This window comes from Lygodium microphyllum, chromosome 29 (assembly GCF_053477565.2).
Source record: "Lygodium microphyllum isolate KBCC chromosome 29, Lygodium_microphyllum_v1.1.10, whole genome shotgun sequence".
Taxonomy (NCBI): Eukaryota; Viridiplantae; Streptophyta; class Polypodiopsida; order Schizaeales; family Lygodiaceae; genus Lygodium; species Lygodium microphyllum.
The window spans coordinates 120,393,692-120,465,780 of record NC_141163.1 but is presented as its reverse complement, the minus strand read 5'-3'; positions in this window follow the sequence as shown (position 1 = coordinate 120,465,780).

Sequence of the window (72,089 nt, the reverse complement as noted above, 5' to 3'; positions counted from 1 at the left end):
GTTCACACGGAAAAAAGGTTAAAAACACACAAAAAATACCCAAAATTACGAAAAAATTAATAACAAACAAACGTACATCGCAAGGATGGGAAGTAAAAAGGAAAAATGTCCAAGAAAATGTGTAGGTTAGGGGTGTCACACCAGATTGCTGTTCCGAAGCGATGCGAAAAAGGTATATGCACATAGAAACACGGTAATTAGGTAGAAAATTTGTAAAAAATTAATAACTCATGATTCGTGGCTCGAAATAAGAGGCTATAAAAAGGAAAAGTAGCTAGATCAAAGGGACAAATAGAGCTATAAGGTTAGATTGTAATTTTGGTGAACGTAGGTTAGGTTCACATAGAAAAGCAGTAAAACAAAGAAAAAATGTACATGGACAAGGAACAATCCCAAGGCAGGTTAAAAAGAGCATACGTGGGTGGGGAAGGGACCCCATTAGGGCAAGACCAGGACTTGGTATGCACAAATTGTTTGATAGGGAGGTTTCCATGAGGGTATACACAGCGGACGCGTAGGGACGTATCCCCACACTTAAGACCTTAATAGATCAGATTGATGACACGATAAGGCACTAACATGGGATCATAACCCATACAAGTATGTCCCCACACTTAAAATATGATTGACTCATGAAATCAAAAGGGGTAGGGTTAGAAAAACTTGGCATGATTTGTAGATGATTGAAATGAATCGTCGTTGTCGCATGAAGGATCTTAGTCGTCGGCAGGAGGTACTAGTGCTCGCCATGTCGCACTTGTCCAGCATGGCAGGGACCATGTAGTAGCACCCATGGAGGTATCTTTGTTGTTGAAATGTTGGTAAGGTTGTCGATGGCGAGGTATTCAACACTCAATCTCGAGAGTCTCTCAGGTGTGGAAATGATAGATTAGTTCCTCACCCCATGACACATGATACTTGAAGATATAATGATTGAAACCATAGCTCTGATCCAATTTAGAACTTAACAAAGGGAATGGTTCAGAGTGAGTATGCCAATGTGCACAGTTGATGGTGCAGTCGTGTGTCCCAACCCATTTGGCATAGGTGCAAAAAGAAAGGCTAGGGAGCCTTATTATGTAGTGTACAAAACAGGGTGGCATGTTCTATGGGGATGGCAGAGACCCATCCCATGTGTGCATAGGGAAATGAGAATGTACCCGACTCCAAGTGTCGTAACGTTCTTCAATCCACACCTCTCAATAATTGTTTGAGAAAACATCAGTCACGCTCAACCCCCCTCTATCTCACACTCGATTGATGAATATAGGAGGGCAATCGAGTTCCTCACATCCCGTTGATGGAATCCTCATGGCCACTTGCGCAAAGGTTGTATGCCTTATGCATAATTGATGGTGTAATAGTGGATCCCTCCTGGTGTCAGCATATGGTGCAAGAAGGAAGGCCAGGGAGCCTTATAGTGTCGTGCACATAAAAAATTATGTGCTTTGTGCATTGAGAGGCCCATCTCGTGTGGGCAAGGACTTGTCACTCACCCCACCCTCTGTCTCATGCTTGATTGAGAATACAAAGGGTAGCCCATACTCACATCGCCATCTGGTTAGGATGAAAGCTCACATTTCTCTAGGTTTGTCGATGAAGATCGGCTTCATCTAGTTGATGATGTCAACGTAGATTGGTTGATGAAGAGGTATACCTAGGGAGGTAGCCAACAAGTTTAGTACTTGGATTGCATAGGAGTAACAATGTGTGTTGGAGGAATCAAAAGCACTTGATGAGGTTACAAGATTCAACGCACCAAGGGAGGTAGCTTTGGAACTTATGTTGCAAGAGTTCTGCTAGAGATTCATCTATCCTGGACTACAAAGTGTGACCACCTTTTCCACAGCTAGCTTCTCGTCCAAGGGTGTGTGTCACCTTTTATTGAAACAAGACCTGCTATGACAGGGAATTTATTCCTTTTATCCCATAATAGTTTTTTTTAAACTTGTTTATTTTTATTTTATTTTCTTTTCTTTTGCCCTACTCCTGAGGGTGTTTCCACATTTTCTAAAAAAACAGGTTAGCATGACAAGGACTTAAGTCATTTTCTCCCATATAATATATATATATATATATATATATATATATATATGAAAGAGGAGAAAGGTACAAATTCCATGTATCAGAAACATCCTCGTCACCTTTGCTGCATCAGACGGAAAGAATGCCAAGGAGGAGGGGAAGGTGGTTGTGAGGGGTTAACAGAACAAAACCACACCATCCGGATCATCAACAAGGTTATCATGAGCATTAGGTAAAGTCGTATTGACCGTCGTGCAAGGAATGATGAAGTTGTTGACAGTAATTGTCAAGATCCCTAAGGAGGGTAATACATCTTGAGGCGATAGCCATTAATTAGGAAGGGATCATTCAAAGTATCGACTATTTGGACTTGGACAGAGCCATTAGGGTTGACGGCAAGTACCTTATAAGGGTCCACCCATCGTTGTTGAAGCTTGTATAGAAACTTGCCAAATTGAGACTCATAGGCTAGTTGCTTTCCTTGAACTCCTTTTGCTTGATGAAGTTGTCACATGATAGACCTTTCTATAAGCTTGTGTGGCTTCCATGCACTGTAGGACCATCCTGCGAGTCTCAGCTAGATATTCCTAGTGCAAGAGACAGCGATCTAGGGATTCCTCATCTCCCAAGCGATATTCTTTGATAGCCACACATAGAGAGGGTAGCTCAAGTTCAACAGGAAAGACAACTTCTATTCCATACACCAATTGGAAAGGGGTTTGTCTCATAGTAGCCTTATGGGAGGTTCTCTATGCCTAGAGGGCCTTTGCAAATCGATCATCCCAATCACGATGATGTGCATTTATCGTTCTTGTCAAAATCGAGCAGAGGATGTGATTGGTAGCTTTGACTTGGCTATTGGCTCTGGGGTAATAGAGCGTGGACTTACGATGGCAGATCTTGTACAGCTCTATCAACACTTCCATGATTTTGTTGAGGAAGTGAGTACCTTTGTCACTTATGAGCTCTAGAGGATTGCCAAAATGGATGATGATGTTCTCCTATAGGAACAAGGCTACGTTGTTGCCATCATCCCGCTTAAGAGCCCTAGCTTCACAACACCTAGTTACGTAGTCTGTAGAGACCAAGATGTATCTATTGTGTTTCCTTCTGGTTGGCAGATCAATGGGACCAACGAAGTCAATTCCCTACTTCTCGAATGGCTTTAGGGGAAGAATAGGTTGTAGTGGCATGATGCTAGATTTGGTAGCTTTCCCATTCATTGACAAGCATCACACCGTTTGCAATAGTCATAGGCATCCTCGTGGAGGGTTGGCCACCAATATCTTGCAAGTAAGGCCTTTCTGGTCGTTGCTTCTCCTGTGAAGTGTTCGCCACAGGGCTTGTCATGGCATGCTTTCAGCACAATTCCAATCTCATCTCATGAAACACATCTTTGCAAGACCTCGTCTTTTCCTTTTTTGTATAGAGCACCACCTAATAGGGTGAAGGGGACTAATTCCAATAGAAGCTTATTCTTCTCATGGCTCAAGATACCAGGGGGATACTATTGGGTTGCTAGGAGGTTGGCTATATCTACTACCATGGGGTAAAATTTTCAACTAGAAAGAGGGAAGCATCAGGGAGGTCTAGATCATCCTGTTCTTCTTCATCATCGCTTTGAGGGACTCACTACAAATGATTAGCCAGGACATGAGAGCGACCAGGTTTGGTAACCACTTCAAAGTCAAACCCCTGAAATAGAAGGAGCCATCTCATCATTCTTCCCTTCACATCAGCCTTGTTCATTATGAAGGACAAAGCTTCATGGTCCACGTAGAATTTGAACTGTGTTGGCAATAGGTAGTGTCAAAACTTCTCCAAGGAAAACATCATTGCTAGGTACTCAAGCTCTGTCAACTATGCAGTTTCTTTCTTTGTCAGTTACTTTTCAGCTTGCATAATATACAGGTTGATCTAACTTCGAGGGGCCCTTTTGGCATAAGACTGCACACCTAGGCCTTCAACTAATGCATCATTGTGCACATGGAACTCCATTCAATCAGGAGGTTGCATGATTGGTGCTTCAATCAAACACAGCTTCAGGGTGTTGAATGCCTCATTACAATCATTGGTCCATGTAAACTCTGCATCTTTTCTGAGGAGTTTATGCAAAGGACTACCTTTGTTGCAAAGTGTGCAATGAATCTTCTGTAAAAGCCCACATGGCTAAGGAATCCCCTCAAATTTTTAAGGTTGGTTGGTGCTATTAAGGCAATAATCTTCTCAATCTTGGTAGGATCTATTGATATCCCTTATGCAGAGATAATGTGGCCTAGAAAAACTCATGACGAGATTCCAAAGATGCATTTGTCAGGGTTGAGAGAAATCCCATACTCTTAACATATTGTCAAAGCACTGCTCTAGGTGTCCCCAATGCTCATGAATTAAGCTATAAACACAAAATTCATCGAGGTACATCTCAATGAAATCATGCAGATCGTTTTGGAATGCAGCCATCATCACTTGTTGGAAAGTAGCAGGGGCGTTACAATGCCAAAATGGCATCACTTTGTAAGCATAGGTTCCCCATTCTGTTGTGAAAGTTGTCTTGGATTAGACTTCTTTTGCGATCTGGACTTGATTGTATCTGTTGAATCCATCCAAGTGGGAATAGAGCTCATGTGGCTTGCCATTGTGTCCAACAGTTGGTCGGTGAAAGGAATAGGAAAATGATCCTTCTTGGTCTTGGAGTTTAGCTTTCGAAAGTCCACACATATTCATAACTTTCCATTCTTCTTGGGTACTACCACAATGGGCGAAACCCATTCTTTATTGGCCACTAGATAGATAAACTTAGCTTCAAGGAGCTTCAATAATTTGGCTTTCACTAGGGCAGAGTAATTTGGATTCATACGCCTATGTATTTGCCTCACAGGATTGGCATCAGGCTCTAGGTCGATGTGATGTTGGCATATTGTGGGATCAATCCCCTTCAGATCTTTATACAACCATGCAAACACATCCTGCAAACACATCCAAGTTCTCCTTTAGAAGGTCATGCAAGATTGAGAGTTCTTCTTTTGGAAGATTAATTCCCACCTTTAGGTGACGTTCAATACCTTTTGCATCTACAAACGTTAGTTGCTTTTCACCTTCCACTTTGTGGATGAATGTCCCACGGACTTGTTTTGGGTAGAGATCTGCAACTCCTTCAAGGAAGTGGTCTCCTCTTCTAATGATTCAATGGAACCAACTTCCTCTTTCAGTGGAGACTTAGCTTGCTCCTTGGGAAGCTGAAAAGGTATTAGAGCGGTTTCAGGTTTGGTTTGGGGATGAGTTACTTCTTGGCACGAAGTCCTTCGAGGATGCATCCAAAAACATCACATAACAAGAACCTTCTGCCTTCCATTCAAGCTGCAGGGCTAGGGATTATTGGCAAGGTGCATTGTCATCATCTTCTCTTAGGGAGGGTGACTTTGGGCGACAAGAGCCATTGCTGAAGGAAGGTCTATTCTTCTTAATCCATTTCTTATAGAGGCTTTTCTTATGACATGAATCATTAATCAGTCCAAAGGGTACCATAGTCATTCTATTGAACAACAAGGGATCTTCTACTTTTGAGCCTTCAAGAAATTTAGGAACTTCTTCCTTATCTCTGCCTTCTAGGAGGGAGATAGACTCATCTAGCTCGCTTTCATACTCTTCTTCTACATTACCACTTTTGTCATTTTCAAATTCTGTTTCTACCTCTTCTATGGGGGCTCTATAAGAGAATAACAAACTCTCTATTATATCCTCTACTTCTGCTTCTGCTTCTGTCTTTGTCTCTGTCGTTGTCTGTCTCTATCTCTATCTTTGTCTCTACTACTACCATGTAATAGGGAGAAGAATACATCCATGCTTCTATCTCGTTGTTAGAGGTGATTTCAGAAGTCAATTCGGGTTCTAAAAAGAGGTATTCACCCATTGACAAAGACTTTGCTTCCTTTGGTAGTTGGCTTATAGTGCCTAGTGTCAGGGGCTGTGCCTCAATTTTCTTTGGGAAAATTTGTTTGACGCTTTCTTCATCTCCTTATGTACCATCTGTCGCATCATTGGAGGAGTCTGTTATTATGACTTCAATGGAAGTGGATCCATTGCCTTTTTGTGATCCATACAACTTCAACACCACTTTGTTAGGTCCTTTGCCTAGGGTTAGGGTTCCTCTGAACCAATCCGCCTTTGCTCTTGCATCAACAAGCCAAGGTCTTTCTAGCAGCAGAGGGTATGAGGTCATGTAGGAATTTGGTTTGACCACCAGATGTGCTAGCCAATAATCCCTTCTTATGAGGGTTTTCTTTACATATGGGAGATTGCCCAAAGGCTTGATTTTGTTTTGGTCTGCCGATCTAATAAGCCACTGTGTAGGTTGCATTCCTTGCAAGCCTAGATCCTTCATTGTCACATCCATCATTATGTTCACTAATGAGCCTCCATCTATCAATGTGTTTGCTATAAAGCATTCAGGAAGACATTAGCTACATCCACTTCCTTCACAAGCTCTCAGGCTCTATTGGACTTGGTTGTTGCTATTGATAGAGGGAGCAACCCTTGGGCCTCTTCTTCTCGTCCAAAATGCTTTTGAATTTCTTTTAACCAGGAGACAACATCAACAATGGTCGGAATGTTAGGTTTGGTTTAAAAGTATCTAGGTCTTTGACCAAGTCATATTCTTTGATAGGATCCACAAGCTTCTCCAATTGACTAGGGAATGGGGCTACGCCTACTTTTATCTTCCCTCTTTCTCCTAGGAGAGGCAACATCTGCACTTCTTCTCTTTAGGGAGGTACTTTGGCATCCTCTATCTCTTGGACCTCTGGTCTTGTCTCTGCAACTGTCTCTGTAGTTCTATGTGGCTCTGGAGTGCTCTGTGCTACATTGTTTTATGCTACACTATTTTGATTCTCCCTAGGAAGGTTGAACTTCACTGTCTTGGTAGAGGGAACATTCTCTTTTGGAACTATGGGTTCTCCTTTCTTTGCATGCATTATTGCGGCAACTTCCAATTCCACCAAATTGGAAGTAGGTTCTTGGGTCTTCTGTTGGGTATCGGGAGTAGCTTTTGGATAGTCTTTTGTAGTGTAGCTTTATCTCTTGCATCGACTAAATAAGGGATTGTAGTCCATAGACCTTCTAGGGTTTGGATAGTTTGGTGAAATATGACCATTTTCTCCACATCTGTAACACTCCACTTCTGATCTTTGGCCACCGCTAGGCTGTCATCCTCTATAACTCTGAGAGGGAAACCTCGGATTGAAATAAGGACCAAAGTCCCTAGGCTTCGGTCCAATTTCCTGCATTGTCATTTTGGATTCCAACAAGTTGAACCTTGCTTCTTCATATTTCTTTCTTCTATCGTGTATCTCCTTCAGAGAGAAGATATCCATAGTATGGTTCTTTCTCAGACAATACGAACATAAAGCTCTAAGAATGGTTGGTTTTTGGGTACATTCATTGGCTAAATGTCTCGCTTGATGGCACTTTCCACACCATGTATTACAACACATCACACCTCTCCCACCCCTTGTAGGAGTGGATATTTTGGTAGTATTCACCTTCAGCGTCTATAGTTGTTCTGTAATCACATCCATAAGCTCTATCTTAATGCTTATTGCGATTGAATTGGACAAGTAGTCCTCCAGATTTTCACCTCCTGGAGTACTTGTAGTAGGGTTTTGGGAAGCCTCTGTAATCACTATATACACTAGTTGGGTTGACTCAGAGGGTTCTCTATTCTAGTTCTGAGATTTAGAGCTCCTGTTGAGACTTGGGATTGTTGATTCCAGTGGGTAGGATTCTACTGTGTTGAGTTGTATTGGGGGAATTGTTTAAGGCCACTGTGGATTCAGTGTACTGTACTACATCACTGTTTGCATTTGGGGTAGGGGTAGGGAACTATTCCTGAGATTGCATTTGGTGGGTATACTATTCCTGGCATGGGAGGAGGTAGGGCTCCTCTTCTTGAGGTCATTGACAACCTTACTTCAACTTTGTCATACAATCTTGCACCTTCCACTGCATTTTGCAGATTGACTGGTCTTCTCAAATCCATGAACTTGCAAACTTGTGGTTGTAGGCCTCTGAGGAAAACTCCTTTCTGGATGCCTTCATCCAAATGATGGTTAGTCCATCTCTTCAGTATGGATTCCATTCGCAAGACATAGGATTCTACTTGTTCACCTTAAGTTAATGAACTCCTCTCGCATCCACTCTTCAAAACCTTCACACCTGAATTTAGTGAGGGAGGCCAACTTCAAGTCATCCCATGTGCCAAAAGTTCATGCTGCTTGTCTCTCATACCATTAAAATGCCGTGCCTTTGAAAGTGCCGGGGAATATTTCCAACCAATGCTCGGGGGTTTTGGCATTGCTAGCTATACATGCTACCATAAACTTTACTATATGAAGATCAGGGTCTTCATTGTACTCTCCCTTAAAGATGGGCAACAAGACTACATTCACTGACTTGTCATCAATATTTCTAGGACAGATTTAACTCGGAAGGGGACCTTGAGTTGCCATGGGGACTTCTGTAAAGAGTGCTGCTAGGGCGACAAAAGAGGCTTCTGCTGCTAGCTCGTTCTCGGCTTTGATTTTTACTTTCTCTCTTCTCAAGTACCTCTGGGCTCATTCTCGTGCTTGCCTCTTGATTGCATCATTCATCAAGGAGTTAGCTCCACCCAGTTGGTCTATACTTAACATAACAAAATCAGAGGGGGATTAAGTCTCTACAGGAGTCTCTAGCCAACATTTCTTCTACTTCCTTCTTTTTTACGTTTTTGAATTAAGCTTTCAGAGGATCGCTACAGAGGGGGAGATATTCCATTTTGAAGGTATCAAAACTCATTCTTCTAAGGATTGTTGTTGTGCCATCATCATAGTAATGCCAACTTCTAATGGTTTTAACAGTGTATGCTGTGAAGAACACTCTATCTACTGGTTGCTAATTGGACAAACAAGATATTGTCAATACACCATGTGTCCCATGTGTCCTACTATTGAGCATCCATGAATAAATTCAAACTCTTTTCTTTCTTGTTTTCATGAACTTCCACTGACCACAACTCCTAAGGCTTTTTTACGATCTCCCACTTGATAATGTATGGAAACTTCTCAATGAATGCTAAATATCCCATGGATAATTATTCTCTCTATTTTTGCATTTTAGTTTGTTCCCAAACGGTTTGCTACCAAGATGCACGTCTTTGTTGCTTCAATAAGGAGAGGAAATAGTCCACCACATAGAGCCTGCATCATGAGGGTAATATGTTTCTGCCATTGTGGGATGAACTTATTGTAAAAAGTGGCTTTGGTAATGAGAATCTCCAACTCTTTAGTGGTAGAAGGAACTTTGCAAGTATCCATTGAATTTTTCTCTTCTTGGCAATGCCATTTGCTTCATTTTTAGCCTCTTCTGATGCTTGTTGATGGTAGTGTTCCTTGGTTGTGCACCAAAAACATGGAGTTCCAAAGGGAACATCAAGAAAATATAGTTTCTACTACAAGAAAATGTATCTTATATCATCAACAACGATCTCTTTCATCTTTTATGTAATCACAACAAGGAAAAGAACACCAAGAATAAGAAATCTTCACGCAGCTTCATAAAAATAATTCTCCCACGGCTTTAACTTTAACAAAATCCATCATTCTCTTCATATTCTTCATCGAATTATTTGATAGATATGGAAAACACAAAAGAATACTCCAATTTGAATGGAAAGATATCACATATGATTCATCTTCAAAGATTCCATAGCTTTCTCTCACAATCTCTCATAGATAGATACATTGTTTTGCATAGAATCGGCTATCTTTGACTCTCTCTCTCTCTCAATAGTACATAATCTCCTTACTAAAATACTCAATAATCACTCACAATAACCCTTCTTTGGTTTTGGATGCCCCTCACAAGAGGTATGTTTTACATGAAAGGTCACCAGAGCCACTACAGTGACTCCTCACAGCTTATCACTATCACTTCACTCCAATCTTCTCTCGAGTCTTCAGTAGCTACTTCTTCCACTTCCTTGAGCTCTTTTGAACTTGCATTCACCTCTTTCCAAGGCTATAAAAATATCCCAAAGTCTCACATACATTCCACAGAACACTTACAGAGGCATATATAACAGAACAAAACAGAAATAGAGGCTCTACAGAAGCTCAACAAAGAGTTACAGAAGGTCAACATAAAGCATTCAACTAAACTAAAATCAATCCAAGCCATCAAAAAACCATTCAATGAGCTTTAAAAAAACCTCAGACTTTATCAACCATTACTTATCCTTCCATACAAAAGAAAAATAGAACAAAACACAAGCTAAACAGAAGCTATGAGAACCAATCAGAACCTTGATAGAACCTATGAGAACATCACAGAGCCTCATATCTCCACTATAAAACATTACGAGCTTCCAAAATATAACCAACCTCATCCAAAACACTCTAAAACACTTCCAAAACAACTAATTATCATTCAAAATCCATAAAAAACAACCATTCAATCCTCAAAAACAACAAAAATCAAGTCATTTCAACATTCAACAAGGCTTCATTGTGAACTACGCATTGATTGCTAGACCAATCTACAAGCTATTGATTGTATTCGAGTGAACCAAGGAGTGCCAATGCGCTTATGAGGAGTTTAAAAAGTCTCTCATTGTTGCATCAAGTTTACGATCCCTAGACAAGAACATAACATTCTATGTGCATATTGATGCGTCAAAGTTTGCCGTTGGAGCCATTTTGTACCGACCTGGTGAACATAACCTTGACTATCCTATGAGCTTTGCTAGCAAAAAACTCAAAGATACGGAGATGAATTACTCCATAATGGAGAGGGAAGGATTGGCTATGGTATTTGCTGTAAAGCAGTTTTGGCATTATCTTTTGGCTATGCCCTTTACCTTCCTTATTGACAACATCAAGCCTTGCTCTATCTAGTAAACAAACCTTGCGCTATTGGATGCATAGTTGGATGGCTACTTTTACTCTTAGAGTTTGATTTTTTTTTTGTACGCAAGGGCAAACAACATTACATGGCAGACCACATGTCTTACATACCCACAAGAGAGGCCACTGGACGAGGCAATATAGATGACCTACCCAATGCACACCTCTTTAGCATATCCAGTAAAAAGGATTTATTTAGAGCTGACTTGATGCCTTACTAGGTTGATAGCATAGTCCAACTCCTAGAGCATAGAATATTCGAGAGACCTATTGAGAAGGCTAGGTTGAGGTACCTTATTCTCAAGAATCAACCCTATCAATTGATCTCCAGCCAACTCTATAGGTTAGGACAAGATGGCCTATTACGAAGATGTGTATGCGAGCATGAAATTCATGATGTGCTAATGGAAGCACATGGTGGAATTGTTGGAGGACACTTCAATGGAGACACTACAGCTTGCAAGGTGCTAGAATCTCAACTGTGGTGGCCTACCCTCTTCTGTGATGTAGCTAAATTCGTAAAACATTGTGATGAGTGTCAAAGGACTAAGGTTCCTATTCATAAGGACAAAATGGAGTTGACCCCAATCATAGCATGCCAACCATTTGAAAAATGGGGCACTAACTTCATTGGGACAATTAGTCTTGTAACACAATACGCCTGAGCCAAATACATCATTGTGGTGTGATGGACTACCTTACAAAATGGGTCAAAGCTCAAGCCACGAGAAAGAATGATGCTAGAACCACAACTAAGTTCCTTTGGAGTAAGTAATCTCACGATTTGGTTGCCCCATTGAACTAGTTAGCAACCAAAGCACTCAATTCATTAATGAAGTGATTGCCCACTTGCTCTCAACCTTCTTGATCATCCATAGGAAATCATCACCTTACTACCCTTAAGCTAACGGTCAGACGGAGTCCACAAATAAGATCCTTGTGAATGTCTTGACTAGGGTATTGGCTTTGCACAACGATTGGGATAACAAACTCATGGCAGTACTATGAGTTTATAGGATAGCCTATAAGCTAGCTGTTGGCATACGCTCTTCAAGCTAATCTACGGAACTAAAGTGATTCTGCTAGTAGATTTTTTCATCCTTAGCTTGAGAGTGGTAGTACAAGAGCAATGGGAAGGGAAAAGGGCATGGGCCAAATGCTTAGTAGAGTTAGAGCATCTATCCAAGACATGACTCCTAGCTACTCATGCACTAATTTGTGAGAAGACAAGATGCAAGAGTTGGTTTGAAAAGCATGTCAAATAGCGAGACTTTGAGCAAGTAGACCTAGTATTGCTATACTCAGTGAAAGGCCATAAACAAAAGATGAAATTGACTAGATTAGGGCCTTTTAGAGTTTGCAATATTAGTCGAATAGGCAATGTGGAGCTCGAGGGAGAGGGCATAGGCTTCTTTAACAGAAATTGTCTCAAGAAGTACTACCCCCCAACCCATCCATTGCACAAGCCGCCCATGTTGCAAGAACCCGTCAACATGAGAGTAGCCACTATCATGGAGATTGATAGCCTCCAATTTTGTCATCAAAAAGGCTAAAGATTTGGGATCTACATCGACAAATTATTCACTTTATCAAAAATGTTTGTGATATTGTATCTAAGTTGTACTTCATTGATATATATTTTTACCATTGTAAATGCTTGGCTTGGAGCTATAAAAGCCATTGCATATGTTCCTTGATTTTAAAAACCTTAGGAATCTTGCCTAGAATACATGCAACACATAAGGGCTTCAACCTTTGCTTTTGTATGGTCAAAATATTTGATTTAATAAAGGTTCAAAAGGGTGCAATTGGGGTTCTTGGGGAAAAGTGGTTGAGGAGGTTGGAGCACGGCAGATTGTGGTGCCTCTTTAACTTCTCTCTTCCCTCTTTTCCAAACTCTCTTTGTCCATCCTTCTTCTTGCTCTTCCTGTGTGCTGCAACCATGGATCTTGAGTGTGTAGAGGAAGAGGAGGAGCCTCCTGATCTTGTTTCTTGATTGGTGAGGGTGTGTCTTGAGTCTTTTGTGTGTGTGTATTCATGGCAAGAGAGGCTTGTCTGCAGGTTTCATGGTGAGGAGCAAAGCTCCAAGCATATACTTTGCTGCTCGGTACCCTGGTTTTATGCTTTCTTGTGTGCTGGGTGAGAGCCAGTCATTTTTGGTTCTGTTGCCGGGACCGGGCTCACTATGGAGTCTGCAAGAAGAGTCGTGAAGAAGAGGAAGAAGGGGGGGGGAAGATGAAGACGAAGATCAAGACAGACAAAGTGCAAGAATTAAAGCAGCAGGAGACAAAGCGACGACGATGTCAAGTGCTCCAGTGGAGTCGACTATCATCACAATATTGGAAGATAATAGAATGGACAGCCCTGATAAAGGCGAAGTAGCTTCAGCGGTAGCTACGATGCCACTTTGGATGCCTTGCCAACCTACTCAACATACAGTACTTTAGTTGGAGGAGAGGAAAATGAAAAAGAAGAAGCTGAAGCCTTATCAGATCACGGACAAAGGGGACGATGAGGCTGCAGAAGTACCGACGAGCTTGAAGAAGACAACCCTGCTTCCGTTGGCAAGCTCAAAGAAGTCAACTCTGATGTAGCTTCTGAGGGCATGTACTCAGAAGACTCTGTGCTCGCTTCAGGAATACACGGCATTGATATTGTGTAAGGAGGGCAAAGGCAACGATGACAAGAAGACAACGAAGATTTGGGAAGAAGCTCGGAAAGTGTGGCTGTGGTGAAGCTGAAGACAAGAACGTGACCACGATGGTAAGCTATACTGAAGGATGCATGGTGTCGACATGGAACAAAGAATGCAGACGCCGTTGTGACGTTATCTCCAAATTCCGCACGTAGTACGATGCAGAGTGATGACAGGAGAATCGAAGGAGGATGAAAAGCTTATAGAAGGTGATTTGTAGACTCGACGTAGAAGAAGAAGAAGAACGAGAAAGAAGAAGAAGAAGAAGAAGAAGTGCCTGTATTTTTCTTTACGGTAGGGCGTCTGTCGTGCGGGAGACTGTTCTTCCTTCTTGCGCCCTCATCCTCATCCACAGGCGGCGTCTGCACGAGACGGCAACCGAAAAGAAGATCAGATGGTTTTTTTTGCTTTTATCAAAACCTTAAAACCCTAAGGTTAACCACTCTATGGCAGGAGTTCATATGCAACACATTAAAGAAAATCAAGCATCCAATGTTCTATTTCTGTCTTTTCTTTGAATAAGCCAAGCATTGAATCAATCGGGTGGGAGAACATTAAAGTTAAATCTGATGAAGTGGGAGTGCTACTTTGAAGATCTTTTGTGGGTTTTTCACCTTTTTGGTGTCAAATTGGTGGATTTTCAATGTTTCTTCTTCATGGAGATAGTGTGTCTCCAAAAATCAAAGCATTGTGGTATTCATCCTTATCAGTGTATTAGTTAGTGATGGGTGTTTGGAATCAAGACAAAATATTGATGTGAAGAGATAATGGTTGTTGAAGAAGTGGACAAATGATCCACGGAAGTGTGAAGAAATGAGAAGAAGGATATGATGTTTTTCTTGAAGCTTACAATGGAAGTTTACCATGGTTCTTTGGTTTGCGGGAGCTCACCAATTTAAGTGTGGGAGGAATGATAGCCTCCAATTTTGTCATCAAAAAGGCTAAAGATTTGGGATCTACATCGACAAATTATTCACTTTATCAAAAATGTTTGTGATATTGTATCTAAGTTGTACTTCATTGATATATATTTTTACCATTGTAAATGCTTGGCTTGGAGCTATAAAAGCCATTGCATATGTTCCTTGATTTTAAAAACCTTAGGAATCTTGCCTAGAATACATGCAACACATAAGGGCTTCAACCTTTGCTTTTGTATGGTCAAAATATTTGATTTAATAAAGGTTCAAAAGGGTGCAATTGGGGTTCTTGGGGAAAAGTGGTTGAGGAGGTTGGAGCACGGCAGATTGTGGTGCCTCTTTAACTTCTCTCTTCCCTCTTTTCCAAACTCTCTTTGTCCATCCTTCTTCTTGCTCTTCCTGTGTGCTGCAACCATGGATCTTGAGTGTGTAGAGGAAGAGGAGGAGCCTCCTGATCTTGTTTCTTGATTGGTGAGGGTGTGTCTTGAGTCTTTTGTGTGTGTGTATTCATGGCAAGAGAGGCTTGTTTGCAGGTTTCATGGTGAGGAGCAAAGCTCCAAGCATATACTTTGCTGCTCGGTACCCTGGTTTTATGCTTTCTTGTGTGCTGGGTGAGAGACAGTCAGAGATCAAGGAGACGGACGAGGAGGTAGTAGCACCTACTTATTTATGTGTCATAGTTGCTGCTGAAAAGACATGACTTTTGATGTGCTCAATGATGAGGGAGCTAACTTCAACATCCTTACTTATGAGTATTGGACTCTTCTTGGTCAGCCCCAACTTTAGCCCACGAATGCAAATCTCAACCTGTTTGGGGGGTAGTCCTACCCTCTACTAGGGAAATACAAAGTGGTGGTCTTTATCGAGGTTGAAAGCCTACCCATGATTTTCGATGTGCTACCTAATACCAAAACCACTGATAGTATGGAGTCGACTATGCCTCGCAACACATTCACCTCGCCATTGGCACTATGAGGATAGTAACGATTTTTAGCAAAAGCAGCGTGGCTCTACCCAAACCGACAGTGCCACCGATAGTAGTATCTAACAAGATGTCTAAGGAGGGGGGTCCTGCCAAGACCGACCAATCGCAAAACCAAGGGGAAACATAGCCAAGATTGCTAAACCACACCTAAAATGGGTACCTAAATAATAATGTTTGCCACCCAATAGCCAACCCGCAAGGATCCATACCTCCCGAACATCACATTGTAAGCATAGGAGACACCGTTGGCACTCTAGAACCCCGATGAACAGTCAAGCCACGATGGGTACCTATCACCCTATTGCGTGCACAAGCTACTATGAAGGCAACAACTAGATTTGGGTGCCTAAGACCCAGGGTAGCACATGTGTCCCTCAACCATTTGCTACTAGCCCATCTCCAAGGATTGATGAGCCACCTAAACTAGCAAAACTGCTTGAGTCAAAGCCCAAACCCGTCAAACTTCAACAAGTCTATTGATGACCAAAATCAAAACCAGTTGTCCCTCAATTGACCTAACCTAACAGTGCTAGCACTCCAATGGCTTCACAACTAGCAAGTACCACAACATCTGAGCCCCAAGCTAAGCCCCTTACACAAGTGACTAGCCCATACCTTAAGGAGCAGTCGAAGAGGCATGGACCAATTTTGCTGAGCTATCTAGCCCAGTCAAATCCCAATCTCTTACATGCCTTAAACCCTCTTATGAGTGGAGATCCATTCTTACATTGGCCTCTAATCTAGCTAGGAACATGGGGGATGACTTAGTCACATGCATTAGATGCCTGAATGCCACATTTACAATTCTCACTAAAAGCTACAAACGGTTGGCCTAGGCCTCCTAGATGACTCCTTAGCAACTAATATATGCACAATGCTATGTACTTGGGAAGAATTCAAGTTCTTGTTCATTAGAGTCCCCATGTTAGCCGAGGAATTGATTTCCACCAAGATTTCTCACGAGCAAGCTCATAGCCAAAGGCTAATCACCTCCTACAGCAAGAACAAAGTCTCTACCATAGCCCAAGAGCTAGAAGACCCTAAAAGGCTTGGCCGTCTCATTAACTCCTCCTTTCTACCCAAATGGAATGCTCTCCATCTTCAATGGGAATAGGAGTGCTACCCAATTATGACCAATGTTGAGCAAATATGTGCCATCAAAACCTTTGAGTATGACCCGATCTATGTGGCTCCTACCTCCTTTAGAGTATTGGCCATCACTCATAGTCATGACCCTTAGATCATAGCATGGCCCCCACCCCTATTTAGATTGAGTCCTTACTAAGGAAAAGCTCCACATTGCTAGTAGGATCAACTCCGATGACTTTCTCACTAATGTCATGACCTACATCACACACGTAGGCATTAGACCTCATGACATGGACTGTCATGCTCACTTAGAATATAACCCATATTTCTATGCCTGCCTAATGCAATAGTAAACCATCAAAACCTTGCTCTTAATGCCCTTAACCCTTTGTCTCCAATCTTAGGAAGGATTCATATCCTTCTCAGGGAGGGAGGGGGTAAGGTGGAAAGTAAAACATGTCTCGAACCTCAACCAATGTTTAAAGGAGTAAAATCCAATTGATGATCGAGAAAAGTGTCATAATATCTTTTGAATTGCGTGGACTACTTGAAGCCAAAGTTTTTATTTTGTACTTAAGCATTTCACCTCTTCATAGCTTACGGTCATTATTTGCTTATTGTTTTGCAAGAGTTATCTTGAGAAAACTAATGGTGAGTTGTTGTATTGTGATAGGAACCTATGTTGAAAGGCCAAGACAAAGGCAAAATTCCATTCACAAATGAATAATAGGAAAATTACGGTGGCCTAATGACAGAGATTAGAGTTTTCAATCAATTCAAGTTTAGAAACATCATGAACTTGGATGACCTGGTTATGGAAAAACCAGTCGTAAAGCAGCTTATCGACCAGTGCAACCTCAGAAAGTACATGGAGAAAGTTGGTTAGGTTGTAGAATACAACATTTGTGCAAATTTTCTCTACGGACCTTCAATTCCAATAGGAATCATGCCACCGTAATAATACAATGAGGAGAAGAACCCTACAGGGTCGAGGTGGAGTTGAGATTGGAAGTAGTGGAAAAAGTGTTGGGCCTTGTCAACAAGGTTGAGAAGTGACCCAAGAAGGACGTCTATGGCATGCTAGGGATGGATAAAGCCCTAGTCCACACCAATGATGGCATCAACCTAGTTGACATCTTGACCCCAAAATCAAGTTGCATGTAAAGGTGATCCACACCCTATTCTCTAGCCAAAGGTACAATGCCTTGATGAGCAAAATTGGAGTGCCCCTACCGAGAGAGCCTTGCTGCAAAGTCCCTAGATGAGGTGAACTAGAATGGCTATGTCCAAAAAATAATCAAAGCCTTGGCAAAGGCACTAGCCACAGGGACAAGACCAGTGAGGTGGGGAGTCCACGACTTTCACAAGCAAGGACAGCAAGGAAGAAGTCGTCATCAAAGGCATCCATAATAGGGTTTGACAGGGTGTTGATTGCCATAATCCAAGAGGCTATGGGGAGGTGAAAGGTGAAGAGGAAGTGGGGGAGACACCCAAAAGGTCGCCACCCCAAGATCAGGAGCAATCAAGTGAGAGAATGGTAAGTGAGGCTAGAACCAAAGGTACCATCTGGCCAAGAAGGGCCTAGGAGGAGGCCAAAGAAGATGACCCCTTGAAAAAGGTAGTGGCAAGAGATGAGGGAAAAAATGAAAAAGGAAGAAAACGTTGAGTTACAGAGGGTGCAAGCAGACTCAAAGAGGCTTGGAGAAGAAAGAAGGAGAGTAGAGGTAGAGGTGGAAGAAATACTAAAGAAGGAAGAGGAGAATTTACCTCGCGCCATCCACATGACAGTGGAACAACCTGGAGGGAGGAGGAGCTAGGTGCAATGAGTCCACAAAAGGATGAAGGCCCAAGCACTAGCACTCAAAGTGCCCAAGATAAAAAAACCACCAAATGGTAGAAGGAAAGGGCAAGGGCCTATCACGTGACATCAAGTTTGAAAGATATGGATGGATATGAATACATCTGGGTTTTGACTTTATGTAAATTGATCCTAATTCTTCATAACCTTCCAATGTGTAATACAATTCAAGAGTATTTGTTGACATGAGGCATAAGTATAAGGATTGAAACTATAGACAATGCAACAAGCCAAGATTCCCATCATGACCCCTCTTTGCAATAATAGATCATGATAATAATTACATGTAACGAGACCTAACCAGTAAATCTAAGTAACCACATCCACAAAATGTCCTCTCACTTTATAGAGCATCTTTCATTATTTTTCCTCCGTGAATGTCCAATAGATGCATATGATAGAATTCTTTAAGGATGATCCATTAACTCAAGAGAGAGAGCATTTTCAAGTGCTTCTCTCTCACTCTCTCATGTAGCAAACATAAATTATAAATACTGTTAGTTGGCCATGTTGGTGTGGTTGGCATCATTGTGAAGTTCATAAGGCTACGGCTCGATTGCTTCACATTTTGATGAGAAAAGGGAAGCAACCATGCTAAAACATTTACTCAATGGGCATGGTATGTGCACTCAAAGGGAACATATGCCAATGAAATGTCACATATTATTTAAATGTTACAAATATCATTGCAAAGAACACATTGCAAGATAAACAATATAATCATTAAATGGACCATAAAGATGTGCATCATTCTGAAGCTCATTCAAGTTTTTTCATGTATCATAAATTATTTTCTTTCTTAGCAAAATAAAAGTAGGTGCACATTGAGTTATGTTTTGCCTAAATACTTAACCTAGATGTATAAATGTTTAGAACCATGAGTTGAAACATATGCGTGCTTAGAAATGTACGTGCACCCATGATATACTTAACCTAGATGTTTAAATACTTAACAAGATGAGTTAAAACATACTAGCTAGCCTTGCTATTGCGGTTGGCATCATTGCGAAGCTCACGAGGCTATACCTTTCTTGCTTCACATTTTGATGAGTAAAGGAAAGGAACCACATGATTTCCTTTGCTCACCAAAACATTTACTTAGTGGTGCACTATGTGCACTCAAAGGGAACAAATGTCAATGAAATATTTCTTTGTTTAAATGTTACAAAACACAGTGTAAAGAACACATTGTGATAAATGATACAATCATTAAATGGCCCACAAAGATGGGCATAGGTGTAATTGCGATATACTTAAACCTAGATGTATAGAGACTTAGCAACATGAGTTAAAACATATATGTGCTTCGAGATGTAGGTGCACCCATGAAACATTTAGACCTTTAGATTTTTCAATGTGAAAACTCCTAAATGGAAATCTAATGTTTTACAACATGTTTTATAACTCTTCTTTTGCAACATGTATTAAAAATATTTAGAATGACAATGGTTCCTAATAATTTGTGTGTGTGGTACCACATAAGTGTACAGATGTTGAGATTTGGTAGTATGGGTATTTTGGTGTGTGGATGTACATAGCATTTAAGCATACAAAAAATGTATATGTGCGGTGGGTGTAAATAGATATATGAAGAGATGGGTATGCATTGTGTAATCCATGATATTTTGGTTATTAGAGGAATTGTGTGTGGGGAATAATAATAATATTATTAATATTATTAACTTATTGTGTGTGGATGTGTGTCTTTGCATATATGCATGTTTGTAAGTGCATGTTTAATAAGTGTGTATTTATTCCATCTCCTTTTCACACGCACGCACGCATGCACACACACACGCACAGGCACATGCACATGCACACGCGTACATGCACATGCACACACGCACACGCACACGTGCATGCATGCACGCACGCACACGCACGCACGCACGCACACACGCACACGCGCACACGCGCACACGCACACGCACACGCACACGCACACGCACACGCACACGCACACGCACACGCACACGCACACGCACACGCACACGCACACGCACACGCACACGCACACGCACACACACACACACACACACACACACACACACACACACACACACACACACACACACACACACACACACACACACACACACACACACACACACACACACACACACACATTGAACATGTGCATATAATGTGTACATACTCTAAAGACATACATAAATGCACATACACTATGAAAAAAGAGTTGAACTTTTTAAATTCATATAAGATAAGATAATAAATTTATTATTTGAACATGTACATGTATTGCGTGCATACTCTAAAAGTATCCACAAATGCACATACAGTATAACAAAAGTCTGTGTGTGCATATGTATTTGCACATATATGTAAATGAGGACATGTCTATATGTATTTACACATATATGTAAACATGTACATGTGTATATATGCATGTATTGTTCATGTATTTTTATAGTCTATGTGAATTTGTAGATGTTTTTAGAGTATGTATACATTGCATGTGCATGTTTAAACATTAAAATAGATTTTTCTCATATGCTTAATTTTTTTTAAAAAAATCTCTATCTATCGCTAGAGAGAGAGAGAGAGAGAGAGAGAGAGAGAGAGAGAGAGAGAGAGAGAGAGAGAGAGAGAGAGAGAGAGAGAGAGAGAGAGAGAGAGAGAGAATAGAACTCCCACTCACCCTTTAAGAAAAAGCCTTCTTTATTTCTTGAATACCAAACTTTTCCTCCTTTTATCACATAGGGTTGAAGGCAATATGGACTTTGTTGACCTCAAGCCAAACTCTACCTACATTTTCAAGGCCTTTATCTAAATAACATCATACCCCATGATTTATCCTATAGATCTTTGAATTTCTACATCCATTCCATTTTCAATCTATGCTTGCCTAGATTCCACATACATTCCATTTTCTATCTATGCTTGTGTTTTCCAAATCTACAACTTGCAAGGTTACATCAACACCAAAATAGACTATTATAGCACATCTATCGGCATGCATATCTCAAAAAATTTTCATATCTCAATAGCATTTCATATCACTTTAGCATGACTTACTTCGTATTGCATAAGCATGTTGGTGGTGCAAACTCTAAAGATGGTATGTTTCCCTCAACTAGATCTAAAATTGGAGCTTTTTTGTATTAGTAATCATGATCATCAGGGTATTCACATTGTTGCAACTAACTAGGTGATAAAAGTCAGAGAGAGAGGTTGGAGCTAACACATGGTGAGAAGCCTATTGCTCTCTCACATATATTCTGTTGTATATATCTTTCATAATTCAAAAGACTGTTTACAATCTAAGGTCACAAGGACCATTCACACCAAACAACTAAGTCCTAAGCACCGACTTATTTAATGTCCACATCATGTAGTACATACAGTTAGATAACTCAAGTGTCGGGTACAGTCATACCAAAGACAGAAGGATGAGCTTGAAGTCTAACACTAGGCACTAGTCACCTAGGTCCCACAACCACTTCCTATCTATATCCTTCATCGGTTGACACTTTAGCTCAAAATTGGTGACAAAGCATAGCCATGAACATCCAAGATGTGATAATGGCATTAGCACTAGAAAGTTTCCTTTAAAAATCAAGCCTTAAAACTATCCAAATAGTACATCATCATAAATCAAGCTACCAAGATTATTTAAGAGACTCCAACAAGAAATAAAGACATTAGAGAGCCATCAATAAGAACATCCTAAATTTCTTCAAAAATGCTATATCATGGCTTCAACATCCAATGGTCATATATTTCTCGAGGAAAAGTTGCAAATCACTTGATGGCTGTAATATGCCGGCCAGCCAGCCACCATGAATCTCACACAATGCTTCATCCTCTCCCTTGTGTACTTTAACCCAGTATCGAGTCCACCTAGCTCGTTGGTAGTTCCAAGCTCCTCATGCACCTAATCCATCCCACCATGCAACCGTCCATTGTTAATGAAGATGAAGAGAGAGTTGACGAGCTCATTATTGAGAGAGAGGGGGAGAGAGGGTTATTATCCACCCCTTCCCCCCTTTTAAGGCTATAAAAGCCTTAAAGCATTAGCATTGGTGGATAACCCTCTGCTTTATCAGTACACTATCCACATGTGTGTGTGTGGGGGGGAGTAAAGATAGATAGATAGATAGATAGAGAAGGGTGCAGAGAGAGAGAGAGAGAGAGAGAGAGAGAGAGAGAGAGAGAGAGAGAGAGAGAGAGAGAGAGAGAGAGAGAGAGAGAGAGAGAGAGAGAGAGAGAGAGAGAGAGAGAGAGAGAGAGAGAGAGAGAGAGAGAGAGAGAGAGAGAGAGAGAGAGAGAGAGAGAGAGAGAGAGAGAGAGAGGTCACATGATGCCTAATCCTCAGTACTATAATTACAAGAGGGAAGAAAGAACTATTGCGACGACTCTATCTCCAACAACCTTGTGTTCTCATACCCAAGGATAAGTAGTGCTATTAAAGGCCATCAAAGTTTTAGCTTAAGGAGTTGACGATTGAAGTACATAAAGTCAAACCCCAAGGGAGAAGAACAAGCATGGAACCCAAGAGAAGCACTTCGAATTCAAAGCATGCAATTGTGACTATAACATCTGCTTCACCCATGTTGCAAGCCTTCTAGGTTCCTTTTATAGAGTTGGAATTCCTTTTACCTTAGTAACACTTAGAGGAATAAATATTAAACTAGCATAATCAGTAGCATAATTACTTATATATTAGGTTGTTTGGTTGTGATTACACTCTAAGAATATCTTAGATTGTTTGGTTGTGTATTTGTACAAAAGTTCTTATGCCCATATGGGTAGATGTCTAGTTATGCACTAAATCTCCCCCAAGGTTAGTGTTGCAAGCCCTTCATCGAGGGGCTAGTTTGATCGTGTTGGAGGCTAGGACCAGCCCTAGATATGAGAGGTTTCTCAGGAGAACATTAGGTTAGGAGGTGATAAGATTGCTAGAGGGGCTCTAGCTATAAATCCCTTGGCTTTATTATGAAGGGAGAAGTCTGACTGAAAGCATGAGCAAAAAGCCCCCAAAAAAGTGAAAGCAAGAGAGATATGAGTTATGGAGGATGGAGCAAGAGAGAGATAAGATATTGGAACTCCAATAGTCATAATATGTGATTGAAAGAATAAAGAATAAAGTAATTGAAAGAATAAAGAATAAAGTAATTGTGATGGGCACCCACCACATGTAGTATATAGGTGTGCGATCACAATGTGTAAAGTAGATACTGGGCTGGGCAAGCGTAGTTGCCTTTACCTTCAATAACCTCTCACTTAAAGGGGAATGTGCCTCTAGTGATAAGAGAACAAGAAAAAGTGATAAATTGTAAATGTGCATAAAGTACAGTAGGATAAGGAATAGATGTCATCTCATCCTATGTCCATTATCTTCCTAAGAGAGGCAAAACATTCCATTGAGAGACTTTTCTGAGCAAATCTACAAGATTCTCATTAGTCAAGATCTTAACAAGCTCAACAAACTTGTCCTCTACTACCTCCATAATGAAGTGACAGTGCACCTTAATGTACTTTGTCTTTACATGGAATATCAAATTCTTGGCCAACTTGATAGATGATTTTTGACACCGAGAAGTGCTTAAAAATAGCCAAAAATTCCAAATTTCAGGGGAAAAATAACTTCGTCAAAGGCGACATCTGTAATCAGTACGATTTTAAGCGATAATGCCCCAAAAGTGCTTTAAAGACCCACCGAGTGGCGGTTGGAGAATTTTCATAATTTTTTTGACTGCCAGACGAGACTTTTGGAGATGCTTGGTAGTGTGGGACTTCGAGATGAATGCCCAAAATTTTTAAGTGGCCAAATCCAAGGCCGGATGCGGGAGATAGGCCAGACGGGAGGCCAAGGGCCAAAAGAAACAAGTGTAAGTGAGCTTTAGAAAGCCAAAAGGGTGTAACCATTGGGGGTTCGCTCCTAATTTTTTATTTTTGTCGGGGGGAGGCCGTTTCTTTTTGGTGCTGATCAGGAAAGAGATGCCATGGATGGAAATCACTACGATTTCTTGATGGAGGGTTGGAGAGCTTCAATGCACCCCCCCCCCCCCCCCCCCCCCCCAATAGATTTTATACATGATTTCCCTCTTGCCTACGCTTTCTATCGCCAGTCTCCGCATGTGAGATGGCTGCTTGAAGATGAAGATAAAAAAGTAGTTTTTTTCTCTCCTCCCTCTCTCTCTTCCAAGAGGCAATTTATGTGGGAAGAATCAAGAAGAGAACTGATTGAAGGATGCTTGTTCGGTATGGTACCAGATCACTCCCGGATCGATGGAGGGCTAGAGTTGGTTATTCGAAGGTGGGATGAGCCTTGAATGAGGGCTGATTTGTAGTCCTGCATTAAATTTTAAAACCCGCAAAGAAGGAAAAAATCGGTAATTCTATTTTACAAAGAAAAATTGCTTGTTTTTTACATTTGATTGAGCCAATGTTGTTCTTATGGAGTGAACATTGGTAGACATGCTATTTGCTGTTTGTTCTATGCTTGCATAGTGAAAAAATAAGAAAACATAAAGTTAAAATGCTGGAAATAATTTTTAGAAATCCATAAAACATGATTTTTCTGAGAAAAATGGGATTTTTGGTGTTTTCAAGTGGGATAAACCAATACACATGGAATAAAATGCCAATAAAATCTATATTTCTACTATTCTAAGAATCAAGAGCCATAGCTCTGAAAATATATCAATATTTTTATTAGAAAAATAGAGAAAAATAGGAATATGTCTTAGAAAAAATACGAAAAAATATAATAAGTGGTTGTGGATGTATGATAGTGGCAAAGCATGAGGTTTGGCCTCAGTTTGCCCTATCTTTTTGTCATAGTGTGTGGTTTATTGTTTGTTATACATTAAATCATGACAAAACAACCTCTATATATCTATGTAACGAAGCAAAACTTAAGCGGTGAGGGGGAGGAGGATTTTGTGCAATAGTTTGAGGGCTGAAATAATATAAATTCTGATTGTTTTTCTATGCATAGCATTTAGGAAATGGCCTATTTGGAAATAAGGGATCTAATAGCACAAGATTCGCCTTGGTGCTAGATTCTTGCAGCAAAGTATATAGGCTGATTTCAAAACATAACTATTTGTGCACGATGAGACATACACTATTGCATTGATCATACATGTGGTATCAACTCTTGGAAATGCATAGCAATTGTTTGAATTATAGTTGACCCATACTTGAGAGGGTGAGATTCCCCTTGCCATAAGTTAGCCATTCGTTTCTTGGGGAAATTATTGGTGAGGAAACATGGTATCTCCTGGATCTTGTTGAAAAAGAGAGGAGTCTTGTGCAAATGTGTCTATATGTAAAAGCAGTGCATCGAGGGACCAATCCCCAAGATGTAAGAGAGCTGCAGTGGGGCCATGGCAATCAACCAATGGGGTGCCTCCTATGTGTGTGATATGTGGTACTTATTGCCAATATGTGTGGAATACCCCCTTTGAGGGGTTTTGGGGAAGGTGCCATTAGACTCTTATCGAGCTATAAATGCAATATCAAATGCATCTAGTGTGCATTTAGTTATTACAGATGCTCCTGGTCCGCGAGGTCATGTGGTGGTGGAGGTGTCTGTTGTGTGCATGAGGTTCGGCTAGTGCCATAGCCAGTGCCGGTGCATTTTGTCCCATCATAATTGAATAAAACTCATAGAATTGAGATGCAGTGTAGGTTCCATGGATTGCTTTTGGGTATATATCAAACTCCTTCAAGGGAGTTGCCTCCTTGTTTGATGCTCTGTTGGAAGTGACTTCTTCTTTCCATGGAGACTCAATTGGCTCCTTGCGATGTTGAAATGGTATCATGGATGTTTCAGATTTTTTGGGAGAGTTAATTATCTCTCAACTCAAGGACTCATCTTTTGAGGATACTTGGAGGAAGGTCACATAACAATGACCATCTAAGTTCCACTTGGACTATAGGACCGGTGTTTGTTGGCAAGGTGCATCATCATTGTCCTTCCTTGAGAAGAGTAAATTAGGGTGACAAAAGCCACCTATTGAAGGAAGGATTATTCAGCTTAATCCATTTCTTATTCAAACTTTGGCTCTACCTCTATAGGGGCTCTAAGAGAAAAACACTATCTATTGCCTCTTCTACTTCTCTATTTCTCTCTTTGGATCTACTTCTATCTCTAACTCCATTGTGGCCATGTACTATGAAGAACAGTACATCCATGCCTTTGTGTCAGTCAAAGGTAATTTTAGAAGTCATTCCTAGTTCAAGCAGCAAGTATTCACCTATTGATAAGGACTTTACTTCTTTTGGGAGTTGGCTTATAGTGTCCATTATCAGGGATTGTGCCTCTATTTTCTTGGGAAAGATTTGTTTGATAGCTTCTTCATTTGCTTGCTGATGTAACATCTGTAACTTCATTGGAGGAGTCTATAAGAAAGCCGTCTTGACATCCATCTGGTATAAATCCAAGTCAAGCTAAGCAACCAAAGCCAAGACTAAGCGCGGGGTGGTCATCTTAACCACAGGAGAAAAGACCTCGTCAAAGTCCACACCATGCTCCTGCTTAAAACCCTTTGCTACCAATCTAGGCTTGTATGCCAGCTTGGGGTGTCCAGGGGTACTTTTTAGCTTGTACACCCACTTGCATGGCAAAGCCTTCCTGCCCATAGGCAAGGAAACCAAATCCCAAGTGTCATTCTTATATAGGGAGTCTATCTCAGACTACATAGCCCTCTCCCAGGAGTGATTGTCACCCCTGCGCATAGCCTCATCATAGGTGAAAGGCTCTCCTGCATCTGTAACCAAGACATAATGCATCAAGGGCTGAAATCTATCAGGTGGACGTCTATCTCTAGTAGACCGTTGGGTAGGCTCTACTGCCTACCCAACTGCCTGTCCAACACCTTGACCATGAGCATCTATTGCAGCTGTAGGTTGTCCAACTAACTATGCGCAAGACTACATCATGACTGCGGATGACTTTCTTCACCTGCGGATCCTAGAGACGATAACCCATATTGTCTACATCCCCATAACCAAGGAAAATGTATTTGACACTCTTGGGTTCCAGCTTACTTCTTTTGTCCCTAGGCACATGGCAAAATGCATCACATCCAAAGACACGAAGATTCGCATAAGAGGGGGGTTTTCTAGTCCATACTTCCTCTGTAACTTGGAAATCCAAACCACTAGAAGGTGATTTGTTTATGACATGCATAGCTGTACTAACTACCTCAGCCCAAAAGCTCTGTGGTAGGCCTGCATGGCTAAGCATACTGTGTACATGCTCCTGGATGGTTCTATTCATCCGCTCAGCCAAACCATTCTAGGGGGGGCGTAGGGGGCAGTCAATTGATGCTTAATACCCCTATCATCACATAACTAATCAAAAGCAAGTGAGACATAATCACCCCCATTATCTGTCCTTAGGCATTTTAGCCTATAACCAGACTGGTTCTCAACCAATGCAAGCCATCTTTGAAACATAGCCAAGACATCGGATTTCAGCTTAATGGGATAAGGCCAAACTTTCTGTGAAAAATCATCTATGAACATAACAAAATACTTTGCACCACCCATAGACTGACACGGCATGGGCCCACAGACATCCGAATGTACCAATGCCAAGGGCTCACTCATGCATGGCCTACCAGACTTCTTATGCATAGACCTAGTCTGCCTGCCATAAAGAAAATGCTCATATGAATCAAAACATGCATAATCAAGGGGCGGTAAAGTACTGCAAACCAAAAAGCATTTTCATACCCTTCAAAGACATATGGCCCAAACGGGCATGCCAAAGAGATACATGTGGGATAGAACCCACAGACAAAACATGATTAAGGGAAGAAGCTGATACAATCAAGGGATAGAGACTGCCAGCCTTGGCACCTCTCGCAATCATAAGTCTGCCACGAGCGATCTTCCATGCAGAGTCTCCTATCCAGCTAACATGAGACTGCGTGTCAAAGCAGGTACATGACATACATCCTGCATAACAAAACTATTGCCAGAAAGAAACTGCAGCCTAACATCACCAATGCCCACAATATCAAGAGAGCTGTCATCACCCAAGCACATAGAACCCAAAACAGTACGGTATGAATGAAACCACTCTCGACAAGGTGTCACATAAAAGGACGCACCTGAGTCCCAGAGCCAACTATGTGCATACATAGAGTGTATCTCTATCATCTGCGAAGCACTAGAAGAAGCTGCTAGGATATAATCATCATCATCAACATTCTCAGGCTGCATAACATTGACCTCTTCAATTTTAACACTAGACTTTGCAGATACTATGCTGCTATTAGAAGACTTATCCTGCACTTTGTCTTTCCCCTTATCTTTGCGCCTTTTATTGTGCAATTCATGGCATTGTGGCCTAATATGGCCCTTTTTCCCACAATGGTGACAAGTAACATCTCCATTCCTGCCATAGGGTTTGCTACGTGACTTCCCTCAAGACTTGGACCGAGATTTTTGAGAATATCATCCACGGTCACTACCATTGCCATGCTTTCCATATCCATCATTCCTGCCTCTAACTATCATAGCATGAGACACACGAGAGGCATCCAAATTCTTACAGTTAACCTCTTCCTAGAAGAGCACTCTCAACATTATATAATTTCAAGGTAGCAATAGAGGCACATAATGCAGTGCGGATAACATCCCATGACTCATTAAGAGTACCAAGCAAGAAAAGAGGAGTGACATCCTTTGCAAAAGTGATGTCCTGCGAAGTCAAGTTCTTGAGTATAGCATGGAACTAGCTCAAGTGAGCAGACATAGTCGCATTCTCCTTCATGTGCAGATCCATAAGCTGCTTTAACCAATACATTTGACTCGCTGGACTTTTCTTGTCATAGAGATTCTTGATTTTATCCCACAACTGCCATGCACTCTGTTTTTCCTCAAATACATTGTAGTGAACCTATTTTGTGAGAGACAATACAATGGTGGACTTGCATAACTCATCAATCTCAAGCCATTCCTCATCTGGCATAGTTGCAGGCAGATGCCCGATTAACCTCAAAGGTTTGATCTGCGATTTCTGCACCAACACCTGCTAAATCTGGCTCTTCCAATAAGAGTAATTCGTACCATCAAGCTTAGTGATGTTGAAAATAGCATGATCAGTGGATGAACTCACCATAATGCAGGCTGGAAGACTATAGACAGTTCAAAATTGCTTGTTGTTTACTGCAGAAAATGACAAAAAAGTCACCAAAATCGAGGGAAAATAGTGAGGAAAGTGGAACCAAAGCTGCTACCCACCAAGTACTAGTGAAAGTACATCATTTCAGAGTGTTTCAGTATGAAAAATCCATGTCAGTCCATACATATATGCTTGCTGTAATAAATTTCAGATTTCAGTAAAAGAGAGCTAACAATGCCAAAATCGGATCCCAAGGCAATCCAATATTGCCAAGACCAAAGGCGGCATCATGTGGGCATAGCATAAGCATATGACGGTTGATAAGCATGAATCCAATACCCAAGTATGTCATACAAACATCTGCCAGTGAGTAGGCACACCCCCCAGTCAATGGGGCAAAGTGTTCCTACCACTACCAAAACTTGACACAAGTAGGTGTCAGTTCACAAAGATACAGATCCAAAACCGAGACTTAGCTCATAAGCATACAGTGAGCCAAGACATATGATGTATTACCCAAAAGGTAAGAAATCCCAAAGTCTTAAGTGTCTGTAACTGCTCAATAGCATGTAACGGCTCAATGCATAAAAATATCACTTGCTCAATGTGCGATAAGCATTCAAGAATGCTCCCATTGGCACAAAGGCCGTATGTACGAGCTCAAGAGCTCAAGCCAAGGCAAGACACAGTGCCAATGACATAAGTCCAAGACAATACATCAAGAGTACAACTCAAACATGTAGGTGGTAGAGCATCCGTATGTAGCATCCGCAAGTATGTAAGACATCAAATACATCCCAATCCAAACTCTGACAAGCCAAGTAACATCCAAGAATACTCCAAATAATCCAAAATGCATCCAAGGTGGAGCTTCAATGAGCACTCAAGCTCAACGTATGCATAGGGTAATCAACCGTGACATGAGCATCAAGCCGTAGGCAACAGGTATGCATAAACCCAAGAAGCATCACTGTCAAAGCATATACCAATGTTAATAAGTGCGGGCTGAAATAAGCTCAATCTTCCAAAAGTATCTGGATTCAATGACGAGCTCAAAGTCGTCCCTTGATGATCAATATATCATAGCATAACCCAAGACATACATCTAGAACCAATAGGCATATGTCAAAGCATGAAAGATAGCTTCAACCCAAGAGTATTTAGCATGCATTTACTATTATAAACTGTGTATTTCTAGTCCCAAAATCAGGCCAAAATCATAGCATTACATGTAGCTTCAATCCCCCAATCAATCGGGATGCAATAGGCATCAAACCGGTTATGTAGTCATGCCCAAACAAGCATAGGCATACAAATACATGTTGTCTCAGACCTAAAATCTATTGCAGAAGATTTTGTCATCAGAATTTGGCAAAGCCGACATCACCATTGCGTCTGGAGCATGCCAAAACCCCAACTTAGACTTTTATCTTGCCGATTCGGGTTTCGAATGCCCGAGATATGACAAAAAGAGTGATTTTTGGGCCAGATTTTAAAACATGCGCAAAAAAAACGTGAGCTACTGTCCCACGTGTCAACAATGGGGCCAAAAGGGGGCACAAATGAGGGCCAAAGAAGGCCTATACCAAGCCTCAGCAAGCCTTGATAGGCTGGAAGCAAGATCCAGGTGAAGAAAGCTCCAAGAGGTGTGAGCTATGACTGCCCACAACTTGTTAACAGCCTGTGAGACTTGAGAACTAAAGTAAAACCCCGAAGAAAATGATCAAATACCTCTGATGTAATGCCCTGAAGGTGCCCAACAATGCCAGGAAGGTGTTGGGGAAGCCGGGAAGTGACGGGAGCTCGAAGGAGTCGGATATGGCTGCCGAGAAGGAGGCCCAATGCAAGTAGGGAGTCGATGGGATGTTGAGAATGCCACGAACCAAGCTCAAGAGTCGGAAAGCAAAGCTCTGATACCAGTTGAAAGGGAGCAACGGATCGATAGTTGGACTCAAGAGCTATGGCAGGAGAGCAAGAGCAAGAAAGGGAGAGACTAGAAATGGGAACTCCAACAATCACAATGTGTGACCAGGCCCTCTTTCATTCAAACTATCACTAAAAGAATAAAGAATAAAGTGACAATGACGGGCGCCGCCACCTGCAGTGTGCAGTGGTGGTGACTGTCAGTGTAGTAATACATGGGTGGCTAGGCAGAGGCGCCTTTAGCCCCAACAAAAATTACTGTAGTATAAATGAACTTCTCTCTCTCTCTCTCTCTCTCTCTCTCTCTCCACCCCATCCCTCCCTCTCTCTATCTCCTACCCCCCCTCATGCCCTCTCTCTCTAGGCTAGTGAATGTTCCAAGGTTTGAAATGTTCAAATCTTTGTCTTAGTATTTCAAAATTGAATTTTCATAATTTAAATTTAATTTTTTGAAATTTTCAATAATGTACTGTACCTAAATTCAAATAAAGGGCTCAAGTAGAGATAACCTTTTAAGATTAATAGACCCAAAAGATAGAGCAATCGATATTAAAACATTGAAAAACATAGTTTGAGCTTTGAAATTTTAAACAAATTTTACAAAATACACTTTTAGCCAAATTCAAATAGACAAACTATCTAAAGCTTAAGATAGGAGTGCTTAAGGCATCTCATGTTTAAGATAGAAGTATTGATGAGTCATATCCTTAGTATATGTAATCTCTCTTGAAATTTGAATGCATCAAAATTTTACTCTTTATCTAGGTATCCATTTCTTGCCATCTCTCTCTTGGGTTGCTAGCAATTTTGCATGGCATTGTCTAGTTGTATTGTTGTTTTCATATCTTGCTTTCCTCACTTCATATATTGCCCTACTTACAAATTTTGTCTGAGAGGTATTGGACTTCTTTTTATTCCCTTGTATTGTATCTCTTATCTCCTATACCACCATTGGAATGATTGCCTCATAGAATTGGAATTACTGATACCACCTTGATAATCAATTGTATTTTGAAAAGCACAACGAGCTTTCTAGTGAGATCATTCCATGCCTTTGAGTAGACCATACTACTAAACTCCCTTGATATGAAAAGTATGGACCATGTGCCTCAAGTATATGTTGCACAAGAAAGAGAGTTTAGAAACAAAAACTAATTCACAAATGATGATATATTTTTGTAATAGTGACAATATTGACTATGTAGTGTTTTATGCTATTTAAAGTGTTGAGATATTGGCAATCACACTCAGCTTAGCCTCTTTGTATGAAGCAGTGTAGGTTCAGGATGCACAATCCCATATGCACAGTGGTGGAAAATGCAGCCTAGTCTATTCCTATAAAGCATTGTACTTGCTCTCTTTTTGAATGTAATGTCATAGTATTTTGTACTTCCAGCAAAGTGTTTGTGTCATTGTCAATCCACTACACAAGATTGTGTTTATGAGTCCAAGCTTCCATCTTGCAACCTAATTCACTTGTGTGACATTTAGTCTTGATGTCTGTTACCTCATGAGCTCACTCTTCCTCTTTCAACCTCCATAGCCATGCTCTAGATCCGACATTTTCTACATGGTATCAGAGCCCAATTGGGCATGGCTCAGCTCTACAAATCACTCCTTTAGCTCCTCTCAATCTTTGTTTACCTCCATAGCCATGCTCTAGATCCGACATTTTCTACATGGTATCAGAGCCCAATTGGGCATGGCTCAGCTCTACAAATCACTCCTTTAGCTCCTCTCAATCTTTTTTTAGCTCAGCTTGACATAAACCCTTCATCTTCCACTTCCATCTTCACTCTATCTCTCTTGGTTGCCATAGATAGCACCTACCTACCTTTGTTGGAGTAGCCATATCTCTTCAACCTTTCTTCTCGAGAGTTGTTCCTTAGGTCAAGGTACATCTTTTCAGTCCAAAATTGCCTAAAATTGTGCAACATACAACCCGACATTGTTAAAAAACATAGATATGGCACAAATTTTGCTCTTGTAAATTGGATATGTTCTCTCTCCCTACGATGAGCATTGTTCCATAAGTTATCATAGAGCATTTGTTGGTCATATAGGCGACTTACTTCAGCTAAGAGGGCTTGAGAAAATTCCACTCCAGTAGAGAGATATTAGAAGATTACTCAGAGGTGGTACTGTAGGAACCCATAGCCACTTGTTGCTATTCAACTGATGGCACCATCATCACGCCTCACAATGTCAGGGCTACAATAGGGCTTTTGAATTTTATCATACAGGCTACCTCTTGATAAAATTTCAACTCAAATGGTCCATTGGGGAGCTGCTACTACAGCCAAAATATCATGCTGTTGTGCTGAAATCGTAACTGGCAGTCATAGCCACTTACCTTCAAGCTCATTTTTTTCATTTTCTCTCTCTTGGCACTTAAACCAAACCTTTTCCACTCTCTGATCCACTAAGAATTGAAGTTTCCAACAAGATTTCAGTATCCAATGAGCAAGCCTTGGAAAGCTTTTGAATATTTGAAGCTTTAATTGAAGTATAAGCATCAAGCATAGTGAAATTTTATGCTACCATTGCTTGTGTTTTTCAACACATTGCAAGTCAACTTAGTTATTGATCAACCTCAATCAAGTGAAGCCATTTTAAACCTGTTTCTAGTAAGAATTTCCCATCAAATCAACAAGGAGGGGAGAAATCCAAGTATCAAAGCATCAAACCCAAGTGCCTGAAAGCATAGTATCTATTGATACTTATCAAGTGTTATTTGACACTACATTCCTTGTGTCCCTTGACACAATTAAATCTTTTTCTACTCAAATCTAAGTGTTTTGGTGCTGATTTTTTGTTCGAGCATGGGCAAAGACTCTCCAACTGTTCAGTTCAAAGGGGTCAGGTTTCAAACGTGGCAAACCCGCATCTAGCTCATTCTGATGAAGAAGGGTCTTTGGGCCATTATCAATGGCAGGGAGAAGAAGCCTTGGGATGTGGACCTTGCAATTACTTGGCAAAAGAATGATGACAAAGCACACGCCATCATTAAGTTGGAATTGGATGACAACTACATCCACCATATGGATACCTGTGAAACCTCTATTGATATATGGAAGAGATTAGATACTTTGTTTGGTGCACAATTAGAGTCATATAAGTATGGATTACTGATTGAATTTTTCAGACTAGATATGAAATCAAACACATCTCTTGCAACTCACTTAAACTACATGGAAGTTCTCTTTACTCATCTTGAAGAACTTGATCTCAAGATAGATGAAGATATTTTTATTGGTATGTTGTTAAAAAGCATGCCTCCTAACTATAATAATGTGTCAACTACATTGATCAACATGCCTAGTCCTAAACTGGTTGACATTAAGGCCTCCTTCCTAGAAGAAGAAAAGAAGGTAAAATCCAAAGACGAACCAAGCACCTCTAAAGATGAACAAATGTTATATGTAGGTACTAGGAACAAGGGCAAGAAAGATCAACTGGTATGTGACTTTCGCAAAAGGATCGGGCACATGGAGAAATTCTATCATGCCAATAAGAGGTCCTAAAAGGCATATCTAGTTGCTGTTAAAGAAGAAGAAGACCACGCAGCAAAAGAAGAAGAAGACCACCAAGAGAAGTACAAACCTCATCAGTCCTTCTATTATGACAGAGTTTTTTAGCCTTGTATTGCCTAGCCCTAATGCTTCTGACATAAGCTCGTAAACTCCTCATGTAACCTTGTACTACAGCCTCTATACACTTTGTGAGTCCCTTGTTACAACTCTAGATGTCCACTGCGCCTTTGGTACCCACACTTAGCCTTTTCTACTACAGTCTCTGGTGTTTACCATGTTTATGGTGTGCCCACACTTTTCAGGTGGTTGCTCACTAAAGCCTCTACACACTTTATACTTCTTTGGTTGTGATTGAGGAGGGGTGTTGAGATATTGGCAATCACACTTAGCTTAGCCTCTTTGTATGGAGCAGCGTGGGCTCAGGATTATGTATTCTGCATAGATAGGGTAGCAACACTTTGGTGATCTTGCCATTTCTTTCCTGCTTCTCTGAGTTAAAAACACCATTTAAAATGGCAAAGGTTGAGGCTAGCAATTTGAATTTGATATATGGAGCAAGGTTCCTACATGAAGCAAATTTCTACATGGAGCAGTTTCCTACATGGAGAAGTTTCCTGCATGAAGCAGTTTTTTGTATGAAGTAGAATCATTGTACGAAGCAATTATGCACTATCATAGCTAGGGGGATCAGCCTTATTCTATTGTTCTCTGTTTTGGATATTAAATCATAATCAAAATAATATTCTTTGATGATATAAATATGAGAATCTGGTTGATTCTTGAAGCAGTGGTAGATTTCTTGAAGCAGCATGATGCACATTAAAGGTTTAACTTTGCATTTCTTCACATATGTCAAAGAATTACCCATACCCATCAAATGTTATTTTAACCCACAGAAAATCCAAAGAATTCAGAGAATTATTGGCAGGAAAATAACAAGGGTTATTGCAAAATGATGTTGGGGAAGTAGGAGGAAATCCCATCCTGGATGAAGAAGTGCTTTCCTTGTTTAAAGAAGAGGTCCAAGATATTGGTACCTCTACTGGTACCATTGCAACATATCATTCTCCTACCACATCCAATGAATCTCCTCCAAGTCCCATTGAAGTTGAAAGTGGAATACCTAAATTGGATTATTTTTCAACTCCTCCTGATAGAGCAGTAGAAAGATTGCAGCATTTGGTGTTAGGGAGTACCATCCTATTGAGGAGTAGAGTAATTACAGCAATGAAGTCTCTTACTTTTGATCCCTTGCCTCCAATAAAGAAGAAGAATCCAAGAGCCATGAATCCTAATCCACCACTTAACACTAAGGTTAGGGCATCTAAGTTCTCTGGCAAAAAGAAAGAAGATCTTGATTGCCATGTTGCACAGTTTCAAACAAGATGGGTGGCCAATGGTTTTAATAATATGTTTGGGGAACATGTGAAATTATAGCAATTTGCAGCAACCCTCAAGGGTAAAGCCATGGATTGGTACAACACTTATGATGGTGAACATTTCACATCATATGATAATCTTAAGAATGCTTTTCTAAGCAAATTTAGAAAATATGAGACATCTCAAGATGCTTTAAAAAAGTTAAAGTAAATTAAGAAAAAGAATATGTTAGTGTAGAATTATGCCCAAAAATTCAAGAACCTAGTGAATAGGTTGAATAAATAGGATAGACCTTCATTAGATTTACAATACTCATACTTTGTTAAGGGGTTGGAAAAGGGTATTGTAGGAGCCATTGCTAATGCATAGGTGGGAAATAATAATACCATTGATGCATTGACAGAAGCGACACAAAGAGTGGTAAAAAGGCTTGACATGAGCAAGTTTAAGAAGAAGAGTAATCGTGATTCTTTAGATTCATATTTTGACGATTCAGATTCAGATGATAGTGTTGATGATGAAGACACCTCATCAGGTTCTAAGACAGATTCCGAATCAAGTGATTCAGATGATGAAAGAAGTAAAAGGAGGTAAAGATGGCATAAAAAGAAATCTAAGAAGGATAAGATGTAACGTGCCCCCGTATCGGATGTCTCAGCATGCTTTTAGCGGTACATTGGGAGACGAGTCTAAGCGACGCCACTCGACACTCCCATGGAATGTCACGGGGTTTGTTGCCTAGGGTTTCCCGAGTCTGCCTCGCAACAGAATGTTCGAACCCACTAGGATCGATGTGCAGTTTGGGTTCCTAGTTTTCAAGGTCTCCTAACAGCATTCTAGCGTCGAGTTTTGGGCATCCTAATTTACGCGGAGATACCCAATCCGAAGCGGATCCATACCGCACTTGGTTCAAAGAGAATGGGAAATGAGAGGGATGCGCCACTCAACCTCTCTGCCCGTAGGGCGTAGTTCCATTCCGGTCCCCTAAACGGCATGAATCGCGTTCTAACTTAACAATACCTAAAGTCGAATGGCGGTAAATCCTTGTGAGAAGCCTCCCAGTTCTCTAGGACCACCTTGCCATAGGACGGACTCGTTGGGGATTCTGCCCACCTGCTTCCCTTGATAGCTTTAGTTTTCTAATTAGGTCCTATCGCATTTATGTGCAACATTTAAAATCAGCTTCATTTTAGGGAACAAGGTTCATTTGCGTAATTTATAGCATAGACACGAAATCAAAACAAGCAGTCGTTTTGACAAACAAGCTCCTTAACTTATCTTCAAGTTAATCTTTGTCTCCTGCCCATACATGAGAATTATGTATGCCTTGTGTCCAACAGAAGTACCTGGTCCAAATCACATGGCACAAAAAATTTCCATCCTTTATCTAGAATAGGATCTTTCAACGTCCCAAATTTTGGGCTCATGGGGATCTCCAACTCCATTCTGGACAGGCAAGGGGTGTTTAGAGGTCCACCTGACCCACAAGCAGTCTAGGAGTGAGATGCCATTTCTATGGTTGGCCTTTTCACCACTCGACCTTTGGCCCATGAATCAAGTAGTGCCCTCTCAGGGTAATCCGCCGTGCGATCTTGGAGATGATCCACCCGTGCAAATATCCTTCCTTAATTAACCAATTACAAATCAAGCATAATCAAGGCAATCAACCTAATATCATCTTCTAGGAAAACGTTCCTTTATTCCCATGGCAACTTGTCATTATAGACCCCTGCCATGCATTTGCCATCAACACAAGCATTGGAATATTTATCCAAATTACAATGCAACAATCAGTTGATTGAAAGAAAAATATTTAGGGTGTTGTTCAATCAACCAACAAGACTAATTGTATTTTTCCCAAACAATACAAGAATAGATGTGATGATAATTCCATCGCATATTCACTCTCCCCCTTGGGATGAAAGAGCGATTCTATGCAAAATTTACTTAATACTTGTATGCACAATTCCTAATGCTATTCTTTTTACGATTATGCTATTCTTAACCACTGATCGATTGCTTTATCAACAAATAAGCTATACGCAACTAAGTGCAATTAACTTCCCTTAATACATGCACTTTGCAAACTCCATCATTCGAATATGTGAGAAGAGGCCTATCCCTTCCTTGAACTATTCTTGTATATCATAGTCTGGAGCCTAATGTATCTCATGAGAATCAAAGCAAGCACCTATCCATTTAGAAATACATTACTTACGACCGGAATTGCTGTTGGATTGATAGTGATGCCTTTGTCAGAAGCTTCATTGCTGGTTGTAGGATTGCCATCTACACGCGACATTCTTTGCTTGGAGGCCATCGTCCACAAGTAGACTCAAGATATTAAGAAGGTGGAATAGATTTGAGATGGGAGAGTGTAAGAGAAGATGGCTAAGACGAGGATTGAGATAGAGGAAATTGTGCAGCCTCTCGGGGTAACTCCTCTCTCTCTCTCTCTCTCTCTCTCTCTCTCTCTCTCTCTCTCTCTCTCAAGCTCTCTCTCTCAAGCTCTTGGAGGAGTATCCTTCTCTCTACCTCTCTCTTAGCCTCTCGGGGTCTCCTTATGCTCTCTTGTGCCTCCCCATGCCTCATATTTATAATGAATTAGAGAGGAGGGGATGAGACTGAGAACAAGAGTGGAGGGGCTCTTGGAAGAATCAACGATCTAATGCTCAGATCATAAATCTGATGGTTGCATTGGCTCCAAAATGGGGGTGAAACTCCTAGACATTTATTGGAGAGCTTTCAAATCACTCCTTCTTTCTCTCCCTGTTCGAAGTGTTATCTACTGCCTGTAGACTGCGATCTTCGCGGCGCGCGTGATTTCGCCAATCACTCTCTTTATCTTTTTTCTTTTTATAAAATCTCCAAAACTAACTAAAACATGACTTGCCTTTTCTTTTAAATGACATCCAGTTCTAGAAATCTCCATATCTTTTTAGGATAATATCTAAAATATCTAGAATATGCTAGTTTTTTCCAAAATCAAATATTTTTTGGACCATCCAAACTATACACATTAATACTAGTGATTAATATGGCTCATAAGTCTCGTTCACGTTGTAACTTTCGTGAAGGGTGGCTACGGTACTTGTCAATCCGAGAAAAATATCAGATTTATGACTCACGATTTTTTTAAAATATATTTGTAATTAAATAAAAACTATTAGCTATTAACGTTAGTTAGTTTTTACCTTAGTTAGTCTTTAGTTAGTAATCTTACTAAACTTATTAACTGACCAACTAATTTTCAAACTAACCAACTAACTTTTATTGTGTGGAAATATTACATAAGAGTTCTTCTAAATTATAAGCAGAAGGGGAAAGAGAAATGAGAAAATACAACTTTGGAAAAGAGGTTGGAAAAGAAGATAAAGAAATAGCTCTTGGACATGGGAGTTATGACTTCTTTAAGAAAGGGAAATTCATGTAGTATATGTTAGAAAGTTGGCCATGAAGCTAGGGAATGCTGGTACAACCCAATAGTGCAGAATACAAGACAACATGGTACAGTAGAGAGGATTTAGAGGTTTTTGGTAGGAAGGGTTAGCCACCTAAGAAATCGAACAATGACCAGCCAAGGCAATGGAATAATGCTTAGCAAAGGCAACAAGGGCTTTGCTATTATTGTGGCAGGTAGGGACATATGTCAGGACCTAAATGTGAGTTATGGGTACACCATAGGGCTAAAAGGGGAATGCAAATCGAAGAGCAACAAGGAATGCCACCGGCAGGACTACCCCATGGACAGCAACCATCGGCACCCGCAGTAGTGGTCTTAGTTGAGATACCCTATGAAGTCACAGATGGCCAAGCACTAAGTCAATTGGTAGAGTAGAAAAATAAAGCAGTAAGTCACAAAGAGGTGCCAAATAAGGTTGTTTTAGATGTACCCAATCATGGGTTAGAACCGTAGTTGAGTTGTGATTGTTCAAATTGCATAGTTGTGGAAGATTGTTCGGATGAGATATCATTTTTTGCCATTACTATGGCAAAAGGTAAGCAAAAGATTAATTGGGAGGATTAGGAAAATTCTAGAGAAGTGGTCTCTAAGGTGGTTATGAAGTTGCAGAAGAAGCAACACTCAAAACAGTGTAAAGATGAAAAATTGCCCCATGGGATTCAACAGAGTCAAGTGCTCCATGAGGACAAACAACAGGATAGGTTTTTGACAACATAGCAAATCAGTGACGAGCATCAAAGTTTTGACCCATATGAGTCATTTCATGGTTCCCATGAGTTATTTGCTGCATTAGTTAAATCTTCTTTACAACTAAATTTGGAACAAATTCTTGATTTGATTCCAGGATTTAAGGAAAAGCTCATTGCAAAGATTATGTCTAAATAGGATAGGGTATGGAGCCATCATGATGGTGATATTGGACTCATCTCAGAGTGTCAAGCAATAATCCCCACACAATTGGAGGTGGTAGATTATAAGGTTCCAACAATTCAAGTTGAATACTTGGGTAGTAAGTTTGATGATGTACTACTAGATGGAGGTTCAGGGGTTAATATTCTGCCTGAAGAACTATATGTGGCACACAAATTGCAAGGACTTTTTGCAACACCATTTCAGGTTAAAATGGGTGATCAATGGAGACTTGAACCTTTGGGCATACTAAGGAATCAACTCATTTGAGTAGCAGGATTGAAGTTCAAGGTCATTTTTGTAGCTCTCCATATATGGAAAGCTTAGGAGATTCCTATAATATGTTGTTGGAAAGACCTTGGTTCAGATTAACCAAGTTGAAACAAGATTGGGGTTCTAATACAAAAATTATCCCTCATGGGGGGAGTGAGGTCAAGTTATCTATTAAGAATCAAGTGGTATTGAAGTCTAAATACCTTCCATTAGTTTCTTAGACAATTAATGTACCCCCTGAGATTGAAGATGATGAGGACGAACTTTTTTGGCAGGCTAATCCTACTGTTATACCAGTGTTTGAAGTGGATGTTGAAAATATTTTGTCACAATATAATGTTTTTCCATCAATATCACCTTTTGAACATAGTAACTCCATGTAGCAACACAGTTACCCCATGGAGCAAAATGGTGACTCCATGGAGCAAAACAGTGACTCTATAGAGCAAAGCAATGATTTCATACAATAGAACAATACTTTGGTTGTGGAAAGCAATGTTACTCCTGAGGAGAGTAAATAACATGATCAAGAAACCCTGAAAGAGAAAAAGAAGCCTTCATTAGAGACAAAGGAGGATCTAGACAGAGCAAGTTAGCAAGCTATTATTACTCCAGAGCTGAAATATGAGCACAATATGAATACATCAGCTAGGCTGTTTGAGGGTGATGTTCAGGAAGTATATTTGGAAGCTGAAACAAGTTCTAAATCGATAAAGGTGAGTATTTTTGTTGAGGAAGAATTCAAGTAGCAATTGATCGATTTGTGTAAAGACTTTCAGGATATCTCTGCTTGGGAGTATACTGACATGAAGGGATTTGATATAAGGGTATGTCAGCATAGGATTACTTTAAAGGCAGATGCAAAGCCCATTATGCAAAAACGGTATCATTTGAATCCCAATTATGCTAAGCATGTGAAGGAAGAGATTGACAAACTTCTTCGAGTTGGTTTTATTAAACCTGTCACAATGAAGTGACTTAGTTGTCACCTATTGTTATGGTGCCTAAAAAATGAAAAATGAGAGGGAGTATGGGTACATCAAACCCTCTACCCCATAGGGAAAAGTCTCACTTTGCTCCCCTAAAATGATATGGAGTCAAGGTGGTAACTAATTCTTTGTGTAGTCAATATTTCCTATACTATAACATATCAAATTATAGAGAAGCTATTGGCTTATTGAGACCACCCTACCTTAGGGTGAATTCATCAAGAATCTTATCCTCTCGCTTCCCTTGGTTAGATAGTTTTAGCTGTCTACTTACCTAACATATTTATATTATATAAATAAAATTATCTTATTTAATTAGTCATTTTAGTCACAACGTTCATTCCTGTAACTTAATTCACAATACGCATAATGAAAATAATTATTAGAAGTACAACTTTTTTAATTATTAGAGAATCTTATACAAGTGTTTACCTTGCGTCAATATTAGAGAATGACTTGAATGCCATTATTTTACCAAGATTTTGCTCCTAACTATTACCATGGCCCTCACAAAGTCCATCCTGAGTCATGTAGGGATTTGGATGGTTCTTAGGAGCTTAAGAGTTTATTGTCTAGAACCCCCCTAGCACCCTCAACTCCTCCTACCCAAGGATCCCCTACAAAGTGACCTCTCACCATCGAGATCGGGTTCAAACTCTTTGAAGTGGTAAAATCAATCCCTCTTGGTGAAGGATTCCATAGTTAGCCTTGGGAGAGGTCTAGTGTGCTTTCCTTTTATCCTATTGTAAATTTGCTACATTAGGATTTTAATCAAACTTTCTAAGTGGATCAAGTAAGCTTGTATGCACCAATTGCAAGTAGAAGCAATTCTATTTCAAGGAATATTTCTACTCAAACATGGAGGCAATCAGAGTAAGATTTTAACCTAGTGACAATTCTTTCCAACTCAATCTCATCCCCTTCTTGGATTTCTCCTAGATTCTCTTTGGATTTTACTAAGTCTCCTTAACCACATATTCAAGAATTTGAGAATTTTCATAAAGTTTGGAAATTCCTAATGTGAATAATTTTTGGACACATGATCAAATCCTTTCCCCTTACTTGAAGGTGAAATTTTCACTAGATAGTATGCAAGTAATCCCCCCAAGTTCCACTCTCAAATACGGGGTTAAGATTTAGCCACTTTGTTGAATCTTTACTCCTTGTTTGAAAGTGAAACTTGGGAGATTCCCAAGTTCTCTAATATGGTATTCCTTTGAAATCTCAATTCTAATTAGTCTTTCTTTATTGGATCTTTCCTTGGTTATTATTAATTTTTCTAACTTGTTTTGATCTTTGCTCGTAATCTTCCTCAACCTAAACCTTTGATGAAGGTTGGTGATTGACCTTATTACGAGTCTTGACTCTTGGAAGCTATGTAAGTTAACAATGCAAGTATTTTTCTAGAAATTTTTGGCTTCTATTTTCTCAAAAGAGGATCATATCATCTTTTTGGCTGCTTCATGAACTAGGGTTTGAACTTCACTTTGTTATGTTGGCAATGTAAGCCGATTGGAATATCCTAGGTTTCTAATGGCTACGTACACAATATAATAAATTTTACTTAACTAATAATAGTGAGATTTTCTCTATTAAAGAGGGTAACTTTTACTCAACAAATTTAATGACCTATTTTTAACTATTTTAATTCACTTTTTTCTATATCTATATGATTCAAAAATGCTAAGAAAAGTATTCTTAATTCAATTACTTGATTCCTAATTCTTACTAAAGTTTGTTATGGATTTTTCTAATGAATCTTTCTAAATTAAAAATTGGTTTGTTTGATGCACTTTGCTTATATGCACATAAAGTAAGATTTAATTTGATGCATTGCGATGTCGTGCAATTTATCATACCTTTCAAGATTTAACATTCCTACTTTATTCTAACATTCCTTTCTTATCAAAATTTTTAATTTTCCCAAGTTGTAAACTTTGAAATATCCATTTAAAATTTGGAAAAACATTTGATAATCCTATGAAAGGAACCTAGGATGGTGTTGTGTGAGATGATATATTGTCCATGCTCGCGGTGATTGCATTTGTAACTCATGTGCTTCTTGCTCTAGAGCATCATCTCTTTGGGGCCATTACAACAAATAGGGGGACCTTGTACACTAGCCTTCCGTGCTTTGTCTTTTTTGAAGTTATGATTGGAACCTTGAGCGGTTAGGCAGATCCCTTGCAGCAAGATAGAGCAAGATGGGGTTATCCATGAGTGCTAGACACTAATGGGAGGTGATGTGCGGACAAAATTTTATTAAATAGAAGAGGACTCTTTGTAGGTAGTTGATCCCTTGCAAGACAGAGCAAGATGGGGTTATCCATGAGTGCTAGACACTAATGGGAGATGATGTGCAGAAAAAAATTTATTAGATAGAAGAGGACTCCTCATAGGTAGTTGATGATGTTGATCCTCTTTTCTTTTGTAATTCTCCTCTTTTCTTTACTCCACTCTCTTATTTTTCTCTTCACCATCTCTTGTTACTCTATTTTTCCTTCTTCTACCCTCCTCCTTTTTACCCCTCCTCTATTCTTCTCGTCCCCTCCCATCCCTTTGTTCTTTTCTCTCCTTCTATATCTCTTCCTCTTCTTTACTCTTCCTCCCCCTTCTTCTCCTCTTTTTTCTTCTTACCCTTCCCTTCCTCCCCTCCCCCCCCCCCCCCCTCTCTCTCTCTCTCTCTCCAAGTAGCAATGGGTGCACAAAAGAAAAATGTAGCCTTTACAAGCATTGGCTAAGGCTTTTATAGCCTAAGCTAAGGCTAATAAGCATATGGTTATCATGTACTTAATTTGGTATTTCCAAGTGGTAAATGGGTGGTGGCATGGTGGCTTTGACTCTATCGCAATGAGTGTACTGATGATTTTTGTGGTGAAAATTATGAAGATTGAGTAGTGTTGATCGAGGAGAGTAGTTGAGATTAAATCGAGGAGAGTAGTTGAGATTGATGGTGTCGAGTCTCGACAGTCTGTGACATCATTAATCAATTTTTCTTATCAATTTACTTTCTTTTTCAAAAATAAAAATATTAAGTTAATAAAACCTTACAAGCTTACCCCCCTTTTAAAGAGTAAGTCACATGGAGAGGGAATGAGAAGGCGGAACATTACATTAGATCGAGTGATGATCAGTCTGACATTAGCAAATCAGTTCATCATTAATTTCTTTTCTTGTCATTTTTAAAAAATATTAAGGTTATAAAACTTCATAAGCTTACCCCCTCCTTTTAAGGCTAAAACATGTGGAGGGGAGACAAGAATGCATAACATTATAGTAGACTAGAAATTAGGAAGAAATGTGACTCATAAGAGCACCTCAAGGATAGCACCCACTAGTACCTGCAACAATGGTATTAGACAAATTCCTTATGGAAATCATAATATCTAAATAGTCCATAAGTTAATAGCTAAAGAAAAGAACCAAGGGAGTTATGATAGCATAGGAGTCATGTGAAGAGGAGAAGGTTAAAAGACAACATGTGTTAAATCAGTATTTGGCAATAATAAAGTGGTCATGATGGATGATTAGATCTTCAAGAGTAGCAATAAGACTCTTGTGAATTTTATAGGCTTAGCTAAATCTTCTTTGAGAGTGACTTTAGAGAAAGTCCTTGATCTTATTTTAGGCTGCAAAGACAAGTTATAGTCCAAATCAAGTCAAGGATGGGTTTGGAAACAATATGTAGAGAAAGCAAAAGGCATATCAAAATGTCAAGTTATGATTCCTACCCAACAAGAGATAGTGGATTACAAAGTTCAAACTATTGAGGTTGAGTATTTAGGAACCAAATTTGATGATGTGTTTCTTGATGAATATAATAAACTAGTTCTCACAACAAGTCAATTTAATGGGAAATTCATGAAATATACCATTCTTTCAAGCAATACAAGAAATACACCAAGTTGGTAAAATAGCCATAGCCAAGATAGCTAAGCTTGAAGTAATATTGCCATGGAAGGCTGAGAATCAAAGATATAAGCTGCAACATGAATATTCACCTCATGTCAAGGTGGGACATGGTATGCACCCCATATCTTGGTGGCTAAGAGCATGCACCCTCTTAGTTGGTGGGAGGAAGGAACCTCAAAACATGTATTGTTGAAAATGGCAAAAAGATGCTTCACAGGTTTCATCTCCCCCTTTTATACTTAACCCTAGTCTCCTCTAGACTAAAGTGACTTATGCTTTATTATAAGCCATCCCGGCCTAAAAGAGCTTTGTCCTCAAAGCTGAATTGGGAACAAATCACAAGGATGATTACAAAGATAGCTCGAAGCATTTGGAATTCATCCTGAAATAAAGCTCCATGTTGATGAAGATCATAGAATTGATGAAGATGGACCACATAAATGGAACAAGCTACTGTAAACTCTTCAAAACAGGCTGTAGTAGAAAAATGGAGCATATCTTGAGCTAGAAGTGGCCGATTTCCATGTTTGAGATATAGAAATGTAGAGGATAACATGTAGTTCCTAGCCATGCCTTCAAATTTGAAGTTTGAAGCCAATAAGACAATTTACTTTGTCACAAAAATTTAATACAACAAGCTGTTTACTGCTCTGTTTATGGATTGTCCTCTTGCTAAAGCCATGAAAATTGTTCCAAATATGATGTTTGTCGCCATGAAGACTCTTCGATAGGAAAACCCTTCCATTTGATAAGGTATTCAACAAGAATATGGTTCCTTAAAACCTTGTCCCACTTGCCAATAATCTTTCGGGCTCATAGATGATTAAACCATCATTATCCAAGGGAGGTAATTCTTCAAGAATTTGAATTTGAGGTCTCACATACTTTTTAAGTTGAGACACATGAAAGACATTATGGATTCTTGTGTTGGAAGGTAAGTCCAGTTGATAAGCAAGATCCCCAACTTGCTTGATAATACGATAAGGGCCATAAAACCTATGAGCAAGTTTGTTGTGTCCTCCTTTAAGAGAAGCATAAAATGACTTGGGAACCTTGAAAAATATCCATTCATCTTCCTCATACTCCACATGTCTTCTTTTCTCATCTGCATAGACCTTCATTGTCTCTTGAGCTCTATGAATGTTGTCCTTGCATTGCTTCATAAGGGCCTCCATCTTTTCCAACTCCTCACGAGCTTGTGGATTTACATCTTCATGAAACAATGCGAAAGGTATGTGTACTTCTAAAGGTGAAGAATGCATCTCATGCAAAATACAGTCTTTGAAAGAGGATTGTGGTGTCAAGTAGACTCTACCATGATACCATAAAAGACCATTGTGCCAATTAAAATTGGGATACTCTTCTCCTTTTCCTTGAATGAAATTCCTTCATCATCTTTGATGCTTACTCATCAAGCAAATATTTTTCTTGGATGTCATGAATCCAATCCTTATGTATGATTGAAATTGAGGATAAAGAACATGCCCACATACGTGGTAAAGCATCCGCCACAACATTATCTTTTCCAGTCATGTAAGATATTTCAAAATCATAGCTTTGAAGAGTAGCTAATCACCTTCTTTGTTTAGGGGATAAATTTTGTTGGGAAAAGAAGTATTTCAGCACACGATGATCACTTTTCACCTTGAAATGGCTGTCAAATATATAGTGATGCCACTTTTTAATAGCATGGAGAATTGCTAACACTTCTTGTTCATAGACATGTAGTTGATGTTCCTTGTCATCAAGCTTGTGACTTTCATAGGCTATAACTCCATGGTCTTGATACAAAATAGCCCCAACTCCCTGTCCACTAGCATCTGCACATATCATGAATTCCTTAGAGAAATTAGGGCATATAAGAATAAGTGCTGAAACTAATAGAGATTTCAGCTCATTGAAACTCTTGTCGGCTATGGAGTCCCAAAAGAAAGCTTCTTTCTTCAGCCTGTCGTGGTCAAAGGAGCTGCCATATGAGCATAATTTTTTATAAACCTTCTATAGAAGGAAGATAATCCAAGGAAACCCCTTCAAGAAGTAGAATTCGTAGGAGTAGGCCACTCTTTGACACACTTCACCTTGTTAGGATCCACACAAATTCCTTGCTCTCCAACAATGTGACCCAAGTATTCCACTTCATCTTCCATGAAAGAACACTTTGACATTTTGGTATAGAGTGTATGTCTTCTTAATGTGTCAGAGACCTCTCGAACATGCATCAAATGCTCAACCTTGGATTTACTATAGATGAGGATATCATCAAAGAATACAAGAAATATTTTGAACAAGAAAGGCTATAATATCTTATTCATGAGTGCTTGAAAACTAGCAGGTGCATTTGAAAGCCCAAATGGCATAACCAAGAAGTAATATAACCCTCTTTCAGTCCTAAAGGTTGTTTTATATTCATCCCCTTCCTTCATTCAAATTTGATGATAACCCGAACGAAGATCAATCTTGGTGAAGACCTTTGCATCTTTGAGCTCATCCAAAAGGTCATCAATGTGAGGAATCGGGTATTTATTCTTTACCATGGACTTCTTAAGCTCCCTATAATCAATGCACATACGAAAAGATCCATCTTTCTTCTTTACCAAAAGCACAAGAGAGGCAAATGAAGATTGGCTTGGTTGAATTAAACCCATTTGTAGAAATTCTTTAACTTGTCTTTCCATTTCTTCCATTTCAAACTTTGACAGGCGATAGGGAGGTTTGTTGATCGGTTTTGTGTTGGGTAGCAAGTCAATAGGGTGGTCTACCTCTCTCTTTGGAGGAAAAGATGATGGTTGCTGAAATAAATCTTCGTATTCTTCCAATAGCTTTTCCATTCTTGGATCCTTTTGTTTTGAAGAAGATGACTGCTTATTTGGTGACTGCTCTTCATCCACTTTCGCAATCAAATGAGTGAATATGTATGACCGTGCATTGATTTCTTTACGCATCTTCTTCTTAGAGATGAGTTCCATTTGCTTTTGACCAATGCCCTTCAATATCATAGGATGTCCATTCCATTGCAATTCCATCAGTATGTTTTGTAAATCCAAAGAAAACTTTCCAATGGTTTTCAACCAATTGTAACCAATGACAATATCTATGGGACCCATTTCCAAGGTGATCAATTCGACTTCCATAATACATGAAGGAGATAGGGTAATAGGAGTGTGTAGGCATACTTTATTACTTGATTCATAAGATCCATTAGCAACTTGAATCTTCAACGGTGCTTGCATTTGTTGAGGAAGGAGTCTCAACCCACGCAAAGATTTGGTATTAATGAAGCTATGGGTGCCACCTATATCAATCAAAAGATGAAATTTTCTATTATTGATCAGCCCTTCAAGTCTAAGGGTATTTTCTCATTTACAACCGGTCCAAGCATCATGAGAAATTCCACATAAAGAACCGCCTGGATCAAAAGGAAAACTGTCTCTTCACTTTCATCCTCATCCGTCTCATCAATGATGACAAAGTTGAGCTTGTTGTTTTTAGATTTACATTTCAACCTATGTCTTGTGACCACTTTTCTCCACACTTGAAGCATAACCCTTTTTCCCTCATGTCTCTAATTTGCTCATTTGAAAGAACTTTGTTGTAAGTGCCATTATGAAATCCCTTTTGTACATTTTCAGCCTTTGCAAAGCTTTGTTTTGCTTCAGCCATTGGTCTATAACCATTTCCTCCACTTGGCTTTGATCCATAGACCATTGGATATGTAGGAAACTTGCTGTAATTACTATTGTAGTTACTATTTCCCGTGATTTCTTGCCTATAAACATCCCTTTTCTGGCTGAAATGTGTTCCAATCTTTGAAGGTTGATTAGGTAGTGAATACCCTGCACTTTTTGACTGAACTCCCATTGAATCTCTTCTATATTTCTGCCCATATCTTTTAGCATATAAAATGGCATCATGAATTGTCTTGGGCTGCATTGCACCAACTTCCAAACAGAGGGCTGAATCTAAACCAAAGATATATATTTTTTAATTTGGCCAAATCATCAATCCCTTCAATTTACATAGAAAGGTTAAAGAAAATGTTAGAGTAATCATGAACGGACATACCCCTTTGTTGAAGACCATACCATCTTCTTTGCAATCTTTCTTTTCCATTGGAGAGACAAACTCTTCCAACATTGCCTTCTTAAAATCCTCCCAAGAAGCAAAATTGTGACCAACTCTTTGCATATATCTCCACCATGTATGCACGTAGCCTTCAAGATGGAGTGCTACAAAATAGATCTTGGCTTCATCATGGCGAGGAAAAAGTGTGAAGTACGTCTCCAATTTTTTTACCCATTCTTCCCACTCCATTGGAGATGCATTATCACCCTTAAAGTTGGAAATGGTAAATTTCTCTTTGTACTCCCTTTCATTATAAATTGGCTAAAAGTTGTTGGAATGCTGCCCAAAAGATGATTGTCTCCAAAAATCTCTATTCATTGAATCTCTTCCAAGGAAATTTGGTCTAGGATTATTATCACCATGATTTGGTTGTCCCAATCCAAAAGAATTATGCTTTCCATTAGTGGGCTGACCAAAAAATGACTTATCTTTGTTGGTGATATCATGAAATGACCTTCTTTCATCACATCTTCCACTCTTATCATGAAACTCCAATTCTTTTTGCTAGATGGCAGATTGAGAGGGAAAAGATTTGTAAAAGGGGTCACATCCATGAAACTCCTCATTCTCCTCTCTTCTTATATCCTCCTCTTCTTCATAAGTCGCTTCATGTCTTGGATTGAATTGAGGATGAGCATGGTGCTTTGATGATATTGGTGGCTGGTAATGAGTACTTCTCATTGTAGATGGCTCTCCTTTCTTAAAGATTGACATAATAGGCTGATCAAATCCCTTTCCTTTCATATTGGATGGCTGAAATGAAGTATTTTCAATATGAATAGTGGGTTCATTTGGTGTAGAAGATGTGGGTTGAGTCTTCAAATCCTTGATGGCTGCTACTACATCCTCAAATCCACTTTTCATGAACTTGACCAACTGCTGCTAAAGTCCTTCATCCACTTTGTTTGATGTATTCTCAATCTTCCCCAAGGATTTGGAAAGTTGTTCATATTGATCATGCATTCCAATGTTCAACATACGCATCTCTCTTGAAAGCAAGTGCTCTTCAAAAATATCGTGAGTCAAAAGATTTCCATCATTACCCAACCGTGCACTATGGGCATTACCAATGCTTAAATCATCATCTTGTTAGTTATGATTGAGGGCTTCATTAGTATTGTTTTAATCGTTGATATATTCTCTTATATATTCTTGAATGGTCTCCATGACTTGATCTTTTCTCTTGTGTTTGGCCATTAAGGATAGTTGCTGTCAAAATGACTGTGGAGGAGAAAACTATCAATAACCTGCTTAGTATTGCACCAATGCCAATGATTTATTGACCCAAATGATGCTTATATATCAGGGATATTCCAAATTTAGTAATATCCCAGCTTACCATAGGGTATATGGATAGAATGAACTCAAACAGTGTATCTAAGACAACCTATTTAAGTGCAGTCCACTAGACCCCCTGTCAATAAATTGACCATAACTTTTGCTGTCGATGTCCAATTACTAAATTTTTTGGTTCAAATGAAATATTAACATCCCCTCTTCAAATAAAGCTATTAAGATTCCAATTCAGATCATGATAGATTTTTATGTAGTAGAAACTGTGTACCTGTCCCAGAGAATTCCTCCAACTTGTTAACACCCTGTGGGAACCTTGTTTGACCCTGAAATGAATCTTGTAGTACTTGTAGAACTTCAAAGCAATTAATAGACCCGTGATAGGCTATAAGGAACCTCTTCAAATCAAGCTATTAAGATTCCAATTCAGATCATGATAGAATTTTCTGTAGTAGGAATTGTGTACTTGTCCAGAGAATTCCTCCAACCTATTAACACCTTGTGGGAACCCTGTTTGAACTTGAAATGAATCCTGTAGTACTTGTAGACCTTAAAAATAATTAATAGACCTATGATAGGCTGTAAGGCACCTGTGAATATACAATAAACACCTGCAACTGATAGGTACCTATGTGGAAGACTTGTACATCTGCCCAAGGATGTCACAAACTGCCATGTTCGGTACCCCAAGTCTTCAAATCTTCATCCACTCTTTCCCAAGTAGTCTTTCGTGGTCCGCCACTTGTGGTGAGGGATAAAACGATAGGACAAGCGCCTAAATGGGCTCTAAAACTGCGAAAGGTGTGCAAAGTTCCTTCTGAGCTAGGTTGTGCACCCCTACGGAGTCTTAAATAGCAAGGGAGGGTCACCTATCTTTTGTCTTGCTATCTCATCCGGCTTCGACCTTTTTCCTCGGTTGGAATATACATGGCAGATCTAGTATTCTATCAATCAAAGTATGATATGCATGGCTGAATCAAGATCTTGCCATATCATGATATGCAAGAATTGAAAAATAAAATGTATGAAAAATAAGGATGAGAAAGGTTTACCAATAGTAATCAGTGACTCACTGATTTACTATGCTCACCTTTTACAATTTATTGGGTATTATTAATGGATTGAACACAAAAGACCCCAAAGTTAGAGGTTAAGCAATTCTTAAGCATCAATGAAAGGAAATTGCATGAGTTTGTAATATGGGCTGGTCAAGCAACAAAGCAAGGAGTAATGAATCAATCAATGCTAATGGGTTGATTACAATTTGCCTCTTTCAATCAATTCATGCTTGGTTAATTGAGCATTATGGTCCAATCAATCAATGATGAAATTGAAGTTCAATGTAATCAATCAATGATCAATCAACAATGTAATAGTACTCTACTTAACCTCTCCTTTAGCGATAGGAAATGCAACAACAATTGATTGAAGGTTGGAGAGATTAAAGAAGAGTAGTAGGAATACCTCTTTCAATGGTTGAAGAAGAAACGTTATTTGAATCAACCTCAGTCACAAAGATTGATAGATCTTCCTCTTGAATAAAACAATTGATCATGAGAAGAATAGCTCCAAAACCAACTCATTAGCTTCAAATTTTCTCCAAGAATGAGATATAGATCAAGTCTTCAGCACCAGTGAATAGCATAGATGAGAATCCTTGAAATTTGAAGCCTATTTGATGAAGATTTCAGTAAATTTCTTCAATCACTGTCATAGTTGCAATCCAAGAGAAGATTGAGCTTCAACCTTGAATACATTGCTTGGATTCTTCAATATCTTGAGTGGTTGAGGTAGAAGGAAGGTCCCTAAAGTGGTTTGGAGTAAAAGCCCCGTGAAATTGAAGGAAATAATCCAAAAATTGGATTCCTAAAGCTTGCTGCCCTGTTTTGACTCCATAGCCACCAATCTATGAAGCTTCACATTCAAGAATGCATCAATGTCAATCCCTTGAGTGTTGAGAAGCTCCAAGAGGCTTGATAGAACAAAAGTCCTCTGACATTTTAAAGAAATTTTCAAAAAGATTCACGGTTGTCTTGAATCTGCCATAGCCAGGGTTTTGGAAGCTCAAGAATGATCAAGGATGATCAAGGAAGTGTAAAGAGACCATAGATGCTTGCTGAAGAACTGAAGGAGCCTTGCCAAACTTGCCTAAGCCATAGCCAAGCTTCATATTATGAAATTTTGTGGAGAAAGAGATGTTGGAATTCAATGCAAAATGTGCAAACTTAGCCTGTTCTCCTAGTTGATCAAACTTAACAAGTGTGCTACTCTACCTGAAGCTTATGACACAAAGAATTAAGCTCTGATGTCTCTTTAGGGGAAAATGGCCATTGGAAGAAGATTTCAGCAATTGAATCCATGGAATCTTGGAGAAAAGCTTGAGAGGAAGAAGAGAGAGAAATTGTCCCCAAAAAGTAATCTTAGTTTAAATAATGTAACCCCACTTAGACTCTAGTTAGGGACAAAAGCCTTCAAAATGGACCTCCATTTGACCACGTCCTGCTATTTTGGCCAAGAGCCTTCATCTTCCTCAAGATCTTCTTCAAGAAGCCTTCAAAATTAGTCCCGACTTGTTCTAGAGAACTCTGACTGGTCACGGTTTGAATTATACCAAACCCTGTGACCAAATCTTGGTGCTCCAATTAACTAGTTCCTATCACACTGTGACTGAATTCTCCATGAAAATAACTCTTCCCATGGATCAAAGTCCATGCTTTGATACCAATGTAATAAACTAGTTCTCACAGCAAGTCAATTTAATCAGAAATTCATGAAATATACCATTCTTTCAAGCAATACAAGAAATACACCAAGTTTGTAAAATAGCCATAACAAAGATAGCTAAGCTTGAAGTAGTATTGCCATGGAAGGCTGAGAATCAAAGATGTAAGGCAACATGAATATTCACCTCATGTCAAGGTGGAACATGGTATGCACCCTATATCTTTGTGGCTAAGAGCATGCACCCTCTTAGTTGGTGGGAGAGGAAGGAACCTCAAAACATGTATTGTTGAAAATGGCAAAAAGATGCCTCACAAGTTTCATCTCCCCCTTTTATGCTTAACCCTAGCCTCCTCTAGACTAAAGTGACTTGTGATTTATTACAATGAAGGGTTAGGGGTCAATATTTTCCTTGAAGAGTTGTATTCGACTCATAAGTTACAAGGTTAAGTACTTGCACCATTTTAAGTTAAAATGGCAGACCAAAAGAGAATTCAACCTCTTGGTATTTTATAGAGCTAGTTGTTTAGAGAAGTAGTTCTAAAGTTCAAAGTTAGTTTTATAGTACTTCCAATAGAGGGATTAGGATATTCCTATTATATATTACGAGGAAGCCCATAGTTCCAACTATCAACACCCAAACAAGAATGGGATGCAAACACAACAACTATCCTTCATGGGGTGGAGGAGGTAAAGCTCTCTACTACTAATCAAGTAATTTTGAAATGTAAATTTAGGCCTTCGGTGGCTCAAACCATAAATGTGACACTAAAGATTTGACTTTTTATTACAAGAAAATCCTACTATTATCCTAGTGTTTGAAGTTCAAGTGATAACTTGATGTAGAAAGGTAGTGTTTTGGAGCAAGTAACTAGTAATTCAATGCAAGAAAGTCAAGATAGTAATGGAGTTCAGAAATTGTACGATAGTAACAAATAGAGACTGAAGAGTGTTGAGAGAAAGCTAGTTAACATAAAATAATTGATCCATAATTTAAATTTGAGCATATTATAAGTCAAAAAGGGTGTTGAAAGATGATATACAAAAGGTTAATTTGGATATTGAAATAGGTTTTAAGCAGAATAAAATGACCATTTATGAAGGATGACTTCAAACAATAGTTAGTATAACTATGTAAGGAGTTTCAAGATATATTTGCATAGGAGTCCATAGATACGAAAGGGTTATCCCTAAAGTTTGCCAACACCACATCAATCTACTAGGATCTTCCATTTCATGTTTTTGTTGATGCTTTAGACATTGCAACTGGGGTGTCCTAATGCAAGAGAAAATTGCATGATCATTTAAACCTGTTTATTATGCTAGTCAAATGCTAACAAAACAATAGAGAAGAATTAAGAAAGAAAAGCTTGGATAAGATCTTTGCATTGCAAAAGTTTCATAACCATTTATTGAAAAATCTAGTGGTATTTCATGTTGACTACCAAGATTTATTGTATTTGATTAACAAACCACAATTGATAGGGAGTTTAGCCCGATTCATGCTTCTATTAAAGGAATTTGGTTATAAGATTATGTGTACATCAAAGCAATAATAAGTACTTATTCCTTTATTATTGGTTTGATGAGCCATTGATTCCTTTATTATTGCTTTGATGATGCTATTGTTGATCCCTTAAGTAGACTTAGACTCCACAAATCCTACACCAAGAGTAAATGATCAACTTCCCAATTGTAATTTTTTTGGAGTAAAGGTACATCGGTTTGATTCTTACTATGACTAAATACTAAATTTCTTTCTTAATGGGGTGATGTAAGTAGATTGATTTAAAGATTAGAGGAGAATATTGGCTCTACAAAGTAGAAATTTCACTTAATTATGGGAGTTCTCTATAGGAGAGGCATTGATCAAGTTCTTAGAAGATGTATTATTGTGGATGAACAACCTGCTTTTTTGCATGAAGTCCATGTTGATTTGTTAGGAGGGCACTTTTTGGGTGAGATTATGGGCATAGAGATTTTTTCAAGAGGTTTATGGTGGCCTATAGTTCTTAAAGATGCCCATCAATATGCAAAGGAATATATTGTCTATATACAAGAAGGTCAACCATATTCTAGGGGTAGGATGCAAGATCATCTGGTTCTACTCATAGAGCCACTTCAAAACATGAGGTATATATTTTCAAAGCCCCATCAAATCAGTAGCTCATCAAAGCAATAATAAGTACATATTGGTTTGTACAGACTATTGTACTAAGTGGGTAGAGGCCAAGGCATTAAAGGATAATACAATGGTGGCTAGCATAGCATAGTTTCTATACTCCAATATCATGAAAAGATTTGGATGCCCAATTGAGTTGGTGAGTGAAAGAGGTAGACACTTTCTCAATGATGTTATAAGGGATCTTGCACAAAAACATGATATTGTATAAGAAGTCCATAGTATATCATCAGCAAGCCAATGACCAAGTGAAAAGCTCAAACAAAATCTTGTTGCATATTTTGAAGAAGATTGTGAATGAAAATTATAAGGATTGGGATACCAAGTTAGATTCATCTTTATAATCTCATAGGACAGCTTACAAAGTTACAACAAGTTTGAGTCCATTCAAGTTGGTGTACGGGTTGGAAGCAACAATTCATATGGAGTTTGTAGTACCTAGCTTGAGAATTGATGTTACTCATAAGTTATCTCTTGAAGAGCCAATCCACAATATATTACGGAGCTAATGTAATCAGAAGAGGATAGAATTATGGCTCATTACCTATTAGAAATAGTACATTTAAGAAGGAAAACCATGATGTTAAGAAGAAGACCTTGTAATGGTTTACTACTCAAAGCTTGGAATGTATCCTAGTAAGCTAAAGCTCTGTTATACATGCCCCTATGAGATTGTCATGGATGTTGATCAAGGTACTTTTATTTTAGCCACATTGCAAGGTGACATAATTAAACCATCACTTAATGGTTTTAGATTGTGGAGACTCATTCAACATGACTATCATGAACCAAATAAGGATTTACAATGAAAGAAAGTAGCAAATTTTAACTTACTTCAAGTTACTATTGTAATTCCTAAAGTAGCATTTCAAGAATATATGGATATTGTGGTCATTTGCAAGTTCTATGTGATAAATATTTTTCAAGTTTTTCCAACAATCAATTGCATGGATATTATGGTCATTTGCAAGTTCTATGTGATAAATACTTTTCAAGTTTTTCGAACAATCAAATCATATTCATTGATGACATTTTAGTACTTGAAGTAGTAGATTGTGTTCCTACTATAAGAAGTGTGGGATTTCTTTTATCTTACCATAATCATGTTGTGGGTAATGCTGACTTTCCTTAACTTGGGGTATTTTATGCAAATGAGGGTTTTTCATGTGAATAAGTGTAAAGGTCAAAAATATTTTAAGGACTTTTTGAAAGCTTTTATGGCATTGTTGATGTGAAAATTTGTGGGATTCTTATCATCCAATCAAAATGTACTTATTGATAAGACTCAGGAGGAACTACATGTAACCACAAAACCTCAAGAGGAATTGTAAGAAGCCATTTCTAACTTTCAGCACCACTCAAGTTGAGATATTTCAAGCATGTGAAGTCAAATATTTAAGGACTAGGCCAAGGATAAGTTTTCATTGATGGAGTGAGAAGAGGAAGTGTTACTAAGAGTCTATTCATTATTTAATGGAAAGTGTGGTCAAAAGAAAAAAAAGGGATGGCAAGTAGAGTAACACAAAACTTGGTGCCTTTATTTTCCTCTCCCTACCCTACAACTGCATTGTCCTTTTGGATCAAGTGTTGTCACCCACCATTGATTCTCAACCATCTTCTCTACCTTCTACCATGGGTAGTGCAAGAGCACACAAAGCTCAGAAGCTACTAGTCAAGAAGCCACAATAGTGTCTACAAGATGATGATGATGAAAATGACCAACCATGAGTGGTCAATAGTCCACTTGATAATACACCCTACAAGGAGGAATTAAAACAAAAAAAAGGCTCTTAAAGCTTCAAATGAGAAAGACAAGCAATCAACACCATTTTGGATTCTCTACTATATTTTGATACCATGGATGTAAACAACAGAGCTTGAGTTTTGCAAACTCACCTTCTTAAATTTGTGGAATTTCCTTAGGGCTATTAGGTAAGCAATCCTTATGCCATAGATTAGGGGAAATATGGACTCAAAAAGGGCCTCGTAAGAAATTGAATGGGAATTTGTAATCTTGGATTAGCCTCTCTTCCATGGTCACCATTGCATGCTTTTTTGTCCCCTAGCTCCCCAACATTCCTACGCTCCACCCTACTTTTTGTTGTGGGCCCCGCCTAGAAAGGAGGGGTCACCCTAGCAATTAGTTTTTTTCATCCTCCAACCACTCTTTCAAAAGTGCAACATCAACAACTCAGATTTATTTTTGGTCCAAAAATATTTTTTAAAAATTCTCATAGAAAATGGAATTTTCCCTCAAAAGGTGGTCAATTATATTGCAAGTTGAAATGATCATTTTACACCTTTTTACATTGAATAGCCTTCAAATTAGTTTATACCTTTTTATTATTTCATAAGTAGTTCCTCGGACCTTTCTGAGGTAGTTACATATCCTCTTTATACCCCACTACTCCTCCCCTAAGTGCCATATCAATAGGACATATTAATTATGATTCAAAAAGTGAATTTTTTCCTCCCCTCTCAAAAATTGGTATTTTTCAACTCTTATGGTGCTTGATTATATTATATACACATCTAAGAACACAATATTAGTGAGTTTGGGAATCTTTCCTAATTCCCATTTTTTAGTATTAAAAAGGTGGCACCCAGATAACATGGCCATCAGTTTCTCAAAACCATATGATGTGATCTATCATTGGAAAGCGATTGAAAAAATGGTATCCATTGAGCTATAAAGAACTCAATTTGGAGTTATAGTGTTCAAGTTATGACAAATCCAAAGATTTGACCACATGTCCCAAACTTATGGGAAATTTCCATATTCTCCAATATGGTGTTATATTTTTCATGCAATTTTTTGCTCTCTAATAATTCTAAATCATTATTATTGTGACAAACTTACTCTACTCCATTTTCTCATCTAACTTGCATTTCCTAATGGAACCTCTTAGTAGGGACATAAGTAATCATAAGAGGAAAGTGGATTTGCATATTCGAGTGGATGAAGAGTATGCTCTTACAAATACCACTTATAGTAGCAAGCATGGCCTAGATGCAAAAATTGCTTCTCAATATCATTCAGAGAGAAAGAAAAATATTGATCTTTGGGTAGATTGTTCCTTGTATCCTAATGACCCTAGCACTAGGCTAAATCCACGTCATTGCTTACTTTTGTTGGGGATTGTAAACAAGGTTTACTAGGCTATTGCAAACGCTTGGGTACTTCAATTGCATCAATATTATCAATCAATGTTATACAACACTCATCAATCTTTGTTACAATCCCAGGGCTCTCTAAATATGTTGCAAAAAGACCTTCAAAGATCAGAAAAACAAAGTGTAAAAACTTGAAGAAGAATTCAAGCAATGCAAAGACAAGGGACAAGAGATGGCAGAGAATACACAACAAACTTTGACCTCGGAAGAGGAGAATGCTTCATTGAAATCATGCTTAGAGAAAATGGAGAAGGATAAGAACATTGCAAAAGCAAAGTTGCAAAGGTGTAAGCAAATTTCCATGGGTTACAAGGAAAGAAAATGTCGACTACTACCAATGTTGTCATTATCTATTGACGATAGAGCGCAAAAAAGACATGTGCAAGCATTAAGGTTTGTGATCTCTTACTAACTAAAATTTAGTGTAGAAATAACTACGTTCCTTAATAATGTGTGCCTTTTTAAAATAAAAATTTTTAATGATGCTAGAGGCCAAGAGTTATTAGAGCTTCAAAATGTGTTCTTAAAATGCAAGATTGCAATCTTGAGAGACCCTCAGTATTGAGCCCTCCTCTGCTTGTTGCTTTGAATGAGGTTCTTAAGGATGTTCTTAATAGCTTATTAGTGGAAGAAGTTCAAAGTGCATGTGATACAACTGGGGCTAAGTCGACAAGGTTACGAGGTCATATACAATATAATATCAAATGCACTAGCTTGAAACATATGGTCTTGCCTCGTCCATTTTGATTGAGATCCATGTAATGAACACGAAATGCATCAATTGGAGAGTTAATCAGACAATACTTTTTTATTATGAAGCAAATGGAAGTAGAAGATAGCAAACTTGGAAAATTTATTTCCTTTGAGTATGATGAGTTCAACATAATTTTTGTTGACCTAATTAAGTTGCAGTATTCAATGGCTCATTTTTACAAGGTGCAATGCACATAAGGTATTGGCTTGTGATTTAATATTAATAGTATGATCTAATGCACTTATATTATAATTTGCTTATGATATAGTTTGTTTATCACAGGTAATGGTTCAACTTTGCAGTTCATTGTGAAGCTGGACAAAATTGTAAAGGGATGCAACTTGGAGAGGTTAGTCCTTACGCTTATGAATTATGCAATGGCCTACACTAAATATGAAACACTTATTCCTCCATTAAGTGTGTAGTTGAAAAATGATATTTGGTGGCTAGCGGTAGGTGAGGTGCCTAAGGAGTCACATAGCGTGCTATCATGGATTTCTGGGCAAACCCCTTATCTTGACATAATTGCTAAGCAAACAAATGGAGAGAAGGTTTGTGTGAAAGGCATAAGAGAATTTAATGTCAAATGGCACTTAGGTGGTGATCTCAAAATGGTGAAGTGTATATTGAATTGTGACACTAGGGTAATGGTATCACTACCATGTCCATAATCCATGAAAACAAACAATTATTCTAAGTCCTTAGAACATGTCATGTGGAATGCTGGAGCACTAGTATATGCAATAAAAAGACATCGTTGATAGATCACGCTTGGAAAAGAATTAGAAACCCATATTTCCTATTGACATCAATAACATTCATTTTTGCACTTCCACATTTCCTCGTGCACAAAGTTTCACATCAATTATGTATACACAATGAAGCATCGCCAAGCAGTTACGGAGGAAATTGAGGAGTTATTGAACTCCATAGGCATGCATGGAGGCAAGGTTAAGATCCAAAAGGACCAAAAGGCATTAGGGCCAACTCATGATGTAGCCCAAAAGATATCTATGAGCAAGGCAAAGACTAAAAGATTCCTAAGTAACATGACCAACAAGTCAGCAATGCTGAAGTGGGAGCTTTGGAAAGATCTCTATCAATGTAGTATGAACTTACAAAGAAATCCCAACATTAGGAATGAGCAAGCCGTAGTCTCACATTTCTTTCATAAGCTTGTGTCCATCATATTAAAACCCTTAAAAAATCCCCTTCAATACAATTAGAATTCCATCAAATAGTTAATGATTTCACAAAATGTGTTGTTCGCATGGGGGAAATTAACATCACCCATTACATGGTACCAAATTGACTTCCCTCGTACTTTATTTTGTGAGTATAATTTGGTGTCGTAAATCTAATGTTAATAAGCCATATTTTTGCAACATGTATTGTACACCCATGGATCATACTATTTGGACAAATATGGGTCCTTGAAAATCTGGAGCACATAAGGGAGAAGTTGCATTATCGTGCTCATGGTACCTATTTTAAGAATACTTGCCATGGAGGAGGTCACCAGAAAACTAGCTATCTTGTTAAAATATTCAATTGGTACTAATATATAGCTTATTTCTACAATGAGTACCTTTTGAGCCAAGCACCAATATATAACCACAATAAGTACAAGGCAATAAGTTTTAATACATTAGTTGCTTTAAAGAGGCAACTTTTGATAGCTTCAGCTGCTTGTTTGTGGTGTCTCTTAGTTGCTAGTAATTGTCCCTCCACCAAACTAGCCAATATCTCCACTTTTGGAGCCTCAAAATTTACTCCCAATGCAATTGAGCAGCTGACCATTACCCCAAATAAGCGTATACTAAACACCTGTCTACAAGGATGATATTGTTTGCATTTGTAGTGATCCTAGAGAAATAGAGCATCTTTGAAAGCACTTTAAGGATGGTAAGTTGGACATGAGTAGCAGGGGTGAAGTTAGCATGCACATAGTGATATAATGAGTGGGGATGCACCCTATGTACTGAGCTAGGGTGTCATCTCTTCTAAAAGACCCTTGGTCCCCTTGTCCTACTAGCAAACTCATGAATATGCTACAGAGCCTAAAGGCGTAAGAAAATTCACTAGATAAAATACTAAACTAAGTAAATACACACATGATCTATTAAATTTACCTCCTAGGCTTCATCAACCTCAACCTTGGCTTCCTTTGTTAGATCTAAGCTAGATTTTACTTTATCGATCACTAGGGGGGAGGGGGGTTTAACACCTTAGGTGCAAGCATAGGGCATCTCATGGCATCCACCCTAGTATAGGTGGCCTAAAATTCTTCAATGCTCATAGCGATTGCTCAGTGATGTCATCAAGCTTGGGGATGAGACAAAAGTGGGCAAGTATGCCATAGTGTCAAGAAGGAAGTCACATGCTATCACAACCATGGAGAGTGCCTCGTCCTCTCTCAAACCAAACATCTTCTCCACATCATGGACAAAGACAACAACCTTAGCCTTGTGGGAAACCTTTGCATTTTCATCCTCCCTCTTATTCACCTCCTTGTGGACATTGGAGTAGACTTGGGGCACTCTTACAGGGGTGGACCCCCCAAAGGCTTCCTCTCCATCACCGCCACTACTAGTGACATTTGCACATATGTCCTCGAGGGGGCAACCACAATGACAAGCTCTTTGGCCAGAGCATGTTCTTCCTATGCTTAGATAAGTGGCTTAGGCTTAAGGTCCATGGCATCTTTCAACAACCCATCGATTTTACCCATGTTTATTGCCACAGCACGGGGATCATCTTGCTCATTTAGCAATAGGAAAAATGTGGTACTCCAAGAGAGGAATTGGTAACCAAATGGCACAATTCCAAGTGCCTTGGCCTCTTGGCTAGTAATCTTTCTATAAAAGGCAAGGATCAAGGTTCTTCACATACCTAGCAAGGTGCTTTTCAAAGGAATCATTTGCATTAACGTACTTCAAAATATTAATGGAAATCCAATCCTCTTGGAATCCCTCCAAAGATACCACGAACTTGCAAAAGTGGATGTTCATATATTCGATAGGTCCTTTGAGACTAGACCTATGCCAAAGCACTATGTCGTAAAAAGTAAGAGATGGGAGGGTTGACAATTTGAAAGAGATCTTTATGACCTTTGAATTATGACTTCTCCAAGAATACTATGAAAAGTGAAAATGAGAGCCCAACGAACTCATATATATAGGGTTGGAGATAAGAGCATTAAAAAATTGCAAAAAATAAAAAAGTCTGAGTGTTAAAAAACTAAGATTTAGAGAAGAGCAAGATTTACAACCAAAATAAAACCAATATAACAAACAAGCATAATATATCATTCTTCAATTTCATTTCCATCATCAAATTGTACATGAATCTCAACTCCATTCAAAGCTATAGATAACATGAAATATTTTTCTATTCTCTTTTCTACTTGTAAAAAAATTAAAACTCTTATGCACATATCAAAACATAGAAGATCATAGATAAACTCAAACAAACATACCTTCCTATGTCCAACTCAAAAGCTAAAATGATTAATATCCACACTCCCCATTAGAGCTAAATGTTCACAAATATTAATTAAGCTCTAATACTTGTTCATCAAGGCTTTCTCCACCAACCCATTCGGCATACAAATTTTAATTTGAAAGGTTGATTTACCATCTTTGTTGGACTCTAGAGGGATCCAATTTCCTGCTTTTTCCATCCATCATTAATAATGGAAACGCATATACAAGGAAGAACATACAATCAAATACCAAAATGTAATGCCATTGCCATGGACCTAACATGAGTATACATCACCTCTATGCACACTGTTCACTTGATCCCTAAACATAGATGCAAGGAATGTTGCATCTATATCTTTGCAAATGTACATAGAAGGACAACGATGTAGATTATCATCCTTGAAAATATATATGAAAACATAAATTGGTATAAACCAAGGGAGTCCCACTAATCTTAATGGTTTAGAGAACTTCATGGAGCTATCAATATCATTTAACACTTTTGTTGCCAATAGCTGCATGGACCACTGATCATGGATTGGCCACTTGATTAAGTCAAATGGTGGACAATGAAGAAGTTTAAGAGTACCATATGGATTTGGAGATATATGTATCAAATATCTATATTCATAAAAGAAAAATTTTGAGCATAGAAGGCTCTAACGAAGACTTCCTAGCCCTCAAGATTTTACCTACATCAATGTGCAAAGCTTCATAGGTTTTGGTTAGGCTCCTAGGAGGTTATTCCTTTATTAAATTTGATGGAAAAATATATACAAGGAGAGAGTATATATAAGTAAATGAAACTCATGACTACAAAGCAACTTATCCAATAAAAAGGTACTACCATGGAGACTTGCAATTAGATGGGAAGATGTGATATGAATTAGAAGGTCCAACCTTTAAATCCTTTGTAATATAAACACATTGTACTATTGCACACAGACATAGTGAGGTGCCTCCTCCAACAGACCCAAAGGAGTCCTCTTAGTAGTCGACTGAAATTCATATCCATGAACATCACCATCCCATCTCCCCATGGGAAACCATGGACTTAGTTGAACATGGGAATCCCAGTTCTACTTCACAGGGGAAGCATGGACAAGTCACCCCTAACAGCAATCTAACGTCCACCTAAGAAAGACCACTTTGTAATCAATCAAAGGCAGAAGTGAGGTTAACACCGCACTTGGTTCAAAGCGAGTGAGAGACAGGGGAGAGTGTGACGTGATCCCCCCTACCCATAAGGTAAAATCTCAGCTTCTGTCCCCCTAAAATAGTGTTAAACCTAGTAACTAATCCTACCAGTATTGGGAGGGTCACAATTTAATAAGCTCTATCTAGTGTTGGAAAGTTACTTGACTTATCAGGTCCACCCAGCCATAGGCATCCAATTAGCAAAGCATACTACCACACTGTTTGGACATATAAAATCAGCTTCCTTTGATTACTCAGTTAAACTGGGTTCATTAAACCCGATCTTTAGCACATAACCAACAATTTGAAAATTAGATACTTTATTTCGCCATCACTCCACAGAGTGATACAGAACCGTTTTTTCATAGAAAGACACCGTCCAGCCTAGAATAGGACCTTCCAATCCCTCGGGATTGGGATGTATGTGATCGCACTCCATCCACGGCCAACATAGAATTTACTAGCTCAAAGCCCCTCTAAACTTCCCTGAGCCTCTTGACCCATCCTACATAACTGGGGCACTTATCACTCGACCCTTTACCCTCTCAAGTGCTCGAGTGATCAAAAATAAAAAACACCCACCTCCCTCAGGAGCATAGGATCCCCACCCGTAAGGTGAGTTTTTCCACACTCCGCAGAGTGTTAGGGAGCATTGGTTTGGGGATCCCAATGTCTTGAAGAACCACCACAATCCACAAATCGTTTGGCTGTGCAAGCCCATTATCATAAGAACCATAATTCATCATTCGCAAATCCAAAAGTAGTCATAACCATAAAATATTTTTAACACAGTTGTCAATGTATGCAATGCATAGAATCTATCCCCTTCATCAATTTCCGTGTTCCATCCTAAAATGCATTTGATGATACTAACATGCTTTTACACATTTAAGTAATTTCTAACTAATCATGATCCTTTTATTATGTACTAACTTGATTATTTCCGTTCAGCCATCCATCATGATTACGGTTTATGGCCGCAACCTCGGTTTGTTGTGGAATAACCCATCCTTTGGGTTGAATGGATTCGAGGTTAATTTCCACTTGCATTTTAGCAGCGGCTACTTCTTCACGTGGGGAAGATCTCTGAGCATAACCTCACTCAGCATCTCAATGGCTCTTGGGAGCCATGGAAGAAGTTGATGGATTCGAGCAGTGCTTCCATGTAAGTGTGGAGAGAGAGGGAGAGATTTGTCTTATTGCAGTAGAGCTTTGCCTCATCAACAACAGAGAGACTTCTGCACGGGTCATTGTGTGTGTGTGTGTGTGTGTGTGATGCGACACTCTATCCCTATTTATATAGTAACTGAGCAGGGTAAAAGGAGAACATTTGCTTTTTAGCGTTTTTTATGATGTCATCATCAACAATAAAGAGGGATCACTTTCTTTTAATGTTTTTTTGACAATGTCATTGATGACGTCAAGGAGGGGCTCCATTTTCGTAGTGCAAGGATACCAATTTAACGAATACATGGGCAAGCACCGTAGGTCTCATTGTCGGGCGGCGTCACGACCGAGGTGGCGACCAAGAAGGCATAGACCTTGGCATACTTGGCAATGGGCTATGATGGCTTTGTTGGTACCATTGGCTGAGCGTGAAAAGCTCCCACTAGTTTGTAGGAAAATCTTCCCGAGAGGTCACCCATCCTGGCAATGTCATCACCCAAGTACACTTAATTGCCAATGACTATCCACTAGGCTAGTTCTTTTTGTTGTTCTATACTACAAATATAGTCTTAATAAGGTAGTCTTGGGAGGGTCTCCCAAGTATTTATTCCTTGAACTAGTATATAATATCTCATTAATAATAACAATTATCTTTATAATGAGAGTCAGTTTCATAATTAGAGTTACTTTTTTAAAAATATGCAACATAAATCAATTTTCTTTAGAGTGTATACACACATTAAAATAAACTAAGTAATGAGGACATTACATTTTTCCCTCCTTAGAGAAATCGAGATGTCCTCATCTCAAGAGAAACTGGGGGTATTCTTTTATAAGGGTTACCTCATCGACCCAAGTGGCATCCTCTTCAGGATAATCCTTCCATTGTACAAGCATTGTACTAGGTGTTCTCTTAGGATTCAACTTCTTAGAGGCTTCCCCTTGTATTTATAATCTTCTCGGGTTGCATTTCCAGAATTCCTTGGGTAGGCATAACTATTTGTTCATCATTAAGCACATGATCGGGGTTTGGTACATAAGGTTTCAGTGGGCTTACATGAAATACATTGTGAATCTTGAGATGGGGTGACAATTTAAGCTTGTAGGCTTGCCTTCCCATTACTTTGATTACTTCATATGGTCCATAGTACCTTGGATTAGGCTTTTTGTATTTCCCCAAGGATAATGAGAGCTCTTGTCGGGCCTTACCCTTAGAAACACCATGTCACCTTCCTTGAATGTTCTATGGATCTTTCAAGATCTGCATAGGACTTTTGCCAATCTTGAGTAGCTTGGATGTCATGTCGAATCAATTGGATTTGTTGGTCCATCTCTTCAAGCATAGCCTTAGAAGTCTCTACCTTGAGAGTGGGATCTAAGAAGTTTAGAGGTGTACGACATTATTGCCCATACAAGGCTTGAAATGGTGACATCTTAATTGTTTGTTGAAAGGCAGTGTTATAAGCAAACTCCACCAAAGGTAAATGTTCAATCCACCATTTCGGTTCTTTGCCAAAATAAAACCTTAGAATATCTTCAATGGTCTGGTTCACAGTTTGGCCATCAGTTTGAGGATGATAAGTAGCATTGAAGCATAGCTGTGTTCCAATTGCTTCGAATAGGCAAGTCCAAAACTTAGAGGTGAACCTCAAGTCTCAATCACTGATTATGATCCTTAGTAATCCATGTAACCTAAATAATTCTTTGATAAAAATTGAGAAATGTTAGATGACTTATAGGTTGTTTTGATTGGGATCAAGTGTACAAATTTTGTCAATCTATCAACCACTACCATGATGGAATCATATCCACCATTAGCAGTAGGTAATCCAACAATGAAGTTCATACTTATTGACTTCCATTACATTTGTGGAATGTCCAAGGGTTGTAACTCTCCAGGCATCTTGATCCTTTTCACCTTGACTCTTTGACAAGTCAAACACTGAGTTACGTACTTTAATAGATCCCTTTTTAATTCTGTGGCCAGTGATAGCTCTTACGAACTGCGTTAAGTGTCTTGTCATGCCCTAGATGTCCTAGAATGGGGCTGTCATGTGCCTCCCATAAGATCTTGGTCTTCACTTCTGGTCCTTTTGGGACACAAAGGCAATCATGGTAATATAGACAACCATTGCTAGCATGATAATCCTTAATCTTAGAACTTTCTTTTTCATAGCTTTCTCCTTGAAGTGCCTTAGCCATGAGTCCTTCATATTCCTTATCCTGAGAAATAGCTTGGCGTACAAGCTCAAATACAGGATTATCAGGTATGGCTACAATTCTTAAGCTTTAAACTTCTACAATGCTATTAAGAAAGGATTTTCAGCTTAAGGCATCTGCAACAACATTGTCCTTCCTTGGATGATATTTGATTTTAAAATCAAATTCTTGCAGTATCTCTATCCATCTTCTTTGCCTCATATTTAGGTCAACTTGGGTGAAGATCCGCTTAAGAATTTTATGATCTGTCACTAAAGTGAATTCCCTTCCCAATAGATAGTGTCTCCATAGTTTCAAGGCATGGATTATTGCAAGTAACTCAAGGTCATGAGTGGCATAGTTGGACCCATAGGGTTTCAATTTTCTGGAAGTATAGACCACCGGTCTTCCTTCTTGTATTAGCACCCCACCAATCACAAGTCCACTTGTATCAGTGATCACCTCAAATGGTTGAATAAAGTCAAGGAGTTTTCATACAGGTGCAGTGGTTACAACTTCTTTAAGCTTATCAAAGCTTTCGTGATGCTCATTGGTTCAAATGATTATTGTATTTTTCTTGAAAATATTTGTCAAGAGTACAGCAATGAGGAAATAATCCTTAATGAAGATTCGGTACCATCCTTTTAGTCCCAAAAATCCTCGGATTTCTTTTACTATCTTAGGTATTGGCCATTCTAGGATATCTTTCACTTTGGTAGGGTCTACAAAGATTCCATTAGTGAAAACAATGTATCCAAGACATTCAATCCTGTCAATGAGAAATTACTCATCTTGGCATAGAGCTGATTTTCACGGAGTGTTACTAGGGTGATCTTTAAGTGACCTTCATGTTTCTCTATTGATTTGGAGTATACTAGTATATTGTCAAAGAATACTAGCACAAAATCATCTAGATATGGTTGAAAGATGTCTTGCATTAAATGATTGAATGTAGCTGGGGCATTAGTCAATCCGAATGGCATGACTAAAAATTCATAATGACCATACCTAGTGTTGAAGGCAATCTTTGGGATATCTTGTTCCTTGATTCTAATTTGATAGTATCCGGACCTTAGATCAATCTTGGAAAAAACCTTGGCTCCATGTAGGCGATCTAAAAGTTCATTTATCCTAGGTATGGGGTACTTGTTTTTTACCATAACCTGATTTAGACCTCTGAAGTCAATGTAGAGTCTAAGTGTTCCGTCCTTTTTCTGAAAGAGGACAGGCGCTTCCCAAAGTGAGTTACTTGGGCGGATAAATCCTTGCTCTATCAGTTGCCTCAATTGTTCCTTAAGCTCAATAGCTTTAGGAATAGACATTTTGTACGGTTGTTGCACTGGCTCGGCTCCAAGAATCAACTTGATTTCATGATCAACCTCACGATTTAGAGGTAGTTGAGCCAGTTCTTCTGGAAAGACATCCTCAAAGTCGTTGATCCAGTAAGGTAGAGTGCCTTCATTAGTCTTTTGAACCTTATTCAACCGGATCATGTAGATTGGTTGACCTTTCTTCAATCCCTTCCTGAGTCGACTTGCCTTAGGACTCTAGTTCTTCCAGCTTTCTCATATGCCTTTACAATTTCACTTTCCAAGTCTTGAAATATTATTTCCTCTTTAGTACATAGAATCTAGGCTTTGTTGTTCTTGAGCCGATCCATTCCCAAAATGCAATCATAGCATCCTAGTGGTAGGACTCACAATTCTACTTCAGTTATATGGCTATTTAACTCAAATAGAAGTTTCCCTATAGTTTCGGTTTAGGCGATTTCCTTCCCATTAGCCAATTCTACTATCATTTTCCTGTCCCCTTGGATTCTAGATGCAATCTTTTAACTGTCTTGGGTGCAAGTAAGGAATGCATGCTACCGTAATTAATTAAGATTATAAATGACGTACCATAATTTCTTCACCTAACGTGCATTCCTTGGGTTATCCAATCATGGTATTTACCTGGGCACTAGCTCTTCTTCCACGTCCATGGCCTGGGTTGTTGTTGATGTTCCCTTAGCCTCTTCCACCAACTTGGTTTGGTCTAGGATTTTGAGGGTGGTTAGGACAATTTTCCCTTAGGTTTCCAATTCTTCCGCACTAGTAGCATTGTTTGATTCCTATCCCATTTGGTCCTTAGGTGATCACATTAGCTCTACATTCCTTCTAGCATTGGCCATGTTGACACCACGATTTGTGTAGCCCCTTCCATATTGTTTATTGGACGGTCCCTTTGGCCATTTTGAGCAATTTCATTGGCCATAGTTTTTTCTTGCATAAGAGCATCTTTGAGAGTCATTGGTCTCATTGATTCAAGGCGAGTGTCTAAATGTGCATTTAGTCCTTGGCAAAACCTTGCAATCTGTTGAGACATTGTCATTGGGGATGCATATTTGTGCAGATTCACAAACTTAGAATAGTATCCTTCCACGATCAGGCTTAATTTTTGCAAGTTGTAGAATTCATTCATCTTGATTGATTCAAAAGATGGGGGAAGATAACGTCCTTTCACAGCTTCTTTGATTTGCTCCCAAGTTTGGGAAGTTTCTGTTACTCCTTTATCTCGGCAAAATTGTTTCCACTAAAGCTTAGCTTCGCCAGTAAGACGAAGACAAGCAATTATCATGGACTAATTTGTAGCAATAGTTTCAGCAGCTAGGAAATAGTCATCCAAAGTCTCAATCCATGCTTTTGCATCTTGCTCCATGATGAAGCCTAAATATGCTCAAAATCTAGCACCCTATCGCATCTACATTAATAATATCACATATCAATGTAGTCTTATTACGGTTTTAAAAGTGGTGTATTCATAAAGCAAGCCTATAAGTCTTGAGATCCCCAAGGAAACAATGGCTAAGGCCAATGTAAAAGAAAATATTATTCATTAATAAATTTTATATGAAGGGGTGCATGTGGGGGATGAAGGGGTGTGCTTCTTTCCATATACACCCCTTCTCTCTCTCATGCACAACCCCCCCCATTGTGTGTCAAACAAGAAGTTTTCTCTCTCTCTTGTGTGTTTTCTAAAAGGATAATTATGGAGAGTGATGAGGATGAAGAGGACGATGATGCAGATATGTGTTCTTTTCTTTATGTTCCATGAGCAAGAGAGATGAAATCTCGGCATAGATTTTTCTTTGATCGTGTTCCTGGGAGAGTCATTCCTCCATGGCTCCATTTTTGGTGCACTGGCCGGGAAATCAATCGCTCATGGGGAAGAGATTCAAGACATTAATGGCAGGGTACTATTCAATTTGACTACAAAAAGGCGATTCAGAAAAGAATTGGGTGCATCAGTTCGCCATCATCAGGTTTCCTCTAATGTGATCAAGAATCATCGCAGCAACTGTCCTGCTCGGAGGCTTGTACTACTGTCTAGCAGTGCCACTTCGACGGGCATCCCCATCGACGTCCTATTCGAAGTGTTCATCTCCCTCCCTAATCATCGCAACAAGGCCGCCAATCTGCGACGGGTCTATTTTCTCTTTGTCAACATCTTGGATGTGCAGTTTCGTGTTCCATCAGAAGTTCTGTAGCACTATTTGATCATCATGCGTAACAACTTTTCCATTATGACAAATCAAATCACAATATTTTATGTTATATACATATTTAAGAAGGGCCATTGATACTAGTGTTTCTATTCGACACATCCTCAACACATGGTTCAGTTGAAGAATCCTCATGAGCATGAAGAATATGGTCATCCCTTTGAGTGTGCAAGCTCATGACAAAGCAAGGGATAGCATCCTTGGTGTGATGGTCCCTAGGTGGTCTCTTATGGCTCAGCTTCGTCATTGACGCTAAAGAC